Source organism: Ctenocephalides felis, unplaced genomic scaffold, assembly GCF_003426905.1.
Source record: "Ctenocephalides felis isolate EL2017-DRISC unplaced genomic scaffold, ASM342690v1 CF-g0.4_SCAFFOLD_03571, whole genome shotgun sequence".
Classification (NCBI taxonomy): domain Eukaryota; kingdom Metazoa; phylum Arthropoda; class Insecta; order Siphonaptera; family Pulicidae; genus Ctenocephalides; species Ctenocephalides felis.
The window spans coordinates 6,545,308-6,612,745 of NW_020539725.1; the positions used below are offsets into that span (position 1 = coordinate 6,545,308).

General features: G+C 28.7%; 4 protein-coding genes across 4 annotated transcripts; 2 read left to right on the plus strand and 2 right to left on the minus strand.

The window, feature by feature from the left end:
- Positions 1–15,405: 15,405 nt before the first annotated feature.
- LOC113384889 (hyaluronidase-like) lies at positions 15,406–24,003 on the plus strand. Its single transcript, XM_026622659.1, has 6 exons — positions 15,406–15,577; positions 18,567–18,874; positions 19,886–20,025; positions 20,140–20,315; positions 22,129–22,324; positions 23,830–24,003. Exons 1-6 carry the CDS (start codon positions 15,498–15,500, stop codon positions 23,992–23,994), a joined length of 1,065 nt encoding a protein of 354 aa, XP_026478444.1. The 5' UTR covers positions 15,406–15,497; the 3' UTR covers positions 23,995–24,003.
- Positions 24,004–25,031: 1,028 nt separating this feature from the next.
- LOC113385413 lies at positions 25,032–46,848 on the minus strand. Its single transcript, XM_026623261.1, has 26 exons — positions 46,627–46,848; positions 44,264–44,443; positions 43,841–44,037; positions 41,712–41,941; positions 41,196–41,404; positions 40,704–40,889; positions 39,893–40,011; positions 39,644–39,815; positions 39,301–39,563; positions 36,631–37,705; positions 35,357–35,541; positions 34,825–35,078; positions 34,166–34,479; positions 32,438–32,625; positions 32,058–32,205; positions 31,245–31,355; positions 31,018–31,155; positions 30,766–30,923; positions 30,429–30,687; positions 29,639–29,903; positions 28,927–29,207; positions 27,809–27,976; positions 27,397–27,564; positions 26,321–26,520; positions 25,833–26,218; positions 25,032–25,412 (listed from the first exon to the last, which is right to left on the minus strand). Exons 1-26 carry the CDS (start codon positions 46,808–46,810, stop codon positions 25,100–25,102), a joined length of 6,351 nt encoding a protein of 2,116 aa, XP_026479046.1. The 5' UTR covers positions 46,811–46,848; the 3' UTR covers positions 25,032–25,099.
- A 2,739-nt stretch (positions 46,849–49,587) lies between these two features.
- On the plus strand, positions 49,588–50,621 carry LOC113385520 (RWD domain-containing protein 2A-like). Its single transcript, XM_026623374.1, has one exon. It carries the CDS (start codon positions 49,740–49,742, stop codon positions 50,619–50,621), a length of 882 nt encoding a protein of 293 aa, XP_026479159.1. The 5' UTR covers positions 49,588–49,739.
- Positions 50,622–52,112: 1,491 nt separating this feature from the next.
- LOC113385522 lies at positions 52,113–60,271 on the minus strand (the record flags this gene model as incomplete). The annotated part of the gene is given in 2 exon segments (XM_026623375.1): positions 52,113–53,226; positions 60,115–60,271. Coding segments are annotated over 2 exon segments (1,266 nt in total).
- Between the last annotated feature and the right edge of the window lie 7,167 nt (positions 60,272–67,438).

Below are 67,438 nucleotides of genomic sequence, written 5' to 3' on the forward strand. Positions count from 1 at the left end.
GTGTTTATAAGTGTGAGTGTGAGTCCACGGGATGTTGTTCATTCTCATTGCTGTTGTAAGTATAATTATATACTAGTGGTGTATTGTGACTTAAGGCTAATTGCTGGAACTTCCCGTACCGAAAACTAATTTTAAAAAAAAAACTTTGTATAACTTTGAAAAAATTAGATTTTTGCGCTGCATAGCTGATTTGGAGTCGAAATATCAAAGCGGAGTTGAAATATCATATAAATGTACACAAAATTTGAACATATTATTATAATCTTTATAAAATATCTGATAATACGATGTACATATGTCTAATGTTCATTTTTGACCGCTAAATGGCATTATTAATTTCCCGTAGGGCAAGTTATAGTAATCGCAAAAAAATCAATAATGAAAATTTTATATATCTTTACGTTTCAAAACCTTCTGAACATTTTGGCATACCTTAGAAAAAATGGATGTATGTGTGTGTGTGTGCGTGTATGTATGTATGTTCGGATACAAATTTTCGTCGACGATTTCGGGAACACGGATCAACCGATTTGAATAATTCAAAAAACATTCGATTCGTATTGATAAGGAAACGCGCTGATTAGTTTTTGGCGAAGGCAGGTCTAGCCGTTCCGAAGATACGGGGCAAAAAGTGCCGAAAACGGTAACTCAGTTTTTAAGAGAACGGAGCGTCCGATTTGAATAATAAAAAACATTTTATTTGTATTAGTCCAGTCATTTGGTCGTTTTTCCGGTACAATACTCCGGGAATTCTGAAAATTGGTAATCTTATAGATTTCGAGGTGCTCTTTACGAAAATCAACTTTGCCACCTCAAATTTGAACGGCAAGTTGCCGCCATATTGAAAAAATGGCGTCAAAAAACAGCTTTTTTAAAATATCTCTTTTCTGGCTCATTCTACGATAAAAGTATCTATGTACGAATTAAACTAGAGAAAATTTCCTACAATTCTTTGGAAAACCGTTTTTTTTGTAAAATTGTAAAAAAAGCGTTAAAAAATCACCAAAAAAACAGAAAAATATTTGAATTATTTTATTTCTAGATCTTATTCGCTTAATTTAACATTGAAAATATTAATTATTAGAGAGAATGTGGTCAAGTTCGAAGTGCTGTCATATATGGACAGATTTGATACTACGACGAGAGCAGCAAAGACTTTGAGGCGGCCGTACTCTCAAACTATCAATTTTACAAAAAAAAACGGTTTTCTAAGGAATTGTAGCAAATTTTATCTAGTTTAACTCGTACATAGATACTTTTATCGCAGAATCAGACAAAAAGGAGATATTTTAAAAAAGCTGTTGTTTCACGCCATTTTTCCAATATGGCGGCAACTTGCCGCTCAAATTTGAGGTACAAAGTTGATTTTCGTAAAGAGCACCTCGAAATCTATGAGATTACCAATTTTCAGAATTCCCGGAGTACTGTACCGGCAACAGCCTTTTTTTGCACCAAATGACTGGACTATATTGACTAAATGAAGAACTGTTCAAATTTTTGGAAAGGCAGGTCCAACGATTTTGGAGATATGGAGGAAAAAGTAAAAAAATGAGCCATTTGGCGGTCAAAAATTAACATTAGACATATGCACATCAAATTATCAGGTATTTTATAGAGATTTTAACAATAAGTATAAATTTTGTTTACACTCCGATGGGTTCCGTACCAATGTTTACGCGTTAGACGGCGACGCGGCGCTTACGCGCTTTGATATTTCGTCTTTATGCAGTTAAAGCAGTACGATTGCTTTGAAAAAAAGTTCAGTTCAAAATTTCCAAAATATTTCAAAATAAATGATTTGAGATAGAATGATTTAATATGGTTCGAAATTCTATTAAAAGTTTCAAATCATTGATCAACTTTTATTGATTATATTATTATTGATTATTTTTAATTACTCGAATTTTGAATTGCGGTACGGGAAGTTCCAGCAATTTGCCTTAAGGCACGATGCCCTAATTGCCTTAAGACAGAATTCCACTTACAGCTAGTTTGTTACTTTTTTTATTGGATCTCCGCAGACGCTAGACCTGCCTTTACAAAAATTTGACCAGTTGTACATTCCGGCAATACAAGTAAAATATTTTTTGAATAATTTAAATCGGACGCTCCGTTATCTCAAAAACTGAAATACCATTTTTGGCTCTTTTTGCCCCGTATCTTTGTAAGGGCTAGACCTTTCTTTGCCAAAAACTAATCAGCGCGGCTCCTTGTTAGTAGGAATCGAATGTTTTTTGAATGATTCAAATCGGTTGATCCGAGTTTGCCAAATGGTCGACAAAAATTGTATTCGCGCACTCACACACGCACATACATCAATTTTTTCTGAGTTATGCCATAATATTCAGAAACCTCTGAGACGTGAAGATATGCAAAAATTTTCATTTTCGATTTTCGGTCTATTACTATAACACCCTACGAGAAGGTACTACGTGTAAGTGGCATTTTGTCTAGTAAAATAATAACTAGGTGTAATTGGTAAGTGAAAAATATTACGTATTTATGTACGTGGTTCTTGATATTATTTAATACTATAAATTATAGTTAACATTTTTTACCCAACTAGTAAAGTTTGGTAGACTGCTCGTTAGATTACACAGATAGGAAAAACCTTAATTATTAATTTCTGTGAACGAACTGGTGATAAGTTTTTTTTTTCGAAAACACATAAACACAAACTTCTTCTTTGCTAAGTTAAAAAAAAACATATTATAATTATTATATTATTAACTTCCCGAAGGAGAAGTTTATGTTTTCATAAAAAATCCGATTCGCTAATTTTATGTTTTCTCGACGTTTCAAGCCATTCTGAATCGAATGAGACCAAATTTGGAAAAAGTGTGTGTGTGTGTGAACAGATTTTTTGCCGTAAATCGACGTTTTCTCTAAAACGGTTGGCCGATTTCAAAAATTTAAAAGCCATTCGATGTATCTGGACGAGGACTATTGTTTGGCAGTTTTGTGGGACGATCGGCCGAGACATTTCTCTATGAATAGCAGAAAAGTGAAAAATTTTTCGTCCACGTTTTAGCCCGCAATTCTGAAACGATTATGAAATTCAAAAATCGTTCGATTTCAGATTTCAGAAATTTAAAAGCCGTTTGATGTATTTCGATGAGGACTATCGTTTGTTAGCGACGATCTGCCAAGCCGTTTCTGTGTAATTTGAAAAAAAGTGTTAAACTTTTCGTCCACATTTAAGCTCATCCTACCGAACCGATTTTAAAAAATCAAAAACTGTTCAAAAGATATTAGTTGGAAATGGTACTGATTAGTTTTAGGTGAAAATCTACCGAGCCGTTTTCTTGTAATTAGCAGCTGTTGAAAAAAAAATTATACCGATTTTTATGGATTTTTTTTAGCGATATAAATCATGGTCTTATAGAACTTACTGTAATATTACGGCCTTACGACAAGTAGTTTAATTTTAAAAATTCATCATAGTTTGAGAAAATGAGTAGTTTTTTTTGACGTTAGCTAAAATTAAAATTAGACGATTTACTTGGAATAACAATATAGTACTTGGTCTTAATGAATATACTAAAACCATTAAAATCATACGAAAACTGGTTCAAATATAATAATTGTTGATTTTTGAAAAGTTGCTTTTTGAAAATACTCCGAGTTAACGTGTTCGTTCGTGTTCAATTATGTGTAATAAATCCACTCGGAATACTTATTCACTCATTATTTTAATTAATTAATTTATTAATTTATGTTTTATTGATTAAGTCGATTATTCACACATATCGGAAAGTTCATGTAATTTTCCTCAAGGCTAAATACCAAACCAACTAGTTTTTTATTAATTAAGTGGATTATTTACAAATATCGGGAAGTTCATGTAACTTGCCTCAAGGCAAAATACCAATACCAACTAGTTTTATTTTGTATTTTTTGCATCTACGGATTCAGGTTCAGATATTTTTGATAATTAAATTGTAAGTATAATATTTTATATAATATTATTACATGGAAAGAGATAATTACACAAAAATTAAAAAAATATTTAATTTAATAATATATGAAAAATGCATATGAACTTTTAAAACTTTACTACGATGCGATAAACTTGCGCTGGGTATCACAAATTGAAAGAACAACCAACCTTGAATTGTCTCCAAACAACGTTAGTAAATGAAAAGTAACCAGGTGTAAATAACATACTGTCTCGGGACACGTTGAATGAAACTTCACGTTAGTTAATAACCGACTTTATCAATAAGGATTTTTTTGATTTTGGGTTTCATTTTCACCTATAAGCAGTTATTGAACTTGTTATTACAACTCAATTTTTTACTGATGCAGCAATTCCGGGATAGGGTTATTTTAATTGGAAACATATTTCTATCTATATTTTCATATGGGAACCGATATCACTACTGCTTGACGTCAGGTTATTCGAAGAGGGTAACTATTCTGAAACTACTGAATGGTTGTTATCAGCACAAAGTCACAGGCGAGCCCTGGTCCTTCCTCAATAAGAATTGGCAACTTTTGAAATTATGGCGATAACATTCTATCATCTTACAAACAAGTTTGTTTTCAAAATCGAGTCATAATTTTTAACGAAAATATTGTACTTATCTGCAGAAAAAGCTCCGAAGATCGTTAAAATGCTATTCAATGCAAGTACTTATTAACTCCCCGTAGGGTAAGTTATAGTAATCGTAAAAAATCGAAAATGAAAATTTTTATATATCTATACGTTTCAGAGGTTTCTGAACATTTTGGAATTCCTTTGGATGTATGTGTGTGTGTATGTATGTGTATGTGTGCAGATACAAATTTTCGTCGACGATTTCGGGAACACGGTTCAACCGATTTCAATGATTCAAAAAACATTCGATTGCTGTTGATAAAGAGTCGTGCTGATTAGTTTTTGGCATAGGCAGGTCTAGCCGTTTCGAAGATACGGGGCAAAGAGTGCCACAAAGAGTATCTCAGTTTTTAAGAGAACGGAGTGTCCGATTTTTATAATTCAAAAAACATTTTACTTGTATTGACAAGATGAACAACTGATCAAATTTTCATGAAGGCATGTCTAGCGGTTTCGGAGATCTAGTGAAAAAAGTAAAAAAATAGAGATTTTAACAATAAGTATAAATTTTGTTTACATTCCTATAGGTTCCGTACCAATGTTTATCCGTTAGACGGCAACGCGGCGCTTACGCGCTTTGATATTTTGTCTGTATGCAGTCATAGCAGTACGATTGCTTCAAAAAAAAGTTCAGAACTTCCAAAATATTTCAAAATAAAGAAAACATTTTTTCTCTAAAAATGTCTTTTTTCCACAAAAATAAATTTTTTTCAAAAATTTCTCAAAAGTCTAAAGTTTCTTAAAAATCTAACTTTTTCAAAATAATTTTTTTTTTCAAAAATGTTAGTCTTTTTAAAAAATAATTTTTGGTACAGGAAGTTCCAGCAATTTGCGTTAAGGCACGATGCCATGCGCCCCATTAGTTTATATAGATTTATTACAAACTATTATTCAAAAATAATTTAGAACGCTCACAAAATATACCTAAATCATATATATGTGCACAAATTATCTTTTACCGCATTAAATATATGAACAACATAAATTTTTTAGATGATGATAATTACAAAATCTTGATTTGATTTATGAAGATAAAATTACATAAATAATAATGATAACCGACTGACCTAAAACTATTAACAAATTAAGTAATTAATGTTTCATATAGAATTTTGAATACAATTGCAATTTGTTCAACTGATAAGAATTACTATTAGGCAGCGAAATAATGTCAAATGATAAGATCGTCAGAGGCGTTGGAAAATAACGTCACATTTTGCATGGTCAAAACTTTGAAGGATACTACTACTTTATAACAAAAGATAAAATTTTATCGTTATTCAAAAAACTATTGTTTGATAACGTTTGCTTATGGTAGTTGACAACTATTTGATTTATTTTCAACGTGAAATCATATGTAAATAAAAATTGACCTAAAAACGTAATGAAATTAGCAATTATTCTGTCTTTCAGTAAACAATTATGCATTTACTAATATGAACAGTCTTAAACTGCAAGCAGAACTTGAGTATCAAGAGCTATTGTGGTGATGCTACTTAAGTTCATAGCTTTTTAGAAGCCAACCCAACAGTTGACAAAACCATATTTGAAATAAGTATTTTTTATTTCAATTTTTCTTATTGTGATGATGTATTTCTAATTTGATGCAACAATGCGCCAAAAGGTCACACGAGGTCCAGCAGACCCCAGCGGGATTAAACACTCACCATGGGGGGCTATTGGCCCATTAATAGAAATAGGAAAATAAAATTTGAGCTATCTACAATTGGACAGCATATATTTTTAAAGTTAAAAAAATTAAAGGCCTGAAAAATGCTGGCATTAGAGTCCAGTAGACTAAGTATACAAAAGATTCGTACATTTTTATCTTTATTATAATTTAAGGATGGAGATCATCTGTTGATAATTATTATGTGATAAGCAATAACTGAATTGTTAGTATTAAGGTTAGCATGCCAGATCTCATATTAGATTAGGCTAGTTATAGTCTAGCATCCCAAAAACCAATATCAATATTGAAATCGACCATTATTGTATAAGTACAGGTAAAAAAAATATATATTTCGCAGCCGTTAGTAGTTCTTCATTAGTAATTCTTGAACTTCCAAAGAGTATTAATCAATTATTAACGAAAAATTCTGTAATTAATAAACAAAAATAAAATTCTTAAAATCTTAAAATGAAAAAAAAAACTACTAATATACATCTCTGCTCAATATTAATTCATCTCAAAATTGACCGAAACCGCATTTTGATTAACACGTGCACTTTTGCAATGACATGAACACAGTAAGCGATGAATTCGAACGCATTCATACAATTACAAAAGCCACCCCGATAATCACCCAAACTCACTTGCCAGAGAACTTCGCAACTCTATCATGGCAAAATTAAAAAAGAAAATTCATGTTACATTAATATTTGTCTTTTTTTTAAATCTCTATAATAGTCAGAAGATTTAGTACTCTCAAACACTATATAATAAAAATGCGCATTTCAAAGAACAAAATAATTTTAAATGATAGTGTATTTTTTACATATATAGTTATAGAAATTATTTTTTACGACAAATTCGAATGAATATAATAAATTCAAATAAAAATAGTTAATACAAATTTATATATAATACATATTTCTAATCATTATATTTTCCATACTCTTGTGGTAGAACCATAATTTATACAAATTTTACCGAAAAATAAATGGCATGCTAGAATTGATGATTATATATTAATTTGAGACCAAAAGTGATAAATTTACTTGGATGTGTATAATAGATTCTATGATAAATGTGATAAAAATAATTATACTTGTTAGTCAAAATTTTATCAGAAACATTTTTATTAGAATCAATCATATAAAATATTTTAATTAAATATGCGCCCAAATTAAATTCATTAGTTAATAATTTTAACTAGTAGTCACTAACTATTTCGCGATTAAAACTTGTAATTGAGGCTAGTATTTAAATTTGAGATGCATAGATAATTTTTGGAAAAATTTCCCCTTTAATAACAATATAATTTTGAACATGTGAAGATTAAAATTTGGGCATTTGTTTGCTTTCCACAGAATAATAAAGATATGAATAAAATTGATTTCAAATATCAGATCTGCAATTCTAACATTTATCATTGGTTTGAACATTTTTGTATGATATTGCAGACAGGAAACATTTTTTTATTGTTTTGGGTTTTTATTGTTAACAGCAATCAGAATTATTAGTTCTATGATCTGTTGCGATAATACTTCTCCTAAAACTTTTTGAAAGGCAACTTGTTATAATGTGTTATAGCAATATCAAGAAGGGCTAGTTTCATTTGAAAACTCATTTTGATCTAAATTTCAATTGAAAACTTATATCTCTGCAGCTTGATTCTATGTTCGTTCGTTGGAGAGTTAAACATTCGTCGTTCTGTGGCGAGTTAAACATTGGACTTATATATAGTTGTATATAATTTAGTTTGTTTCCGTTAATTGATCTTTATAATATAATTATAACCAATATGTTATAAATATAGTCTACAATTTAACTAATTGTTCTTACGATATAAAATGTTAATGAACATGCACATTAATCCTTATAATAACCAAAGTTGGGTTTTTTATGTCTTCGTATTATATTTGCCATACACTCTTATTTGTTTTTCTAGATATCCAACAATTTTGCTTTTATAATTACTTTTCTTTGATTATTTTATTTGACCAATTTTATCCTTTTTGTCAGTCCACCCACACGTTTAGTCGCTTTTTATCAGTTTATTTATTCACCATATTTTAAATGTAAAACAAATAGAAAGTTTGAAACCAATTAGCTACAATTTACTATTAGAAATGGAAAGTGTTAAATTTAGCACGGAAATTTAGCGTGTATATACATTATTTGCTCTAAGCATGAATTTTTATGGTAAATGAAAGAATCAGTGTACTAATAATAATAGTTGTTGGTATAATAAATATTGATTTAAAAATTATATGGTTTCATGGGAATTTTCGGAAATAATGAGAAATATTAGGCCTATATTATAAAATTAATGACTCGATTATATTAAAAAGTATATTATAATGCTAAATATTATTCGAAGAACATTTAATAATAATAAAGACATTTTCTTCATAACTTTTTAACAATAATTAGCATGGTGATTCGATTGTACTTCAAGTATTAAAACTTTCGCTACGAGAGTGTTTTCCGCTGAAGTGATGCTGCTATACGGAACAGCGTGCCCATTAGTAGCGTAATTGAACGGTAATACGGTAAAATTACGATATATTTTAAAATAATTCTATTGTTATCAATAAAAATGTGTTAAAAATTAACAAATACGGTCTTTATGAACTGAATATTACTATAGAAGACTAGAATTCTAAAAAAAAATTCTAGAATTTTAAAAAGTTTAACTCAGTGATAAATCTTGAAGCAAAGGTGAACACAACATGTCATCCATGGATGACACTCGGAGCGAAAAGGTTAAACTAGTACCGATTATAAATTAATTATGAATTTTATCAATAAAAAAATTATCATTTTTAAGAGTCTATAAACGATCTAAGTACATTTTCTTTTAATTGTTTCAAAAATACTTATAGATCAGAGTGAATCGATTTTGTTTAGTGATATAATGTAAGTCTATAATTTATTTTAATCATGAATCTCTATCACAGACCTTTTTTTTAGTTTTGAAATTTTTATTTCATTATGTGGGAACGATACAATATATATGTACATATAATTATGTACATGTTTTTCTACCCTAATAATGACATTTCTAAATGTTTCTAATTTCAGTGAGTGAATATAATTAAAAATAATAAGATCTATATGTAACAAAAAAACTATAAGCAGTTTTCCAATAAAAAATACATCTCCGTGTTTAAAAAGAATAATAAAGGACAAAAAAATAATTAACAATAATAGAAAAAAAATTCTAAGCAATGTTGTTCGATACAGAGTTATATTCAAAATATTTTTTTGTTTCTTTTTTTTATCACAGACCTCATATGTATTATAAAGTCTATGATTTCCATTCTCCAATAAGATTAATTAAGCAATTCTTCATAGAAAAATTTAAAACAATGATATTATTGTTACGAATGAACTGCTATTTAATTAAATTATTATTGAATATTATGACTAAGTGGCAATTTTAAGTGGTATCGCGAGATCTGAAAACACTCGAGTTTGTTAAAAAGTATCGAAATATTTTTAATTACACGAAGAAAAAGTTTATATTTAAAATTGTTTCTTTTGTCATGTTTATTAGGAAGAAGTGGTTCGCCAGATTATTACCCAAAATCTACAAAATTTTCAAAGATTTGAATTCTAAATAGCATACTTCGAAAAAACATTGTGGAAGTGAATTTATACCTAGAAATTCAACAGCACATGTCAGTAATCTACCAACAGTCATATATTCATTTGTCTTTTGTCCAATTAGGCCCATAACTGCATATCATTCTGGGTATTTAAGACAAATTGATAATTCAAGGTTTCGAATGATAAATGAACCATTAAGAAAAGGACAATTTCCGCTGAATCTGAGATCATTACTTATAATTACAACCATTTAAAAATTGTATGAGTAATGCAAATTAGTAGTATAGATTGTTGATGACCTAGTAAAACCCAGATGAATGTTAGAGTAATCAGAAATGAAAATATATTAATGTTAAAAATGATTACCTATTATATTTTGAGTTGCATTGATAATACCTTTGATTGTGGTTTTAACCAAATATTAATTAATATAATAAAATTGGGCAAAACCACAGAAGAACCAGTTTAGTCTAGTTCCAGAAATTTAGAATTTGAACTAAACTACCCTATAATTAATTATTTTACCATTCATTTTTAATCACTCACAGATTTTGTTTGCATTATGCGGTTGATAATTCTATTATTATGTACTGTGTTATTCAAAAAAAATAAAAGATTATTAAATAATGCGTAGTTTTTATTAGTTAACAAACATATGGGTATTTATTGTTTAGTTCGAATAATAGTCAATTATGATTTCAACTAATTTGAAAGCAATAAAAGTCGCACATTTTACTATTCATGGCACTATAAATCAATGTACAATGCTACAAGATTATTAAAAAAGTTCAAATCAAATAATAAAAATATTTACTTAAAGAGAGTTGTGTGGTCATTAACAATGCAAGGTTGATCTTTATCTTAGGAATTTGAAAATATAGCCTCGTAAGGAAAATCCTGCAATTTGTGTACATAATTTGCATTTCGCATTATTAAAGCAATTGTAATTCGTAATACTAGATAATAATAATCGTTTCCACATTCTCTGAACACCGTAAAAATAATACGCATTTTTCATAATGTTATCCGGACACGAGAAATAAAAAATGTAGCTAAAATTTATGAAATTTAAATAAAAATACAAAGTTCGGGATAAACTGATTCACTGATTATTTGTAAAACTATTTGAAACTGAAAGAAATTTATTATATTTGATTCTACAGAGAAAGAAAATTTACTGAAGAAAGATGTGTTCTAGAAGCTTTTTAGATAAAATTTAACTCCAAGAAAATTATCATAACATTTTGCTATTTTTCAGCATTTTTTTCGTTTCTCTAGTAGGAAAACAAAATTTTTCTTATTCGTAATTTAGTTAATAATTTCTATATGAAAAATGCAATTGGGTTGTCATTAGCAATAAATGATATTATTTTCCAAAGGATCTAATAAACTTATTGACAATATAAAGTAAGTTAATTCCTTCATCTGTATCACACAAAAATAATTTCTGCTGGAGCGCTAAGATGTTTATTGAAAAACATATTACATACTTGGAAAATATATGTTTAGAATTATTAATTTCAAAGATGTACAAACTAGTGGTGTATGGCATCGTGCCTTAAGACAAATTGCTGGAACTTCCCGTACCTTAATGAATTATTCGAGGAATATTAAATGTTTTCGAATAGATTACTATAAATAATTTAGCTTAATTAAATAACTGGTAATGTGTCATTAACACAAGCACAAAGTTTTTTAAATCATTCAAATCGGATGCTTTGTTCTCTCAAAAACTCCCATATTTTGCACCTTTAGCTCTATATTTCCGAAACCACCGGACCTGCTTTTACCAAAATTTAGTCATCACTTCTCCCCATTTTTGAATCATTCAAATCGGTTGATCCATTCTCTTGAAAACAGACATTTTTAACACTTTTTGCTCTATATCTCCGCAGTCGCTGAACTTGTTTTCCTCAAAAACTAATCAGCACCTCTCCTTATCAATAGGAATCAAATGTTTTTTAAACCATTCAAATAGATAAAATGTTATTCTAAGTTTCACAGAATAATTTACTGAAAGTTATAACTCAAATACTCATCAATAAAGTAAAAAACATGCTCTTTAAAAAATGTGTTGAGTAATTTATAAAATTTCCTATTTCCATCGAATGAGACCAAATGGAACCAAATTAGGAAGCAGTATGTGTGCATGTGTGTAAGATGAGCCTGATTTTTGACCTTTTTTCAAAAACGGCTGGACCGATTTCAAAAGTTTAAAACCCAGTTGATGTAACTCAATAAGGACTAGCGATTCTGAGGTTTGCACGACGATCAGTCAAGTTATTTCTTTGTAAATGAAAGAAAAGTGAATACAATTTTGTCCACATTTTAGCCTGCAAATATGAATCGATTTTAAAAATCCAAAAACCGTTTGAAAGATATTCCTGATAATATATAAAAATATATATAAGCGTTAGATTTGGTCTTGAAAAACTCTAATAAAGATATATATTAATGCAACACTAACATCCTCCATATTGTAAAGTGTATAAGGCATTAAAACAATTCCGCGTGGTTGGTTAAATAAAATAAATATCACCTGAGTTTTATTTTAGTGTTATGTTTATATCATTAATTGCCAAGTGAGCTGGACGTAGTAACCTTGAATGTCGTTAATTGTAGTAAGTTCTGTTTTGACAAATTGAGCACAATGTCAAATTCGCGATCAAGAACGACCTGGAAGCCGCGACTGATAACAGACCAGAGGCATTATTGATAAACAAATATTGTGCGAAATACGCAAATCAACACCTTTGTTTTCAGGGAAGTCGGAAAATTACCGAAAATCTATTGCAAGAGAATTCATTAGTCACCGCGATTAGATTACCTTGGAAAATTCGAAAAGTATAAATCCATGGGCGGGTATAGTTTGGATTTTTTTTGAACAACAATTAGAACTTGAGTCCCAAGGCTAATTTGACTTAATACTACGTCGATTTTACATATGGCAACTCAATACTCATATGTGATAAATTCTTACAATTAAGAATAACAATTTCTGTTATAGGGCAGACATTTTACTGATGCAGCAATGGCGGATGAGGGCTTTTTTTATTGACATATTATTTTTATATCTCAGTCAGACAGTGGTGCCTGATATAAGGGATTATGAAACAATTTGTCATCACTGATATCGGAAATTATTATTATATTATTTTCACTTCTCAAACATATTTCTATCTATACTTCCAAGTGAAATTGGATGTCACTACCGCTTGACATCAGGCTCCTCGAAGCGAGACCAAGGGCGGTTTCAGCAAAATCTAGTACAATAATTAATGATTATCTTATTCGATTTATAGTCGGCAAAATAGTTTAATAATCTGCGAATAAACTTCACAAATACGTATATGTGTATTTAATATTTAACAAAATAATTGTTTAAAATTTACGGTTTGATATCAACAAAGAATAGTTTTAACAAAAAAATGCTTAACCTCCAAACTTTTTCGAAACTGACCATCCTCATGTGCCTGTCTTCTGTATTGAACATGTACGTTATTTATTAATTTATTATATTATTAATATTTTATTTTTTAAACAACGATCATATTTAAGACTTTCATAAGCTATTGTAATAATACTTTTTAATTTTAGAAAGTATATATTAATATTTACGATATTTTCAAAAAAAAAAAAAAAAAAAAAATGTACAGAATATGTCATCATATTGAATATATTTTATATAGTCATAATTTTATAGTTATGTATAAGTATTATGTTATTGCATATTCAAATATTTCCGTTTAAATAATTTTGACAAAAAATTTTACCACAATTACATCCTATAAAATTATATTTTCTTTACAAAAAATATTGCAATGTTAAATGTACAATAATAACGCATTCAATAAATAATAAAAAATTATATGATAAAGTATATATCTATTTGTATATATATATATATATATATATATATATATATATGTGTGTGTGTATATATATATAAACACATATGACTAATTATATATGTAAACACACATAAATAACTATATAGATTCCAATAAATTATACTCTGTATAATATAGATGGAGAAATAAGAAGTATGAAGTACATCTATTATTTTAATTGATAATTAAGTTCAGTATATCACTAATGATGATATGAAATATCATGAATTGTATATTAGTGAATTTTTTTTGAAAAAAATAATAGAGGAATAATATATAAAATGAAAATAAATATGACATATGGCATTTTCTATTTCATCTATATAAAACATAAACTTTGTAAAAACTATTATAGTAATTAGTAATTACATCTTGATTTCTGTCAGTGAACGTTATTGACAGAATTTTGATGTTTTGAGCTTATAAAAAAGCTCAATTTTACATAAAAAAAATTAATTCATCAAGGGTTTCCCAACACTACTTATTTTTAATATATTGGATCAATTTTATTATTATTTTTTTATGAATGCGAGTTTGAGAAATAAACGTATGAAACCCTCAATTTTTACCATCCTAACACACTTTCCGATTTCTTTATTTAGGCAATAACTGGGAAATTATCTGAACACATTCCGATAATTGGCTATGTGTTATGTGTTATGTGCTGTGATGTATATTTGTTGTTTGGTTTTCACAGAATTACTGCAAGTTAAAAAATATTGATTGCAATGCTGAACAAGATATTTCACTCAATGATGCATCTAATAGCAATCAATTACGAAAATCAATCACATTATTTTCCTTTTTTATAACTAAATGTAACAGAATCGCATTTTTGTTTAGATTATATATATATATATATATATATATATATATATATATATATATATTAGGGTTCCAAATTGATAAAAAACAATTCTCTGGAAGTTTTAGCTCTTAATATTAACTTTTTGACAGTGCGCAATTCAATCAAACTTCGTATTGAAATAGCATGGAAAAAAATTTGAAAATTAAAAGAAAATTTTTTTAGGTATAACTTAGCGACAATTGAATTAAAAGTGCAAATTTATGTCATTTTTTATTGAAAATTCGACGCTCCGCAAAATTTTTGAAATTTTTTTATACTTTTTCCATACCAATCTTTGATTGAATTTCAGAGAATTGTTTTTTATCAGTTTGGAACCATTTGAGCCCTTGGGAGCAAAGAAATTCGAAAATGCCCATATTAAGGACCACCCTAATATATATATATATATAATATATATATATATATATATATATATAAATATATATATATATATATATATATATATTATAATTAAATTTCCTACGGCACTGGATGGTCATGTCAAATGAAAATGCCCATTTTAATTGACATAATGGCTGAAGACCATGTACTTGTACTTATATATAAAAACATTAGATCGCGCAAAATTATAAATAGTTGCTTCGGCTCTTCCTACCATTAAAAAAATTGTGCAAGCATACGACTGTGCATCATATATAACTAATTTAGAACATTTCATTTATATCATCATTATCTAAATAGTAATCTTAATATCTTGTAAAATATTTTATTTACGAAATTATTGCTGATCGTTTTGTTTTATCGCTTTTTAAATGCGATAACCGGCACTGATTGAGGAGATCAGATCTGTTTGGATATTTAGTGAGTGTTTGCATAAAGAATTTGACAGTTTGAAAAATAGTGATCTCGAACTGGAGCATTATGGAATTGGTAGCAATGGTACTGTTGTGGTTTATTATGTTGGTAACCGGCCAATATATGGATGAAAACCACATATATATGTATGTAATAAATAGTAGATCTTTTTTTTTCAAATTTAACCTATGTTAGTCTTATTTCTCTAAATATTATAAGAGAATATAGATTTTACAAGTTAGTGATTTTAGTGTTTTAATTTATAAGATATTCGTATCGTTCTCAGAAAAAGTTTAAGATTTAATTTGAAGTGATGAATTTTTACAACTAGTGCAGTGTAAAATTGAAATTGTTGGCATAACGCAAAAGATTTAATAAATAATGTATAAAACAAAAAAAAAATTAACTTTGTATTATAAATATATCACTAATCCCAGTGAATAAGTGATTAAGTCTATTTTCACTATTTTGCAAAACTTGATTTCAAAGTTCTATTATTCATATAATATCGCGTAATTAAAATTATTCGTTTAAATTTTATATGCGGTGCTTCATTAACTTTTGTTCCTAACCAATAATTTTTAGAGGAAAAGCTAATACCGCGATTTAAAACATTTTTGGAGAAATTCGACTTAACCACTTGGCAGTTATAGATATATCTCTTTACAAATTATTTACCAATCCAACAAATTAGAGAAATCCTGCTTTGTAGAGCGTCGAATTTTCAATAAAAGATAACACGAAGTGTTACTTGATTCATTTGTCGATAAGTTATTCCACAAAAAAACATTTTTAAAATTTCCGATTTTTTTCCATGCTATTTCCATATGAAGCTTTGATTGGCCATATTAAGGACCACCCTAATATATATATATATATATATATATATATATGTATATATATATATATATATATATATATATATAGGGTGGTTTTTGTATTATAAACCGCCTTTTTGTATTATAAACCAAGAGCAAAAAAGCGGAAGGAAGATATTTGACAACCTAATATATATCGCCTTTTATATATATATATATATATATATATATCGCGAGGTTAGTTTTTCGATTGTTTTATACATTATTTATTTATACAGCTGTCCCGGCAATTGTGTAGCCATAAGAAATATTTCTTAATTGCCATAAGATAACTTTTAGTATAAAAAATAATTAACTAATTGTGTATGTAGAAATATGCAATATATAAGTGAAAAGATCAGACAACACAAATTAAATTGATGATTTACCCTCTGCAACGCATTCCACATATAAATTTTGACGGGGAATATGGATAGTTTTTGCAAATGCCAGCTAAATCTGAAACTGATTTCGTTTAAATCGAATTGGTACATTTTGGTATTCAACGTTATGATATATTATTAATACGTTTTTCATTAATTTATTATTTAAGTTTAGAGTAAAATCCGAACATACATTTTTCAATTATGTTATGGTTTGCGAAATCAAGTGAGATTCCAGAAACTCTAGGAAAATTTTCAACTTTGCCATGGGTTTGTATAGGAATTAGTTCTCTCTTAAAAACCGTTTTACCTAAAATTGTTCCTTGTGCAAGATATTTAAAAACTTCTGGTGCTTATATACTTCATCGGGAATTATTTGTACTATAGGATAATCCTGCAAAACAATGATTACGCGAGAATCTATCGATAATTTGATGCATCTAGTTTTATCAGGGGTAACTATTTCGTCTCCAAAACCTAAGAATTGTTTTGAAAATGTAGCAGAAAAATCTTCATCGAATTTCAATTAAAGACGTTTACAAAAAAAAATTATAACTGATCAATTATTGAGTTAGATGAAATGTGATTGGACTACTAAAATGAATATTATGAAATAAATATTTATGATAGTAAAGTGAAAATTTAGAGTTATATCAATTTTTCAAATTCAAAACTTAAATTTACTAGAATTAGAAAAAAAAGAATTTGGCCCCAAAATTTAAAAATGATAAAATAATTGTTTTTTAAGTAAAATTCAAACTTTTTCATAATCTCAAAAAAATCTAAACTAAGTTTAAGTCAAAAACATTCGTTGATGCACGTGAGATAAAAATTTCTTCGATTACTAAAATGATTTTTACAAAATAGGGGTTTGTGTTAGAAGGGTAGAAGGGCTGCATATGTTCTTCAGTTACAAAATATTAATAAATATGAATAAATTCGTCCGTAAATAAAAAAAATTAAAGCCAGTCAACCCTTGGGCATAAAAAATAGAAGGTTGTACGATTCTCAGTATAATTAGTATGATTGTAAAATTTCATCAATATCGGTCAAGCAGTTTCGGAGCTTTTCATATATAATATTATTCTTTTGAATGTTTAATACGAGTTTAATAAAACCAAATTACTGCAATTTTCACATTCCAAATATATTAAAATAATACATAATATAGTAGAAATAGTAAACAAAGAAATATAACGATAAATAACTAGATACAGAAATTAATACTGCAATAGATTGCGGGTTAAAAACAAAATCCAAAATTTTATCCAGAAGATAATATCAATAAAAATATAGATATATAAGATGATTTCCAAGAAACTTTGCACTTACTAGATTAAAAATCAATTAAGAAAATCATTTACGTAAACAATCGCAATCAGTAAAGTTAACAAAAATTGAAGTAATTAATATCGACTTCATAATGTAAAAATACATTACAATCCAATTTAATTCGATAGATTTTAGAAATCGCACTATTAATTGTTTCAGGTAAACAATATCATTGAATAGGAATTGATTAATTAAAATTTATGAGATATGTACTTGAAATATTTAATTATAATTTTCTCGAATTGAAATATAGTTTGTTTATTTATTTTATCTGTAGTGTGTAGGATATAATAAATCAATTTTTTAAAAATGATATACTTTTGTCAATGCTAAAGCAACTTTCACTGATTACTAAATTCAAATACTTGCATTAAAGGAAGAACTTAAATTACTTCAAAAGGTTTAATATATAGATTGTAATAGTTCTTGAAAAAAAAACACCGCATAACCAAGAAAGGGAAAAATATTTATAAATGTTTTTTGAGAATAATATATATATATATATATATTATATATTAATTAAATTAAATTATATATTAATTAAATGAATCATTTCAATTTAGTGATTTAAATCCAGTCCCATCTGTAATTCGACGACCCACTCCATTTTCGGTGATTTGGAACGTACCGACATTTATGTGCCGACAGCATGATTTTGATTTTTCTTCAGTAGTTCCCACTTTTGGAATAACTCAAAACTCTAAAGATGATTTTAGAGGAAACAGAATAACAATATTATATGATCCTGGAGCTTTTCCGGAACTGGATCCTTTAAGGAATGGAGGTGTTCCTCAAGGCGGAAATCTTTCAGCGCATTTGAAAGCCTTTTCAGACAGTGTGAAAAAACTGATTCCAGATGAAAATTTTCGAGGTAAATTTATACTAATTAACGTAGTGATTTTTTATTATTGTTTGTAGAGTTTGCCAAGGAATTTTTATAAAGCTAACTATTAGTTCTTAATAAGAAATAATTATAGAACTTTTGATTTTCAGCTTTTGAACAACTGCAGAAAAGTAGGAAAAATATGGGAATTTTTATGTTGTAGTGGGCATTTATGTACGTTAACTTGTATCTACAGTTATTCTTTAGGAAGCCCTGAACAGATTTCAAAAATTATAAAATCATTTGGAAACACTCAAAGCACAATACGTAATTAATATTTGAAGATTGGGTTTTTACTATTATCTTGAAATCTTAATTAGAGCTATTGGGAATTGCGTTGATTACTTTAAAGAATAAAATTTGATAAAATAATTTCCACAAACTTCTGGTCTGTAATAAGTTAGTTTAAATGAAACTGATCGTGATTTTTCAAAATTCAACTAAAAGATTTTTCTAAGATTTTAATAATTAAGTAGCTTTGATATGTCTTAACTCTTGTTGATAAACTCGAATACTGTCTTATATCGGATAGCATCATATACCTTACAAATCATTTTTTAGTAAATGTACATTACATTTTATGTAAAACGTATGATATAAATTTAGTAAGGTTAACAATAATATATAAACTTTTTTACATTTTTATCTAAAATGTTATTCCATTTTATTATGTATTAAAAGCAAAAAAATACATACACTAGTAATTGCAATCAATAATTTGAGAAAAAAATAGTGTGAAATAAAGGTAAAATAGACCAAATGATATTAAAATCTGTCAAAATGCTGTGCGGTCAATTGTTTCAGATATAAAATTAATTAACTAATAGGTTCCAATACGAGGAATTAGATTTTATATATAAAAGACAGTTTTTAGCACATTTTATATGAACATACGCAGAGTAACATAGCCTTGCCATAATATTAGTCTATATTACGGTAGAATCGGCCTATTAATACAACCAACCATCATATTGAAATTAACCAACTATCTCTTTGCAGGATTGGGTGTCATAGATTTCGAATCGTGGCGGCCCATTTATCGTCAAAATTTTGGAGCATTCACTCCTTACAAAGAGGCGGCTATTGATTATGAGAGAAAGCAGCACCCATTTTTGCCACAAAAATTTATAAAAGAATTGGTAAGTAGAAAAATGCTCATTAACGCTAATTCAAATTGTATCTTCTGTTCTGTTCTGCTGAGAACATTAGAAATAATTAATTTCGTATAGTGCTAATTAATTGTATTATTTCAGGCAATAAGGAATTTTGAAAGGTATGGTCAAACGTTTATGGAGAAGACTTTAGACCTGGCTCAATCGATGAGACCAAATGCAACTTGGGGTTACTACGCGTATCCATACTGTTTTAACATGAATAATAACAATCGGCTGCCAGAATGTCCGAAAGAAGTAATTCCAGAAAACGATAGGTAATAATTATAGTAATTCAAATCAATATATATTTGTATCAATTGATACAACGTATAATAACAAATACTTAAGAAAATAAATATCGAACGAAATCTTACAATTTATTTCCATTGAAAGAAGAGTTTTGAAGAATCTTGAACGAAAGGTTAAATTTCTTCTCATTTATATAATCTCATGCAGATTATACTTTATCGTATTTTGTGCTCACACGATTCAGGGTGATTTGAAACTTTAAGAAACATGAAATTCTAAAATAATAACAGTGTCTTTGGGGTTTATTTCCATGAAGGTAATTTTGGTTTTATATTGAACCACACTTTGTAATTCAATAATTTATTTCACTTATTAGCAAGATTCTATAATATTATTAACTTCCCGTAGGGCAAGTTATAGTAATCGCAAAAAAATCGAAAATGAAAATTTTTATATATCTTTACGTTTCAAAGGTTTCTGAACATTTTGGCATACCTTAGAAAAAATGGATGTATGTGTGTGTGTGTGTGTGTGTGTGTATGTATGTATGTATGTATGTGCGTGTGTGTATGTATGTGCGGATACAAATTTTCGTCGACGATTTCGGGAACACGGATCAACCGATTTGAATAATTCAAAAAACATTCGATTCGTATTGATAAGGAGACGTGCTGATTAGTTTTTGGCGCAGGCAGGTCTAGCCGTTCCGAAGATACGGGGCAAAAAGTGCCGAAAACGGTAACTCAGTTTTTAAGAGAACGGAGCGTCCGATTTTAATAATTCAAAAAACATTTTACTTGTATTGACAAGATGTAGAATTCATCAAATTTTCATGAAGGCAGGTCTAGCGGTTTCGGAGATCTAATGAAAAAAGTAAAAAAAAAATGCCATTTGGCGGTCAAAAATGATCATTAGACATATGCACATCAAATTATCAGATATTTTATAGAGATTTTAACAATAGGTATAAATTTTTTTTACATTTCTATGGGTTCCGTACCAATGCTTATGCGTTAGACGGCGGCGCGGCACTTGCGAGCTTTGACATTTCGTCTCTATGCAGTTCAAGCAGTGCGATTGCTTTGAAAAAAAGTTCAAAATTTCTAAAATATGTCAAAATGAAGAAAACATTTTTTTAAAAAAAATTTTTTTGTTTAAAAAAAAATTTTTTTTGTTTAAAAAAAAAATTTTTTCTCAAATAAAAAATTTTTTTTTCAAAAAAAAGTAATTTTTTGTCAATTTTATAGTTTCTCAAAAATCTATTTTTTTTCGAAGTAAAATTTTTCAAAAATGTTAATCGTTTTTAAAAAAATAATAATTTTTGGTACGGGAAGTTCCAGCAATTTGCTTAAGGCACGATGCCCTAATTGCCTTAAGACAGAATTCCACTTACAGCTAGTTTTAGTTCAATTTTGACTGGTTTCGCGAGTCGGGCGGTTAACTTTAATAACGAATTTGTGACTACTTTCGCTTGTCATGCGGGTACTAGCTACATTAATGCTCGTAACGTACTGAAAATTATACCTAAAATTTTTGAGTAAATGTATTTTATTTCCCTGTATGAAGCGAACAGCTTTGTGCTTGTGCGATGTTGCATTTTTGTACATTGGAGCAGCAATTCGCTCCAGTCTTCAATATCTTTAAAAAGTCAAAATTTGGCGGAAGCCAACCAACTGCCTTTAATAGCAGCGACTCACATAAACTAAAAATTGGACTACTTTAGCAAACTCAACAAGAAAAAGCCAATGTAGATATTTAGACCTAAAATTACAAGTTGTTCTCTTATACTCATCAATATATTTATTTAAGTACGTATTACAAGTACATTTTCTTTTACAGAATGAAATGGCTCTTTTCATCATCGGATGCTCTATTTCCATCAGCGTATTTATCCGAAAACTCTTTCACCGTGGATCAGAGAAGGTCCCTCGTCCGAGGCAGAGTTCGAGAGGCGCTGCGAGTAAGAGACGATGACACGCCCGTATTCGTTTATTTGAGGACACATTACATAGACACAAAACATTTATTATCTAAGGTCAGTGAGAAAGATTAGATAAGAAATATTTAGGAAAACTAGTTGTGCCTACATATGAATCTGAGGCGATCGGAAAAAAATTATAGAATAATGGGCGCTCCACATGATTATTTGTGCAAATCTAGGATTGCGCAAACACAGATTTGCACAAATCATGTATCATGTGGAGCTTACGAACGTAACGTAACGTACCAAATTTGCAAGTCTGCGCAAGCAACCTGCACCTGTTTACGATTTTCGTAAGTTTGCACAAATAATAGTATCGTGAATATAGCCCATAATGTTTGAAACAATTTTGTACCAAAAAAAACTTGCAAAACGTCACTAATTTGTCTAATGGTTTTATAAGTAAATCAGCTAAAAAGAACACTATATTGTAAAGTCCAATGTAAAATACATAAAATGTACACTAAATGCGGTGCAATTTGATAAAGAAAAATGTTAGAATATTATATAAAATATTGTCGTATGATTTTCTAATTAGCAAAATAGAAAATTATTTTCAACTTGAACAAAACTATGAATAAATTCCATACATATAAATATTTGTTCGTATTTTGTCTATCATTTGTTTCTTATTAACAAATGATTCTGAAAGACTATTTCATGGTTTTTCACTCAATTCAAATATGTTAAAAAATCAAAGACAATCCTTTATACTGCATACGCTTTCAGTTGTAATTGGATATTTCAATGTACAAAATTCAAATCGACATCGAATATTGAGGATAAAAGAGTTCCGAAATATCTAAATTTTGCGTAATATTAGGTTGTCAAATATCCGCTGCTTTTTTGCTCTTGGTTTATAATACAAAAAGGCGGAAGGGAGATATTTGACAACCTAATATTTCACTATTTTTTTTAATTTGATTTATTTTGTGAACAAACTAAGCAGAGTAGTATAAATTATTTTGTCACTTTGTCATTAGTTTTCATTAAAATGTTATTGATTTTATTCAATTAATATCATGTATAAGATAAATTCTAACTAAGTTTACCACACCTTTATATCCTGACATGAAAATAGTTCTTTAAATAAAATCATACAAAGACATCCTAATATAATAATATGGGACATAAATAAAGCCAACCGTTGGGTTATTATCTGAAAATAAAATCTACGTTATTAGAAAGTTGATTGAATTGAATCAGGAGTCGTGAGTAATTTCGTTCTTCGAGCAGCCTGTTGTCAAGCAGTAGTAACAACAGTTGTCAGAGATAGAAATATGTTTCTAAAAGAAAATAGCCGTGATGCGGAATTGCTGCATCAACAAATATTTGCTCTTCTACATAAATTGTAATAATAATTCATCACACAGATATTAGACAACTGTTGTGGATTGCCATCTGTCGAACCGACTAGTATTAAGTCATATTAGCACATGTTCTGATTGCTGTTTAAAATAAAAGGACAGAAGCGGAAGTCATTACTACAAGCTTATTGGACTATTAAAAGTTTTTCACAATGCTAAAAATAATTATCTATATAATCATTTTCATCGCAGGTGGATTTGACCAACGCTTTTCACGAAATGAAAAAGAACGGAGGACGTGGAGGAATTCTATGGGGAAGTTCCTCCGATCTCAATAGCTATGAAAAATGCAGAGACTTTTACGAATACACTACGAAAACACTTGGACCTATAGCCAAAGCATTTATACAACATTAATGCTAAAATAGAATAAGATATTTTTATAAGATAATTTTTTTATCAGTATTTTAAGTATTTTCTAAGTCACTATTTATTTATGAATAATTGAAGTACTTATTTTTGTTAAAGTTTTAATTTTGGAATAATAAAATGATTCAAAAATATTCTATTGTATATATTAATATTATATTGGATGCATTTCTAATTGATGTAATGTTTGCAAAAGTTTTACGTATAACGGATAGTCATCATTTGCTGTATTTTGATTGAAAAGTGATATAGATTTATTGGAAAACTGAAAAGTTCAAGTGAACAAATTGGCTCTACCAGCAGCCGATTATTTACATGTAAAGATTAACAATGTTTCTAGTAACAACTTAACGCAACAAAATGTTTCTAGTAACTATTTAGGTTCAGGCATAGATTATTTCATTAGAGGCAACATTACAGGTATAAATAATGCTGGATAAAAAGGGCCAAGGTATGAGTTGGCCCAAAGACAAAAAACTATGTCTTTGCTGTTCACATAAAAGCTAACCTCCAAAAGTCACAAACGTCAGAACACTTTATGTTATCGAAGTGTATGTTATCGAAGTGAAAACAGAAAGTTGCACGCTTGATAAAATTGTTACGATTTTGACAAATAATACAATTAAACTAATAATGTAACTTCTAAGGGTATATCATCAGATACTAAAAACTCTATTCTAAAAAGTCTATTTAGCATAAGCTTCTTCAAGCATGTTTAAATTTAAATACTTGAAAAAAACTACCCACAATTACAAAGATGTTTCGAAACCAGGAGATAAACCGATGGTTTGCACGATTCTTCATGGTCACATGATGGTTTTAGAAAGTTTTACAATAATGATAAACAGCAATATTTTTAATAGGTAAATAACATTTTTTAAATAACAACGGCCATGTAAAAAACGTTGAAGCCGTTCAGAATATAAAAGTGCCGATTTTCTTTTACTAATAATTTATTTCAACAGATAAATAAAAACTAACAATATTTAACAACATCTTTTTTAAATGTAAATATATCTGATCTGATATGCGAAAGAGATATCACAATGCACCAAAGTCAACTACAGTTGAACAAATATAAAACATACCAAAATCATCTATGGAGATCTTCAAATTTAGCCCTCAGCACAGTAGTGTAGTTCTGGTCACCAATAAATACGAAATGTTCATCTTCAGTTGTCAGTGTCACTAATTTATTTCCATGTGGTACTGTGGAAGCTGCAAAAACTTCCCTGAATCCGGCAACTCCTTCGTAACGCATTATTGATAATGGCCTGGCTTGTTGCCTGGACAACACATAGAGCATCAGTTCATTTGAAATTGGTAAAACTGCAAATTTGACCTGCTGAGGTGCCATGGAGGGCACAGATTGGGCCAACTCGAATAATTGCTTTGAAGGATTCAATCTGGAAATTAACAAGTATAAATTAAAAAAAAAAATCAAAGTAAATAGTTTTAATTTCCTAATTCACGTTCATTTTTGAGTTTCTTATCTGAAGAAGAGATTGGATACATTTTTTGATACACTTATGAAAAAACTTATATAGCTTCTCATTGTATTATTTTTAGTAGAGAAAATTAGCAGGTGCAAGTAACAGGAGTATAAGTTCTTAGAATGAATGAATATTTTAATAGTATCTATTTAAATACGTAATTTAAACTTGCTGTTAATCTAAATACCTTATTAAAAATATGACAGGCCTTAATGATATTTGAAATGAAGTACATGCAATTTAATATTTTATATGATTTTATATTATTTAATTTGCTCATTTGTAATTTATCTTCATCTAACGTATGTAACAATAATATTTCAATTATATTACCTATAAATTTCCACAAAACCATGGTGCATTGCTCGTTGCACTTTATCAGAAGCAATAGCCAAAAATACATCCTCACTTCTTACTTCTTCCGATATATAATCATTAGTTTCATAATTTTTGGTAAATTCAATATTTGGATCTGTAATTTGAGGCTCTGCCAACATTTTCCTGTAAACCGTTTGTGAGTTATCATCTTTATTGTTTAAAACCAAAGATATAGATGATGGTCTTGTTGGTCGTAAAGTCTGCAATATCTTTGAAGGATTTTTCTCGTTTAAATTATTTACTAAATAAATAACAACTGAACCAATCGGTAAGCCTTGCTTCGATTTTTGCTGTAGTAAGAACACCAATAAAGTTCCAATTTTAGATTTCACTATGTTCACCTAAATAATAAGAAAAAAAATCATTAGAATATCTTGTTTGTATCGTTTTTTTGCAAAATTTATTGTGTAATTTATAAGCAGTATAAATAGTCCATCACTCACCGTCATTACTCCAGGTGTAATATATGTATCCAATAGAACATAATCCAAAGCATAATCCATTTTACATTTGAGCTCAGTTTGAGAATCCAATATTACCAAACACTTCTTATTTTCTATCAAAACTGGTACAATATTTTTAACGTAGTTCAATTCATTCGAATTAGTGTCCATTTCAGTAGAAGGTTGGGATGATATTAGTCCTGGAAAAAAAGATGATTACACAATAACTATTATGGTAAATAAATCTTTAAGAACTTGTCGAATAATATTCTTAATTTGTTTTACTGAAATATTTCCATGTTTTACACATTCTTTAGTACATATATGTCATTTATCTAATAATAATGGGTCTTATTAACTTCCCGAAGGGTAAGTTAGAGTAATAGTCCAAAAACCAAAAATGAAAATTTTAGCATATCTTTGCGTTTATGTATTTATGTTTATGTATTTCTGATTGCTGAATAAGCCAAAGTTAAAAAAAATCTTTGCGTTTTAAAGGTTTCTGATCATTTTGGCATACCTCAGAGAAAATGGATGTGTGGAGACAATTTTTCGTCGACGATTTCGGTGCATGATTTTTTTAAATTATTTTTTTTAAATATCGGATTGTAATTATAAATTTAGCTAAAATTCTAAAGTTCACTTATATATTCGACATAAATAATTTTAACTTTGCAATTCAATATATGAAATTCTTTAAAAAGAAATAAGGCCCTTTAATTGTGACATCACTTGTTTTATTTTTTTACTTTCGCACAATATCTACGCTCTTATATTTTGTCTATAAAATACGAATAATGAAAATTATAGTATTTATAATGACCCATTTGAAATTTTTTGACCATTTCATTACGGTACGGAAAATTTCAGCAATTTGCCTTAAGTACAATGTAAAATTATTTGAGTATTTTTGATGAGCCACAATGATCAGATTGTCCCGAAACGTAAAAATAAAAAAACTATTTCTGATTTCAGTAACTTACCTTGCAGGTAAAGTTAGGTGCAAAATTAAATTAATTCGATCAGAAACAGAAACAAAAAAAAGTATTTAATAATCGAATTTACTTAGTCTTTACCTGTTTGGTATTCAAATTTATTGGTATCTTTATTCCAGTACATTGATTGCATGTTTCCATCATTATATACGGAAATGCTTTCTGGATAATTATGCCCATATGTATAATTATTGACATCACCTTCGATTTGCTGAACAACCTCGTAGTGGTGCAAAAATCTTGCTTGTGCTAAAAGGAAGTAAAAATAAGAAATTGAAAAATTGCCTCTAGTAATAATTTATGCCTTTTCTTTTTGTCATTATGTGTAGTTTTTTATATTAAATTGATTAGTGAACTATTCAATTCTTTGAAAGAGATTTTCAAATGAATTCAATTTCAATTGCATTTGAAAAATAATGTTACTTATCAACCAATAGAAGACAATTTTTATAACTGCTAAAGAATCTATTTAGTTTTTATTATATCAACTTACACTCAATATTATGCTTAAGTAAATCAGCTACATAATTTAAATATGCAAAGTCTGAATCCATGTTTTCATAATTTATAAATGAAGATACATTGGTTATATCCCTTTGTAGTACTGGCAAATCAACTCCATATACTAAAGATGCTGATTTAATCGGTTTTCCAGTGATTTCTGAAATAAAAGGTGTATTATCAAAATTCATAAAAAATAATAAAAAATTCAAGAAAGTAAACAATCAAGGGGGCATCCATTAATCACGTGAGATTTTTAGGGAGAGGGGGGGGTTTGACAAAAAATCACGAAATATCACGTGGTTGAGGGAGAGGTATAGTAAGATATCACGTGTATTTATTTTTTAACTTATTTTTTTTTAAAAAAGTTCAAACATTTTCAAGAAATTTTTTTTCACGTAACTTAACTCGTTACGAGAAAAAACTGTAAAATTTTTGACGTAATGTTTGGTGGGGGAGGGGGGGTAATTTTGAATATCACCATGTATCACCAAGGTGAAGGGGGGGTCAAAAATCCTTGAAAACTCGCTCACGTGATTAATGGACGCCTCCCAACATATTTTGAAAACAAATTTTAATACAATAACTGAAATATTGTTAATGTTCATCATTGACAATAAATTAATTATATGTAAAGATAATACTCAGCTAGTATTACTCAGTTAATTTTGAATTTCTGCCATATATAGATTTTACAGTGCTTAAAAAATATGTCTAAAGAAAAAAATAAAAGACCGAATATAGATATTTCTAATATTAACTTAAATATATAAAATGTGTATGTTCAATTTTAAAAAATAATTGAGGTATTGAATATATCTCTACTATTAAAAATATTTCTAAACATTAAAGGTATGCTTTGTGGTATGTGTTAAATAATTTTACCATTTAGTGCTATTTTAAAATGATTTTTTTATAAAACTTTGAGAAATTTAATTATGTTTTTAAATACTAAAAAAATCTGATATGATATAATGATGTTGGCAATATAAAAGGCGTTAAAAACTTACATCAATTGTATAAATTAACAATTTTATCATAATATATTAAATTAAATATATTTAAGCATAATTACTTTATACAAAGACTTAAAATAATTATAAAATTTACCTCTAACATTTAGTTGCTCCGTGAACTTCAAGCCCTTTCCTTGAAATACAAAACTGGAGTAACCGTTTTCATCATTATTTAAAATGACCAGATCATACAAGAAAGCTTCTAGCAAAGCTATTCGAAGATTATTTATTTGAAGCACATGATTATATATTGAAGCCATTGAATTTTGATCATAGATTGGCAAAAATTCTTTGGCACCAGTTATCGTCTGATTGGAATATTTGAGAAGAATTGTGTCTTTATTGAAGGTGAGGCCGTTTACAAGCCCACTGGTACTATGAAAAAAAAATATATATAACATATAATAATTATTTCGTGATTTGAAATATAAATCATTTTTAAAATTATAATTAGTCATGTTATTTATTTACATACTAATCTTTGCTTAGGTGACTGCATCCTAAAATTTTGAAGTCAAAGAATAATTATGAATGCACACAAGAAATCTATTAAACAATCAGTGACCCATACACAAAATATCTTAATGAACATTTTCAGCTAGAGTAGACTATTTAAGTTAAAGATTAATCAGAGCCATATTGGAATAAAAATCATGATAGTTGCAGTTAAAAAGTCTTCCTATCAGAAACACCACAAAATTTACAAAAATCCTTTGATTTAGTTGTAAGCACTAAGAATATTTCGATAACTTTTGATAGATATTTTTAGTTTCAATATAAAATTGAGACTATTATGGTCTACTTACACTATTCCATCTTGGAATATACCACCATTAACTAAGGTAACCGGAGCTTCTAAAACATACAAATCTGTATCGGAATAACAAGCAACTGAATTTTGGAACCAATCATTTATATTAACACCACCCAATAAAACATCATTCTTCAGCAGCAATGAGTTGATGTTGACGGTGTTGAATATTTTGTGTCCAATAATGTAATTCGTGGTGGAATCATATCTCATAACATCATGTTCAAAATCTATGTTGTTGATGATTCCGTGTAAATCTCCTGGAAATAATATTTATTCATATCTGTATGTTTGATCATGCCATTTTAAGTTTTAATAATTTTGTCAAAAATATTCTGTTTATATTCTTTTATTAATAAATGACTTAATTGGATGAATAAAAATAATATCTTCCTTATAATCTTGGTAAAGATTATATCATAAATCTTGGTAACTATGCATAAAAGGGAAATCCAGAATATCACTGATAGATCAGGATAAAATTCGTAGGTGTTGATTTAGACAGATTTTATTTAGACTTCCAGAAGAGCAAATTCAAATTTGAAATATAGACTTTTCTATACTAAATACTACTAAAAATCTTTTCCAAGTATTGAAATATGTCAAGAATACTAAAAAAATAAAATAAATCAACCATGGTGAAAAATATTACAAAGTGTGGTAACAGCAAAATCATATTAAACGAGATTTAAATTTTAAATAAAGAAATAAAAACTATTTTTAATTTATTTTGCAAAATATTGAGAAATTAGTTACTATAAATTTAAAGTCATATGTTTACATACCTTGAATAATTAGTTTGTCAAAAATAAATTTTCCTTCTAAAACTTGCTCAGTGTATTTATTCAAGGAGTCGTATAAAAATTCTGGCAAACTTTGTATTCCATTTATAGAACCAATAACTTCAACAGAACTGGTTGCCAATAGATTGGACAGAAAAGTGTTTTTGCCTTGGAATTCAATATACCCAGTGATTGTCTGATTTTTAGATAAACTGAAATAATTGTTCTCAATCCAATTGAGATCCACATTATTTACGAGATTCTGAAAATAAGTAAAAAAAAACAAAATTATTTCACTGTGATTTTAAAAATATTAATAAATAAACGGTTTGTTTATTACATTGGCTATAATTTCAGATCCAAATTTGGCGTCACCAAATTGTTTTTCTCCAGTTATTGTAGTATCCTTATTGGAAAACCAAATTCCATTCAGAAGCTTGTCCAAATCATAACCATTCAGATCCAGAACGTCTACATCAGAAATAAAGTTTGCAGAACCTGTATACATTAAAATTCATTAGTAATGCTTACTATATAATTAAATTACCTAATTACTATTAATATACTTAATATTATAGAAAAGAAAACTTACCTAATATTTTCAAATTGTTACCAATTTCTAAATTACTATCAACAAAGGCACAGAAGTTCTCAATATCGATGGATCCCAAATATCCAGTAGATAATGTTGGCAACCCCATTATTTTTAAATTACTGAATTTTTTGATACCTACAAATAAAGTGTCGATTTTTTAATAATATATATGAATGTTCATAGATATGATTTGTTAGAAAAAATATTATTGGAGTAATTCTTACCTGAGACATGTTGCAAATTTGCGGCATATTTTAGGAGAATATCATCAGGAAAATTTAAATTGGATATATTTGTCTTCACCGTAAATCCAGCCAAAGTCCTGAATCCATTTTCTAAAATTGGATAAGATTAATTAAAAATTGTTTGGAGCCTAAATACATTTTTAATATCTTATTATATAATAATCTCTAAATAATTGAACTATTATTGCTTATGTTAAGCCAGATGTGAAGTGCCTACTACGTGTTTTATTATAAACAATATTTTAATTTTCTCAATATATTTCAATTACAGATTAAAAAAATAAGACGCAATTAAAGCCCAATTAAAAATATAAATGATAGAAGTACTCAAATATTGTAACAGCAGTTTTTTGTTTGTATGTCGATTTCTAACAAATTCTTTCAAAAAATTGTATTTTTTCTTCAAATTAAATTCGAAAACCCTCTAAAAAATCATACTCAAATATTTATTTTTACAATACTGAATTGAGCAATATTTAAGAAAGTCAATGAAAAATGGACTAAATCTCAGAATTTTGAAGAACTTAGTTTAAAATTGAAGAATCGAAAGCCCGAATCAGAAAAGCTAAAAGTAAATTATCCAAAAAAAAACTATAATATAAAAAATGCAGTAAATTGAATATTTCAATTAACAAGTTTCAAAGAATATTCAATTTTAAAAATCATGGTTTGGTCATGAATCAGCAAAAATCACTTTTAATCTGGCCCATACTACAAAATCGTTAATTTCTTTCATATTACAATAAGGTTCTAACCAATTAACTTTTATAATATAATTAATATAATTCTTACCAAAATCAACATATGGAAGCACATAATCTTTGTTGGTATACACCACTGATTTTTGAAGATCAGGAATATAAATGCCATTTAGAGGGCCATCCATTGCAATAGGACCTTCAGTAATTACTTTTGAGATTGTTATTGGAGCAGTAATGACCTGACAAAGGACATTTGGTATAATGTTAATTTAACTTGTTTTATAATAAACATTTTATAATATGTAACGCAGTACAATAATTAACATGAGGTATGGAATTTGACAGAAGAATCGACATAATATTCAAAAAAATTTAGATGTTAGTATATGTTAGTTACCACATTGCAAATTTGCGACTAGGAATGTTCATTAAATTGTTTCAAATAACAAATATAGTATAAATATTATTTACCTGTTCGCCTTCAACTAACAGCCATTGTGATCCAAAATCAATATGTGAAACTCCATCTAAAGAACCAGTATAAGTAAGTTTCTGCACAAATATTGGCTGGTCAATATGAATTTGACCTTCGTAAGTTTTAGTATAAGTAGTCGCTGCTTGTCTAATTTCACGTCTTTTGTACTCAGGAAGATTTAGACCTAAAATGTAATTTAATTATTATTAATTTTTTTATAAAGCAAACTATACACTCAGTATTATTATTAATTTATTGCGATATTATACATATTTATCAATCAACATTTTATCTATCGAATGCTGTCAATATTGAATTGCTTCTAGTTCAGCAAGAATTTTTTTAACATAGGTAATAATTTATCAGGTTGGAAACTAAGTAAGTGCGGTTTTTAGCTTAGTTAATTTTTAGTCTAAATATAAAATACCTTTTTATTAAGTAGTAGGCAACTCAGTTCGTTAAAAGAAAGTAGTTTTCGTTCGTTGAAAGATAGAAAATAAAATCGTAGTTATGAGTTGTTTATGGTGACTTTAAACAAAAACAGCAGTGTTAAAATTGGTTTGCCAATTTTCGTTCTGGCAATTTTTTACTAAAAGATGAAAAACGCTCTTGTCGTCCAGCTAAAGTTGATTAAAAAGGAATTGTCTAAAATGCAACGATCAATTCTAATGTTACATTAAACAACTAACAAAATTTGAAAACGAGAGAAGCGGCCTAAGTTGACAAGTGGTGATTTATTCTATTATTGGCATCATATCTTTGGGAAAAAAGTATTGGAGCTTAGTTGAGATGTTTTGCCACATCCACCATATAAAAGTATATAAATAAAGTGATATAGTGATCTTATAACATATGATTACTTTTATTTTCGATCTTTACTAATCTTCTTGAATGCGGAATAATTCAAGGACTACGATGGTGTCAAATTGTACCTTATTCAGTTTGTTTTGCGAACAAAAATTAGAAGTGGGATTTTTTAAATTTTCTACATTTTATACATATATTTTATTTTATGAAAGTCGGATGATAATGCTGCTTGAAAGATGATAAAAAGACTGTGATCAAAATGAATAAGGTATTTCAAAATAAAGTCATTCAGTTCCATGAAAAAGATGTATACGGTTTTTTCTTACGAAAATCCGCACTTAGTTTCTTATTTAACATTTACCGTAACTCGTCAATTTTTAGAAAATAATTAGATTTATTATTTTTACTGTAAATTGCTTAAGACGATGTATGGGGATATTAATAAAATATTAATTCAAGAGAAATATATAAACAATTTTTTTATTTATCATCCATTGAGTAAATAATATAATAACTAGTCGGATGTATGGCATCTTCTCCCAATCAATACTAATTGAATGTTTTTCAGATCATTAAAATCGGATGCTCCGTTCTCTCAAAAACTCGATTTCTATTTTCTGCACTCTTTGCTCTTTATCTCCGTAACTTGTGGACTTGCCCTTGCCAAAAACTAATCAGCACATCTCCCTATCAATAGCAATCGAATGTTTTTTAAACCATTTAAATCGGTTGATCCGTGCGCCCGAAAACGTGAACGTAATATTGTATCCATACACACACATCAATTTTTTGTGAGGTATGCCAATATGTTCAGAAAGCTTCAAAACGTGAAGAAATGTAAAAATTTTCAATTTCGATTTTTGGACGATTACAATAACTTACTCTACGGGAAGTTAATAAAATATAATAGAACTTACCATCATTTTTAACGTGTAATTCGCCCACTGTAAGATTCTTGAAAGTCTTAGATGCAAACACATGTCTTTTATCTCCTCTCGTTATACAATCCGAATACAGGTTATTCATTTGCTGCACCAAATCTTTTTCATTGTATCCCAATTTACCATTTTGGGTTTGATCTAAAGTTATTATATTTTGTACTTCAAGATATCCAGCTGAACTTTCTTTTTCTCCGACCAGAATGATTCCTTGATTGAAGTACTGATCCGTAGATGAAGTTAAGTAAAGGGAGAGTGGTTTGTACCCAAGGGTAGTAGATGATGAAGTTATCCTGGTAAGAAATAAATTTCAAGTGTACATATATTAAATGCATAATATTATATAATTTTAGAAAATAGGACTACATTTCAGCCATTTAACCTTCTATATGAAATCTGTTGAAAATGCAATACTGAAAGTATTTATTATGAAGTATTTGTAGGAAACAATATTTTTTAAAACCAATGCCAAAAATTATTACCATTAGAAGCAAAAATTTCCGCATAAATACTTTGCGTTATACGTTTTTTTTTTCAAATTAAATTTAATATTTCATAGTTGAATGTACAAATATTAATATCAACAAATAATATTCATTCCCCACTTTATTACTATATTTCACAATATATATAATTACCTATCACTTGTGATTTTCTCAAAGACAACCCTGCCAGCAACTTTTTGAACTCGATCACTATTGCTCAACAAGGTATTAGTCAACATTTCTGGTACATTTATTCCATTGACGGTATTCAAAAGTTTACATGAACCAGAAATTTGTAAATCAGAAGTAAATATTTTTCTTCCACTAATCACAGTTGGAATCTCGCTGGAATACACCCATGAATCTACAGGTACTTGGTTAATGTAAGGTACGTTTAAATTAGAAACCTGGAAGACATTAAAATATGAATTGATGTGACAATTGGAAATGATATAAGAAATTTGCTCATATAAAATGGTAAACTATGATACTGAAATTATAGTTCATATTCAGGTGTAACATTGAAAATTTATTGTAGGTCATATGAAATAAAATGTAATTCCTCGTTTGATTTTTTGTTATTTCTATAATAATCTGTTGCTAGTTAATATGTACAATATCATCAAAATTATTATAATTTATAATGAATGAAAATCTTTTAAAGATTTGTCGTTTATTTTTGTACCTTAAATGGTTGGGTAAACTCAAAAGGTATTGATATTTCTGATGCTTCCAATTTAAGTCCATGTTGCAGTAAATTTGAAACAGTAGGAGAGTTGCCAATAAGATCCGAAGTATTGGATGTAGCTACAATAGCATCAGCGCCCAAATACTTACGAATGGTTACAGAGTTGTCCAAAACAAAATCACCTGTATGAATATAAAAATTTGAATAGATTTATCCGTCAGTAATTTTCAGTGACCTAATAAGAAGATACGATCATTAGTTTTGTAGATTCCAAATTTGTATGTTACTCCTAATGAAGACTACAACAAGTTTATTGTATTTCATAGCAAAAGACAAGTTTTAAAAGAGACTAGTGGGGTGAACGGCATCGTGCCTTAAGGCGAATTTCTGGAACTTCCCGTACCGTATCGAAATGTTCGAGGAATACTGAATGTTTTCAAAAAGATTATTATAAATATTGTAACATTGTCTAATATTTATAAGAATTATATAAACTGAATTGCAAAGTTGTAATTATTTGTTTAAAGTATATTAGAACTATCGTCAGAATTAAAAATAAAATCTGAATTATTTTCGATATACAAAAAAATTTAAAAAAAAATTTAAAAAAAAGTTGAAGCAAAAAAATTTTTTTTCCAAAATGAATTATTTTGTTAAGACAAGCAGAAAGTTCTTTGAATCATTTATATCGGACGCTTAGTTCTCTCAAAAGTGCTCCGTATCTTCGAAATGGCTGGGCATGTCTTCGCCAAAAACTAAAACACTTCTCCCAATCATTACTAATTGAATGTTTTTTAGATTATTGAAATCAGATGCTCCGTTCTCTCAAAAACTCGATTTCTATTTTCCGCACTCTTTGCTCTTTATCTTCGTAACTGCTGGACCTGCCTTTGTTAAAAACTAATCAGCACATCTCCCTATCAATAGGAATCGAATATTTTTTGAACCATTTAAATCGGTTGATCCGTGCACCCGAGAACGTGACTGGAAAATTGTATCCATACATACATACACACACACACATCCATTTTTTCTGAGGTATGCCAAAATGTTCAAAAACCTTCAAAACGTCGAGAAATGTAAAAATGCCCTACGGGAAGTTGAAAACTGGGGTCGAACTAAGTTATGAAATTGAAATGAATGAAATACATCGTTTCAATCCAATGATTTACAAGATGAAAAATATATATTGAAATCTTTTTAAATTTTTTAATTATTCAACTTGTGAAACGACCCATTTAATACATATCGTAAAAAAAAATTATAAATACCTTCCAAAATTAAATTTTCGCCTATACTGCTAACTGGATTCATTTTATCAAGAGCTGAACTGTCGATCATTCCTTGTAAATCTATTGGATCCAAGAGCTCGACACTTTCAAACACTTTATTACCCACAATTTTCTGTGGTTTATCTGAATCTTTCAGCAAAATCTGCAGTTCTCCATTTTCCGCCAAAATATTGTTCAAACGATTTAATATTTTTAAATCATTCTGAACTTGGAGTGGTCTTTTGAAAGCTATATCTTGATCTAAAACATAAACACCTTCTACAGTGTTTATTAGATTTTCCGGTCGCACATTGGATAATTCTGGACCCACAAAATTATTAGCATAAAGTTCTGGTATTTCATAATCACCAATAACTTCTTGATTACCATACTTTTTCAAGGAATTCTCATAAAGCATTGCAATATTTATACCATTCAGAGTATCAGTTTTCAGATCTTTTATATTTAGATCATCATTGGTAACATAGTATGATGTTTCTCGTTTTCGTCTAACATCCACTTTATTCAAAGTGGGTGAATTTATTAAATGAGTTTTCAAATGATTGACCTCGAGAAAATTAAAATATTGGTCAGTATTATTCAGAATAATCACCGTGGAATCAAAAGTAGCATTATTTATTAAATGAGTACTCAAACTTTTTTGTACCAACGCATTATCTATAATCAAAGTTTCAAATTTATGATCATGGCTCTTAAATAGTAAGCTATCTATCGGTCGACCATTAATTTGGCGAAATTCTAAAGTAGTGTCAATGGTCAACTTATCGAATTGCAACACGTCAGAAAGTTGGTTTTGCAATATTTTAGATCTGATTTCATCAAAGTCTTGATTGTTGAAAAATTTAGTTTCAACTTGGTCTAGCTTGGTGCTTGTTGCTATAATTCTGGGTGCAGATAAGGATCCTCGAAGTTTAAAAGGTTTATTGGTATGGATCAAGGTTTCTGATTTATTTAAGAGAGCATCCACATATCCCATGTGATGACTTAGGTCGCCATGAAGATTGTTGATGTTCCGAAGGACTGTGTCGTCTATCAGGTAATTGTCAGTCCAAATCTGAAATGAAGTAATACACTAAATACATAATAGTTTCAGTCAGTGTAATAATAGTAAAACAAATCAAAACGTTTTATTAACTTCCCGAAGTAGAAGTTTATGTTTTCATCAAAAAATCCGAATTGCTAATTTTATGTTTTCTCGACGTTTCAAGCCATTCTGAATCGAATGAGACCAAATTTGGAAAAAGTATGTTTGTGTGTGTGTGCGTGTATGTGAACAGATTTTTTGCCGTAAATCGACGTTTTCTCGAAAACGGTTGGACCAATTTCAAAAATTTAAACGCCACTCGATGTATCTCGATGAGAACTATTGTTTGTCAATTTTGTGCGACGATCAGCCAAGCCGTTTCTTTATAAATCGCAGAAAAGTGAAAAATTTTTCGTCTACGTTTTAGCCCGCAATTCTGAATCGATTTTGAAAATTCAAAAACCGTTTGAAAGATATTGGTTGGGAATCGCGCTGATTAGTTTTTGGTAGAGATCGGCCGGGCCGTTTTCCTGTAATAAAGTTTAAAAAAAAAAATTCGACGATTTTTATGATTATTTTTTTGACGGTAGATACCATAGTCTTCTAGATTATACATATATTACGGCCCTACTACGACAACTGGTTTAGCTTTAAAAATTCGTCAAAGTTGGCAAAAATTAGTATGGTCTTTTTGGCATTTGTCAAAATTAGGACTTTCATCGACGTTTGCTCAAAAACGCCTGAACCGATTTCAGATATTTAAAAAGCTCGATGTATCTCGATGAGGATTATCGTTTCTCAGTTTTGTGCGACGATCGGCCGAGCCGTTTCTTTGTAATTTGGAAAAAAGTGTTAAACCTTTCGTCCACATTTAAGCTCATACTACCGAACCGATTTTAAAAAATCGAAAACTGTTCAAAAGATATTAGTTGGGAATGATACTGATTAGTTGTAGGTGAAAATCTACCGAGCCGTTTTCTTGTAATTAACTGTTGAAAAAAAATTTAGGCCGATTTTTATGGAACTTTTTTTTGCCGATATATATCATGGTCTTATAGAACTTACTGAATTATTACGGCCTTACGACAAGTAGTTTAATTTTAAAAATTCATCAAAGTTTGAGATAATGAGTAATTTTTTTGACGTCTGTTAAAAATAAAATTGGATGATTTAGTTGGTATAACGATAGTGTACTTGGTCTTGAACATAGTAAACCATTAAAGTCCTACGGAAACTGGTTCAATTATAATTATTGATTGATTAAAATTATTGATTTTTGAAAATTTGCTTTTAGAAAATAATCCGAGTTAACGTGTTCTTTCTTTTGCAATGGTGTGTAATAAATCCACTCGGAATACTTATAACCACTCATAAATTAATTTATTTTTTATTGATTAAGTCGATTATTTACACATATCGGGAAGTTCATGTAACTTGCCTCAAGGCTAAATACCAAACCAACTAGTTTATTTATCATTCACAATAATTATTTAATTTCAGGAGCGAGATTGAATAATAATTATAATTATTATTCATAGTAACTTCAAAAAAAACTATATAGAGGTCTTCGAATATATTGTTTTTTTTCTAATAAATCTAAGTTTCCACATCATAATGATACTTACAGCATCTGTGGAAAGTTTTCCAATATGCACGTCATTCGCGAAATCTATTGTTCCTGGTATATAGACAACAGGGTCAGTTAATTTTGGAGCAAGTGCCATCTGATCTACAACTACTGCCGAGTCAAATTGAGATGCTTCAGCCAATCTGCTTTGACACCAAGCAAGCATATTTGCCTTCTCTGTGTCTATGGATGTTGTCACTTTGAATATTGGCCTGAACATATTTGGTTGAGTGGATAAACCATTTTCTGGATTTGCGACAACTGAAAAAGAAAAAAACTGTTTAACACAATAAATCTACTAATAATAAATTAAAAGTTTTTATCATGTAAGAAACGTGTACCTAGAACGGGTTGTCCTAAAAAGTTCTGCATCCTTATGGATTTAATACCTCTGCCCAAAGCATCTCCTCCAAATTCTAAAGGTGCTTCTACAAACTTCCACCCGTCGTAGTTAAATGCTCGAAGACCTTCGTAATAACAGTTTACAAGTAAAAAAGGTTTTCCATTTGGATCCTAAATTGATTATTGGTAATTTTAATAAAAAATAATAAAATATAGAATTAAATTTGGAATCAAATATTAATCGCCACCTTGAATGGTAACCATTCTGTTGCTGAGTATAATTCGAATCCTTGAAAAGGCACGAAGTAGTTTTCAGAAAATTTATACAATATGGATGCAGTTTTAAAATCTTTTTTACCATTGATATCTGCAAGATATAAATAATAATTAAAAATTAATAATTTTTGCATTAGTTACATCATGTTGCTTATATTCTATATAAATCAAAAAGTTTTTATCAAAATAATTATTTTAGCAAGATGATTCTCGTTTATAAGTGTTATTTGCACAAAAAGGAAGAAATATCTAATTTTATGGCATTACTTTTATAATATTGAACCTGTTTAGCCAACAAATTGCAAATTATCTGAGATAGGAGTCATTGGCTGAGTACAAGCAATTATTTATTTGATATATTAATAAATTAATTAATCAGTGGTTTACAACCTTTCTTGCACCGCGCCCCCTCTCCCTCTCTAATAAAAAAAAATTGTTGTGTCCCTCCTTAATTTTTTCAACAATTTTTATTTCATTAGTACTTAATTGATATCATGAGACAACAAATTAACATGCAATATCATGTAAAAATATGCATAAAATATAATTATTTTTTCGTTTATCTTTTATATTAATTCAAAATTTTTGAATTATTTTAGAAAATAGTATTTAGGAAAGTGTCGCACGCGTCTCCCTGTTACACCCACGCGCCTTCCAGAGGAGGCGCGGCCCACAGGTTGGAAACCGCTGAATTAATGTATTATTAATTGATGTATGAATTGATTAATTACGCTAGTTGTACTATGAGTTTTACATCTAATGATCAATTTCTTAGATAACTACCTATTTCGTATTGATTGGCAATAAGCAAAAAATGTTGTTCAGCAGCTTCCTCGTATGTAGATTCCTGATCTACAATGTTGAAATATTTAACATCCACAGCAGCATGTGTCGATAAATGTTGATACAAAATAAAACGATCTTCATGGATATCATATCGATAAATTGGACTGTATGCATCAGTCACACCTTAAAAATCAAGGTCAAGGTCAAATTATTTAATAAAACGTATATAATAAATTAATAGCAAATGTTTGTCAATGCCTTGACTTGATGAAAATAGAAAGATGTCTTGGCTTTACAAAAAATCGTAACAAAGAGAAATTTTTCATTTTTAATGTCTTCATGCATCTAGTATATTTATAGCTTTTATAAATTTGTTTCAAGTCCTTTAACTTTTCTATAGTTTAGTACTATATATTTGTTTGCAATATTTAGACTAATTTTTGTAAAAATTAATTATATTAGATTATATTAGATTAGATTTAATGTTACCATGTTTATTTCTATAATTAGCAATTATGATGAATCTTTCGGATCCAATAGTAAATTCCACCACTTTTCTGGCATCAGATGCAGCTAAATTATCCACAATATCAAAATGTCCTCCGAGCCACCGATATACTACCGATTTAGTTTCACCAATGTTACTCAAATTTTGATTTCCAATCGCCAGACCCATATAAAGGTGGTCAAAATCCTCCCTGAGAAAAAAAATAATAACATTTTTATTCAAAATTATATTTTTGTAATTAAGTAAGCATTTTCATTCAGAAATATATTTTAAACATTATTTATTTAATCAATGGAAAACGCCCACTTTTTTCTTGACTTTTATCCCATTTCAACTATATTAATTTGTGAAGGATGGAGATTCAAAATAACACAAACAAAGTAAATAAATACAAATTTGCATTACTATAAGCAGTGATATTTTGTAATATCAATCCAATATCAATTTTCAACTTACTATTACTATAAAATTTAATATTCTAATAACACTATAGTTACCAAAATGTGACATCATATGCAAGAGAAGTCCCCAACATCTGCACTGGAATAAGAACATTTTGCCAAACATCAACTTCGAACAAAATTGATCCTCTCCATTTATTTAGTTCTAATACATGTTCATCATCACATGACGCTACAACAATGTAAATTTTATCATCAATATTCTTCGAAAGGAGTTTTGTAGCTTTTGGAACAGGAGTACTGAACACTTTAGTGAACGATGCATCCTAGAAAAAAAGTAATAAATTCTTATATTAGATCCAAATATAAGTGAAAAACAAATACGAACTCTAAATTTCTTAATAAATTATGAAGATTTATCAAAATAATTGCCATAATGTAATTATAGTACATACTTTGTGAGTTATCGAATATTTGTACAGAACCATATAATAAATATAAATGTGCAGGCATTTGTTAGGAATGTGCTTATTATAATATTTATAAATAAACAATTAGATTTGTTATTATTTAAAAATAATGATTGTTGATATGTATGTCAAAATATTCACAACTGAAAAGATGATCTAATGATCACCTCAAATGAACCAACTATTTATATAATTAATCAATGATTAATTATATAGTAATGTTCGTTAGTTACTTCCTAGAATTTTAATGAAAATATGTCCAATACATGTTCGATGGCAAATTCGGAATCAGCCATCATCAATGACAAGACCGATTTTTAACTTTCCGTAGGGCAAGTTATAGTAATCGCAAAAAAATCGAAAATGAAATTTTTTATATATCTTTACGTTTCAGAGGTTTCTGAATATATTTTCTTGTTAGACGGCGACGCGGCGCTTACGCGCTTCGATATTTCGTCTCTATGCGGTAAAAGGAGTGCTTTTAAAAAATTGCTTTGAAAAAAGTTCAGAATTTCCAAAAAATTTCCAAAAATTTCAAAAAAAAGTAAATTTTTGTCAAAAATGTATAGTTTCTCAAAATTCTAATTTCGTGCTAATTTGTCTTAAGAGTCTTAAGACTACGTCGGTTTTATAGATGGCAACCAAAAAGGTTGTCTCATTTCTGTGTGATAAATTGTATTATCACAATTTCTGTAAAAAGCAAATATTTATTCATGCCGCAATGCGTGTGAGGGCTGTTTTCACTTGGAAACAATTCATTCTATATTTTCAAGTAAAAACTGATATCACTACTGCTTGACATTAGGCTGCTGGAGGCAGGTATCGAACCCAGGACCTCTAATTTACTCACTTATAAGCGAACCTTTTGCAAAGAAATTATTTTGGAAATGATAATAGTCTAATTCTGTGATTTCCAACCTCTGAGGCGCAAAGCTATTCCAAGAGAGGAGTACAGCGGTTTCCAAAATACTATGTTTAAAAACAAACCAAAAATTTTTAAGTGATATTCAAAAAAAAAATTAATTATTATTTTTGCATATTTTTTTATATTATTGTTTATTACTTTGTAGTCAGATAAATAAAATATAATATCAGCTGAATATTTAAAAAAAACATTACTAGATAAAAATTTTGAAACTAGTGGCATCGTGCCTTAAAGCAAATTGGTGGAACTTCCCGTACCGTAATGAAACATTCGAAGAATATTAAATGTTCTTAAATAAATCATTGATCGTTAAAATAAAGGACACTGTCTTTAATTTATAATAATTATATAAATTGAATTGCTTTAGTAATTTTGCTAGAAATAAAATTAAAATCCTAATTATTTTCGATGTCAAACATTTTTTTTATGAAATTATCAAAAATCTTTCTCTGGAAGCATTCGTTTTGTCAACACAAGCAGAAAGTTTTATGAATCATTCATGTCAGATGCTTAGTTCTCTCAAAAACTGCAATTTCTTGCACACTTATCTCCGTATCTCCACTTACCCCACCCTACGGTAAATTAAAAAAACGTGAGAGGGCTATACGAAAAGATTGGAAACCACCGATTTCCAATATTTTATTTTTTTATATTTAGTTATATTATATAATAGTTTGGTCGATTTTTTTTTCAAAATATTCCGACAAAAATTAGGAAATAATGCTGGAATAATAATATTGAAATATTGATAATCTTATCATGCATTTATTCTACGTAGTCTAATATTATTTCATGATGAATAAATAGAAATCTTGAAATTGCAATCTTACCACATATTTATATAATACTAAAGTATCAGCGACTGGGTATCCAGACTGATTTTGATAATTGTAGACTTCTAATGAGGCAGCATATTGCCAAATGTGCAGTCGGATGTCGACAAAGGTTTTGTCGAATAAAATTATATCGATCGGTATATCAGTTGGAACAATATTTATTTCTTCGAATCCTTTCAACTCGAGCTCATCTGTTGAGAAAATAATTCATGTTTATAAAAGATTATTTGCAATGATTGAAAATAAAGTAACACGTTTGAACGTCTACAAGATTGATTCATGCGATATTTGCAAAACCCAAAAAACAAAGATTACCTTATTTGAAAAAAAGGTTGTGATATTTTTGAAGAGCAATCTGAATTTTGTATTCATTAGAATAAATTTATAAAATCATAAAATATAATTATACTTCTTTACCTCTGATTTTGTAATAACTTTGATTATACACAGGTGCATTTCTTCGCTGTACCGATTTTAGTTTTTCATGTTGCACTATCTCCTCAGGAGATAAAAGTCCATGTGCCTTTTTAATTATGTACACATAATGGTCTACGATGTTATCAATTTTTTCGAAAGTAGTCGCGTTTATTTCTAAATCTGTAAATAATATAAGAAATAATAAAATATATCGTCGATAATGAAAAGATACAAATTTTAATTCATTAAAATTGAAATATTAAATCATTGCCTAATTACCCAAATTAATTATATTTATCCTCAAGTTAAAGTCACTTTGCAATATATATTGTTACAAATATTTATTACTGATATGCGAACTATATGGGCATTATTTTCTAAATCAACGTGATAAATATTCAAATTTCAAAATGAATTACTAAAAGAAACTTTAAATGCCTCAAAGTATGTACCAAATTGGTTAATATATAAATACGCCGACATAATCATATACGATGAAATACAAACACAGCCAGATAATTCCAAAAGCTGCTTGGAGGATCATTCAAATCCTCTGCCAGGGAACTGTGCCACAACACTAATCAATTTTCGAAATCTGTGAGAATAGTTGAAAGATTTTGTATTTTTGAAGTCATTTTTCAATCCTACAGTTTCATTTGTTGTCTATTTCAGGACAAGTGTCAAAATCACTATATGATAAGAAAAAAACTTTATAATATAATTTCAACTGATCAACTTCTGTCGACAAATGAAAAAATTTAATATTTTATTATTCTTCAATAAAATTTTTTGAACGTTTATATGAAACTGTAAACTAACACATCTCCTTATCAATAGGAATCGATTGCTTACGGTATTGATTCGTGCTCCCAAAAACGTGGACGAAAAAATGTATCCATCACATATACGCACACACATACATACATGCATAAAAATGAAAATGTTTGCATATCTTTACGTTTCAAAAGTTTCTGAACATTTTGGCAAACTTTAGAAAAAATGTATGTATTTGTATGTATGTTTGGATACAATTTTGGCATACCTTAGAAGAATGTATGTGTGTGTATGTTTGGATGCAATTTTTTGTCCACGATTTCGGGCACATGGATCAAGATTTTCAATTTTTAAAGTTCACTTATACGGTACCAACAAATTTACAAATCTTCAGACAAAAATTCTTTTAAAAATTTTCAAAAATATACTAAGTCTTATACTTCAAATATAAATTTTAAATTTACAATTCAGTTTAAAACTATATAAATTTCATATGCGTTATTCTACTCGTAAGAAATATATCCTCAGATGGATTCATTCAGCATTTCTTCTTAATGTCCCTTTACTGCCGACTATTGTAAATTCATCAAATTTATTAAATGTCCTTAACTGAACAGTTGTAAATAAAAGAGATAAGAATAAAGAAAAACAAAAAAATCTTCTTAATGTAAACATTTTCAAGTGTTTTAGGGGATAAGTTCCTCAATGTATATTATATGAATAAATAATTATATAGTAATTATAATTTAATTTAAAACAATTATCAATAATCATTGATCAATATTTTTTGATTATTAGTTTTTTTGTTAGAATGTTTAATTCTGGTACGGGAAGTTCGGCCATTTGGAATTTTATGTTATATTTTTGATGGCCAGTAATTTTACCATTTCATCATATTTTTTATTTTACAATTTACTTGTTAACTGAAAAATATATTTTGTAGAACCTTGAAATAAAATGCTAAAAAAACCTTCACTAATTTGTGAATATACTCAAGATCTACCTATTTTGGGTACTAAACATTCTATTACCATGCTTTGTTTATAAAATATGTCAAATTATCACAAGCATTTTTACTTCAAGTTATTGAGTATTGCATTACACAATGTTAGTGTTAAGTTAACAATTAGTATCGTTTTAACATTGTATTTTTCTACAATTTAATTATTATAATTTATTTACTGTAATGAGTCTAATCCTATACCCGAAATATATAAAATATGATTTTTCAGATTAGTAAACGTCAACATTAGGATTTCCAACAAGTTGACAAAACGTGCAATAAAATTAGAATCTGTAATTTTTATATGACCTGTAATAAAATTGCATGCAAAAAATGTATAAAAGACATCTAAATAGTATGTAAAATAATATGTTTGAATATGGTTTTTATATTAAGTATATAAGTAATTTTATACAAAGCCATTTTATTGTGAGACTGTTCAACTAAACCTGAGTATGAAATAAATGATTTTTTGAACAAAATGTGCATTGCGACAATTGGAAGGTTTTCCGTACAAGTACAGATACACACAACTCCTATAAACCAAGTGTTAACGTAATTAATTAAACCTAAATCCTAATTATACCTGTATTTTTAAATTGTTTAAAATCATAAAGTCCAGTGAAAAAATCAGCGGTCAAAGCCAAAAAGTTTTCCAATTGCGCCTCGTATGATATTTTATTGTCTATCACATTTGTTTCACTTTTATTCAAGGGAAAAATACTTAAAAATATAAGAGCTATGCCAAAAAATCTAATTATTTTGCACATTTTGATCTATAAAAAACTGATCACTGGGTAATAATTAAATTAACACATGTACCACTACATATTTAATTTGGAAAATAATATTTCACTATTCAATATAAAACTCTTCTTTTGTCAAAAGTCAATTGCGGACTGATAGAACCACAACGTAGGATTTATGACATTCGATATATAACGGTATTTTTGATGCAATCGATTAAAAATCCTTACATAATGCTTTATTTATTCGATGACAGGAGTCTTATGCGATATTAAAATCAAATTTTGTGTTTCTATTGACAGGGACGTATTTTGAGGGTAATTTTATATGTTATCTTGGCAACAATAGTTTTCTCACCATACTTTAATAAAACCATACTTTAGTAAAACTCACCATACTTTAGTAAAACTGAATTAATTAACTTTTTTTTGGTTTTTTATTACCGAATTTTTATTAACTTCTCGACGGAGATTTTTTTTCAGCAAAAACAACCTAATGTGAATATTATGTTTTCTCAACTGACACCAAATTTGGAAAAAAAATCAGCCGATTTTTGACCTTTCGTCGACGATTTCTCAAAAAAACACTTTCAACTACATAGTTATCAAAAAATACTTTCAACTAGTTATGTATTAATATAAATTACAAATTAAGTTATTTATCTATAATTAACTTCCCGTAGGGTAAGTTATAGTAATCGCAACAAAATCGAAAATGAAAATTTTTGCACATCAAATTATCCGATATTTTATAGGGATTTTAACAGTAAGAATAAATTTTGTTTACATTCCTATCGGTTCCGTACCAATGTTTATGCGTTAGACGGCAACGCGGCGCTTACGCGCTTCGATAATTCATCTCTAAGCAGTTAAAGCAGGACGATTGCTTTGAAAAAGAGTTCAGAATTTCCAAAATATTTCAAAATAAAGAAAACATTTTTTCCAAAAAGTCTTTTTTTCAAAAAAGGTAAATTTTTGTCAAAATTTTATAGTTTCTCAAAAATCTAATTTTTTCAAAGTAATTTTTTTTCAAAAATGTTAGTCTTTTTAAAAAAAAATTATTAGTACGGAAAGTTTCAGCAATTTGCCTTAAAGCACGATGCCATGTGCTCCACTAGTTGTATAATTGTATTGTATGAATAAATACAATTATAATATCATTGTACAAAGCTTCATCAAAATCGTAAGAAACATTTTTTTCAACACTTAATTACAAAGAAACAGCCAGGCCTATATTTACCAAAATCGAATAGATTTTGAATTCTCAAAATCGATTCAGAATTGCGGGCTATAACGTAGACAAAATTTTTTTCACTTTTTTGCTATTTATAAAGAAACGGCTTGGCCAATCGTCGCACAATAGTCATCATCGAGGTGCATCGAATGGCTTTTAAATTTTTGAAATCGGTCCAGCCGTTTTTGAGAAAACGTCGATTTACGACAAAAAATCTGTTTGCACACACACACACTCATACTTTTTCACAATTTTCTCTCATTCGATTCAGAATGGCTTGAAACGCCGAGAAAACATTGTTTAGCAAATCGGATGTTATCATTATTAGAAAAAATTGATGTGTGTGTGTTTTGTATGTCCGCATTTTTTCGTTCACGTTTTCGGGCGCACGGATCAACCGATTTGGATGGTTTAAAAAACATTCGATTCCTGTTGATAGGGAGAGGTGCTGATTAGTTTTTGGCAAATGCAGGTCCAGCCGTTACGGTGATATAGAGCAAAGAGTGCCGAAAATAGAAATCGAGATTTTGAGAGAACGGAGCATCCAATTTAAATGATCTAACTATAGTGGTGTATGGCATCGTGCCTTAAAGCAAATTGCCGGAACTTCCCGTACCGTAACGAAATGTTCGAGGAATATTGAATGTTTTCAAATAGATTATTATAAATACTATAACATTGTCTAATATTTATAAGAATTATATAAAATGAATTACAAAGTTAAAATTATTTATTTAAAGTATATAAGTGAGCTTTAGAACTTTAGCCAAAATTAAAATTAAAATTTGAATTAGTTTCGATATACAAAAAAAAAAATTGACATTTAGCTCGGTATCTCCGAAACGGCTGGACCTGCCTTTGCCAAAAACGAATCACCACTTCTCCCTATCACTAGGAATCAAATGGTTTTCGAATCATTCAAACCGGATGCTCCGTTCTCTCAAAAACTCGATTTCTATTTTCTGCAAAAAACTAAGCAGCACATCTCCCTATCAATAGGAATCGGATGTTTTTTGAACCATTCAAATTGGTTGATCTGTGCGCTAGAAAACGTTGACGAAAAATTGTATCCATACATACATACACACACACATCCGTTTTTTCTGAAGTATGCTAAATTGTTCAAAAACCTTCTAAACGTGAAGAAATGTAAAAGATTTCGATTTTTGGACAATTACAATAACTTTTCCCTACGAGAACAAAACATTCAGTTCGTAATGATGGGGAGAAGTGGTGATTAATTTTTGGCAAAGTCAGGCCCAGCCGTTTCAGAGATGCCGAGCTAATTGTACAAAAAGTGGCAGTTTTTGAGAGAACTAAGCATCCGATTTGAATGATGCAAAAAACTTTCTACTTGTTTTGACAAAATAATTGCTTTTGGAAAAAAAATTCAAAATTGAGGTCGATAAAACGAAAAAAATTCAACAAAAGTTTCCATTGTTTCGAATAAATATTATTTCCAGCAGATGGCAATGGTTATTTGAAAGATAACCTTATATATACTCCTACTTCGACACGTTTTTTGATTAACTACATCACATCCTAGATAATATAATAATTTGACATACATCATATAAATTATTTTAAATTCCAAATAAACTTAAGTATTTTATGAGAAAATAATATATGTGTACGTACCATAACTTTTTTTTATATTTATTACTTTGACAGAGGTATTGTGAAATTTATTTTAATGTTTACACTTGTTTCTAACCTAAGATGTCAGCAATATATGAATACATTAAAGATAATAAAGTTAATATTAAAGAATGCCTACAACAACAACTTCTGGACATAGAAACCCTACAATCGATTTACATGGAACCAGGAGAATTCGAAATAAGCGACCATGGTGTTCATGCTGATGTAAACGAATTCGTAAATTCAGCATCTATAGATGTACCTAATCGTTTAGATTTTTCATTAAACTTAAATCTAAATGGTAATAAAACAGAAATAAACTTTAACTTGCCCAATACTTTTCCCTATACGAGACCAAGTGTTTACGTAGTTTGCTCAAAGTTGTCCAGATCAGAATTGAGTTGTTTGAACGAAGACTTGGATAAATTTTTAACAGAAATAACTGACAATTACTGTTTATTCCAAATAATTGAATGGATTAAAGAATCCACGCAGACATATATGAATTCAAAATCAAATGACATTGAAATCAATACAGTACAACAACCAAAACAAGAGTCTTATTGCAGATTCTGGGTGTATTCTCACCATATTTATAATAAATTGAAGCGAAAAGAAATTCTAAACCTTGCTCAAGCTTTAAATTTAACACGTTTCTGTTTACCTGGTAAGCCTGGTATTGTTTGTATAGAAGGCGAGTTGAGAAATTGTGAAGAATGGTGGTCGGCTATTAAATCTATGAATTGGCAGAAAATTAATGTTATTAAAAGAGATACGTTAGATGATTATGAAAATGAAAGACACTTTCATGATTTTGAAGAAAAGATATTCCAAAAAAACGTTGTCAAGTCAACAGATAAACATATGGATATGGGAGAGTTTTTTAAATTCCTCGAACAACACAATTGTGGACATATGTTCAAATACTACTTCGGATTTGAAGGAAAATGTGATAAATGATGTGAATATATTTATTAAATAGTATATAGTATATATTGATAAAGAGAATAAATATATTTTATTACCTTATCTCTGAGAACTTATTCTTCGAATAATTTGTTGATGTCTTTTTGTTCTACCAGTTCTGTGAATAGAATATTAAAATAAATATTAATGTAAATATGTATCGCCAGTATATAACTATACCAAATTAGGCCATTACCTGGCCATGACATAAATATAAATAAAATTATATTACAATACAATAAAATGTAATATATAAATAATACAAACAAGAAATTTGCGGCATTAGTAAAAGAAAATAGTTTAACCTGAATTTGAGATTGAAAGTATTGTCGAGAAATCAGCAATTTGTGTTTTCGATTTACTTTCAACTATGCATATAACATATATTACATATTGCATTTTATTCCATATGAATTACTTCCGACATAGTAATTGAATTCAATTCGCAAGGTTTTATCTAAAACACTTTTGATTAGTGAAAAAATATTTTGCAGTTGGTACAATTCAAGAATTACTATTTGATATAGTTAAACAATAGTTTATCAGTTTAATAGAAAGATATAGATTTTGATGGTTGAGTTGATTAATTATAGTTTCTAAAAATATATAGAAATTTTGAAAAATCAATATGTAAACATCTCACCTACAGATATTAGGAAGTGTACGCAACTATTCAAATATTCAAGCAACCACTTACACATGTTTTTCCTAAGTAATTTAGATTTTGTTCATATATCTTCGATTATCATTTATAATTCATCAAAATTTTAGAACAATGTCTCGATGGTCAGCTTGTCATATAAATGCCTATCAACCAAATACCATTTTTACAAAATAAATTGTATTTCACATAATTTTCCAATATATAAAATCACAACATTATACATAACATTCAATCTAAAACAAAAACTCTGTACTGTTTAATTAATATACATTTCACATATGTCGATTTTTAAATTATCAATGTAGTACTAGTTGTAGACTAGAACAATTGTTAGTGACTAGAATTAAGGTTGAGACTCCTTGATATTTCATAAAATAACAGTAGCTATTTTATAAATTTACAATAGCCATTTAGTCTTTGGCTTTCCTATTAATAATTTTTATCAATATACAGCCTTTAAATATTATTTAAAGAGCTATGTTAAGGCAGAGAAGAATATTTAAAAATCGTTAACAATATCTTAAGATTAATTCACTTATTCTTATGAATTTAGCTGGCAGTGTTTCAGCACAATCGGCAAGAAAAGCAACCAATTTTTGCAGAATATTAAAGCTTTTCTACCAAAAAGAATTCTTATTACAAAATTAGTATAAAATTACAAATATTTACAATATGTACAAAATAAACAAATATGTCAAAATTTCAAATAAATACATATATAAATATTTGGTAATTAATTGGTTTCAAAGTTGATTCATAACTTAAATTGCGATAACTTCAAAAACTCAACAAGGTATTGGAAATATTATTTAAAACCCTTATCAAACATTTGTTGCTCCCTCGGATGACATCCCAGTTTCAATAGGGACTGGGACTGGTTGGCCGTTTTCACCATTCTGCAACTCTCCGGGCAAATAATCTTTCCAACTTCTAAATAAATACCTAGTGAATTTTCTCAGTTGCCTAAATTTGCAGTAAGTTGCACCTTCAGCTGATTCAAGTTTTTGTGTTTGTATCAAAAATCCCTTCTCTTTGAATGTTTGCTCTAATCGCTCTCTGTGTAAACTCCTCCTAGATTTTCTCTTCCTTCTGTGGTCAACGTTGTTGGATTTCGGTTCAACGATTTGTTCGGGGATAACTTGTTCCGGTTTTCCTGCCTGCATAGTTTCCCTCGGAAAAAACTCGTATCCTCGCATTGACTTATCGCCAGTTCCACTGTAATAACGGAAATTTCCGCCTGAATCAACACTAAGCATTTTTTTCTCTTGAAGGCTTGGCTTAGCTCCTCCTGTGAATTTGAATTTGCAAATTGAAACTTCCGTTGCTGGATTTGTAGTGCCTTCTACTGGGGCAGGTGGTATAAAAATCGCCGACCTTTTGCGTTTTCCTTGTACTTTTTCCCGTGGGACTTGTGGCGGACTCGTACTTGCCGCAGGCGTGTTTGCGGCTGCTGCAGCAGCAGCAATTAAGTTTTGGTAATACAGAGCCATAGGATAGCACAAAAGGTGATCCTCTTGTTCTGAAGTTGGTTGTGGCGCATCTCGTACACATAAATTTAACGGTTGTGATTCCTCTTGCATGAGCCTTTGTTCTAGGAGACTACCAACCTTTTCTATGTCTATGATGTTAGGAACAACCGCTGGAGTTGCTGCAGAATTATTATCGGCTACAGTGGTGCCATAATTTTTGTAAATCAAATGACAAATGTCAGCTTTCTTGGGCTTGCGTCCACGTCGAGGCTTGCTACTATCTAAAGTCATTTCACCCATATAAGGCAGATCAGAATATTGCAATGGTTTTTTCTTAGCTTCTGGTCGGAGCAGTTCTGCAGGAGATCGCAGTTTTATTCGAGGCGGAGTAGTCGAGAGTGAAATTATTGGTGAGCAATTCATTTTTTGTTGCATGAGATGTGGATGTTGCGGTAAATGATGAAAACTGAAACCAATAGATAAAAATTATAAATCATCCGTGATTTTAAAATTTGTGAATATGATGATATGATGATGAATGAAGCAGGTGTAAGCATATTAGATATTAATATTAATCTATCATATATGCATTCATATTGTTATGGCATTGCCGTCTGACCAGTTAAAGGTGCTTAGGTTATTTCTCAGGCTTGGTGGGTTTGGGAATGGCGATGCTAACGTAGTTATTGCCACCCAAGTAAGAGTCATTTTTTACCCTACCTTGTAACATTCCATGAATGATTGGAGTGGTGATTTCATATTCATTGACAAATGTACTTTTAAATAATATAATATTTATTATTTTTATACATTTACGGTTTTGGTCACTATCTGCTAGTTGTAGATGGTTAATCTACTGAAACCAAAGTAAAGGAAAAGATCCTAAACATATAGGATAATTATTCGTCAATAATTGTGGGTGGTGGTTATAGTTTTGGAATAAATTTTATATAGATCCTTATTAGCATAATCTTGGAAAAAATTAATAATTCATTTACCAAATATTCAATTTTTACAGTAGTGGTCAATTTAGAGTTTTGGTGAGAAATTGTTCTCATACTATTATTCCTATGTTATTGTCCCATGATATTTGAGATCGCCCAAAATAAGTGAAAGAGTAACTTATGTTTACTTGTTATTATATATTTGAAAGGAAATTATTCATTAATTATTTGTAGGAACTTATTAATTAATTATTTGTATTGCTTCCATGCATTGATTGTCCAGTATTAGATACAATAAAACTTAATAATAGTCATAAACGCAATTAAACGAAGTCAAATATATTTATTTATTAATTTTGATTTATTAGTTTTGCTTCTCTTCATATTCTTATATTTTAATATATCTATAAAATATACATAATAATATAAACGGCTGATTTAAATTTTTGAACCATTTACATATCGCTATTGTGAACAAGATTTATGTTCGCAAAAGATAAATATTTTTGTATGATAAATGTCACATGTGACAAAAATGTCTTGTATAGAATTGTGCGATATTTCTAACACTATTAGAGACAACCGTAGGTGGTGAACACTTTCTAATGGTCTTGTTGCAAATACTTTGTATCCACTAAAGGAACTAATGCATATTTCAGAGATCAAATTAAAACAGTTTTACGACGTGATCCAGTAAAGAACTCCATTCCAATGTTAAAACGAGTTAAAACTCGTACAAGTATAATTGAATGAATTTGGTTTTATGTGCATCCGATTCTAAACATATACTGAGAAGTTTGGGCTAATTTGGAAGCTTTCTAGAAACATAATTTAGTTTCAAAATCTTGTACCCTTAGTCGACTATGTTTTATTTGTTTCATAAAATTATATTTCAGGTTTCTTGTTTTGCTTCCATATCCCATTTTTTCATAGTTTTGAATGCTATATTAACTAAAGTTAATACTAAAGTATTTTTTGTTAAAATTGAGATATTGTGCAGTTTCTTATAACATATATATGGTGATACCCAATTGAACTACTTTGTAATTTTAGTTAAATGTTGTGCAAAACAACAAACGATATCAAGATTGATATACTCTCAGTTCACAAATAATTTTTTTTTAGCAACTTTTACTATTTGGAGTGGAGTTTTGGAGAAAAAAAATAGCTGCTTATTTTTTCATCATCCATCTATTGAATATATATTTTTTATCCATTAATTTAGCCATGAATTACTTCAATAATCCTCAAACTTGTCCAATTTTAAGACTACTACATCATATGTTCTTCAATGCCTCTGGTTTTATATCTGCTAGTATTTAATTAAAAATTTTTGATGAAATGTCAACAAATTAAGAGAAATGGAATATTTCGTAAAGATTTAAATGAGTCTTTCCATAACTTCTGATACAAACAATTATTTGAGATATATGCATCTAAAAATGCAATCAAATTTGCATAATTGCCTTAGAAAAACCTATATGTCTTTGGTGTACGAAAATATTGTGTGTTAAGTTTTTTAATTTTTAATACGTTGACTGCCAACTACGAGATATCTCGTAAATTGCGATCTTTTCTATGATGCCAAAAGGTAACAAGAAATTACCTCGTAGAAATAAAATAATATTCTATGTATTGCGGTTATTTTGAATTTTGATGAAAACTATGCAGTAGAAATTAATATTAAATTGAAAATTTTCAAATATCGAATTGCGAGATTTATATTAATTTGCCGCGGCAATCAACTTGTTAAAGATATTATGTACGTTTATTTCAGAATAATTTTCTATTGCCCTGCTTGAATTTTGTTTGAAAAAAAATGTATGAATTTTGCATAAATTATTTTAGAAAAAAAACTAGACAGGCAGACAAATCAGAACTTCCAAAAATATCCATTTGTTTTTGATGAGTATTCATATACAATTATAATTTAATAACAGTTTGGCAAGTTCTGAGATCTGTATTTTGGGAATTTTATGGATCTCACTGATGTTCTTGGAATAACATGTACGTGGACGTGTTTTATAATTGAACTTAATTGCTCTACAGACGAGTCTGTTATGCATGATTAAACGCTTCAATGCAGTAATTATTTAATTTTAAATTAAGCTACTTTCATTCGAATTCGATTATTCATTGTCCAATGAATTTAATAAAAAATTACCATAAATAAAAGCATTTGCCAAATAGTACGTCAAATATAAATAATAATCGTCGCATATAATTTTACTACTCATATACGGATTTACTGACTAAAATATTATATGAACTATTCTATCGGTTATAAAAAAAATTTAAAACACATATTTGAAGTACTTGAAGATGATTGCCTTGAATGGATTCGTTAATTCTAGTAGTTATTATTCTCTTTGAGTTTTGCATATCAAAATTATCTATTAGTCTCCCCTGTCCAAATTAGTATTTTATATAATCTTTATTAATTTAGTACACAAATCTAAAATAATTTAAACTTGTAATAAGTAATTTAATAATAATGAAGGGTAGAACGGGGCATAAAGGTCGCGGTTGAAAAAATAAACTACCCATATCTGAGAAACAAGTAAGGCTAAAAAAATTTTAACAACAATATTTGAAACCATAACCTGTTTGAAAATCCATAACAAAAATGTTATCTTTCGTTGTTAGCTTTTTTGTTTGTGAGCACTGTTGTTTAGTTTATGAGACCTTATTATAATTTTTAAGTATACGTTATTTAATTGTTTTATAAAATGTATTTTAATTTTAAGTTAGATTTAACAGTTTCTTTTATATAACCGTTACAAATGCTTACACCTGAGAGGGGTAAAAAAGATCATCTAGTCTTTACCCTAGCCAAGATATTAAAAATTGAAAATAACAAATAAAAAGTTAATTAAGATGAAAAAACAATTTTACTAGGGATAAATTAAAGAAATAGTTATTTAGACTCTGCTGATAAATTTTTCTGGCACAATACTAAACTTAAGGTTATTTACAGTGTTATATCTGTGAAACCATGCAATTTATATTTTGCATTGGATGAATAATGTAGCTATCATTTTGTAAAATCCCTTCAGAATTAAAATAATACATTGAACCTTGGCCGTCTCAATTAACCCCGCTTATGGGGTAAAAAAGACCAGGTTACAAATGTTTGACAAACTGGCATTTTAACTGGACTTAGTCAAATAGCTGTTTGTTTCATATTTGTTATTTGTTGTGATATAATTGGTTTTCACACCATAATTGTTCAAAGTCAAATTGGACCTCTGTGCCCCGCTTTACCTTATAATATACTTGTTATATACTAATTAGTTTACTATAAAAATAATAGAAAAAATGGCAATATATATATAATGCAAAGTAGGAATATTGAACTTATTACTATTATTATTGCACTGATCACTGAGAAAGTCTTTTACAGTTTACATTCTTATTATTAAATTTGAAATAAAAAAAAAGTTGCTGGAATTTAATTATAAACACATTGCCACATACTATTAGTTTTGCAAATGGCATGTTAGCCCATTATCTCATCAACATAATATTTTGTTACTTCATGTTGTTTTTATCAGGTGCCTAATTTAATTCACAAACCTAAGTATTTTTTGCAAACTCTGCATTTTTTTCTAATTGGACCTTTATGCCCCGCCTTACAAACTAATTAGTTATTATTATAATTATTATATATTATAATTATTATATATTATAATTATTATACTGATATAAATAAATTAGAAAGTCTATTTCAGTTTACCATTTTATTATTAAATTTGAAATAAAAAAAAGTTGCTGGGATTTAATTAAAATTAAATTATAAACCCATTGCCTTATACTATTAGTTTTGCAAATTGCAAAATCAAATAGCATTTTAGCTCATTATCTCATTAACATAATATTTTGTTACTACATGTTGTTTTTATCAGATGTCTAATTTAATTCATAAATTTAAGTAGTTTTTGCAAATTTTGTATTTCGCATAGAATTCTGAAGTGTTTTATTGTCGACACGGCGCGTTTATAATTTTAAGTCTTTATAAAGTAGTTAAACAGGAAATACGCCTACATCTTGCATATCTTATGTCGCGAAGAAATAAGCGCTTGCAACCTTTTGACCGCGTACAATTAAACTCTATTTTATGCAATAATGTTGTTTAATAAATCAATTTTTGCACATTTGAAGAAAATAAGATATATTGATATATTGATTTTGAATATAATTAATGCAGATTGCATTAGTTTACATATTTTTCTACTCTATAAGTGCATATATAATAAAATTGGTTAAATATAGAACAATTATGTTAAAGAGTAAAGAAGGCATTGTTGAAATTTGAATATAATATGAGTAAGGGACATCTTTTCAAAACACTTTAGACTGCCAATTTTAGTCTGTAATTTAAAAAAAATGCCAGTCATTTACATAATACCATGTAAAGACTATAGAGTAAAGAAATATTAATATTTTATATGCAAGTGTAGATACATTTTTAATGAAAAAAAATTGCATAAATATGCAAATTTATTCAAAAAAATTTACAGAATATAAAGAATATATATTAGCAATTTCTTAGAAGTATTATTAACAAAAATGAGAGTTTAACAGTCCTATATTGTTATGATTTATTAATAACGTAGCTTAAGAAGGCAACACAAATCAGAGCTTATTGATATATTGATTTTGAATATAATTAATGCAGATTGCATTAATTTACATATTTTTGTACTATATAAGTACATAATAAAATTGAATATAATATGAGTAAGGCACATCTTTTCGAAAAAACTTTAGTTTGCCAATTTTAGTCTGTAATTTAAAATAAAAGTCAATCGATGCAAAGTCATACGATGCAAAAACTATGAAGTAAAAAAATATTAATATTTAAATATATATATAGCAGCATATAAATGTATTACTGGATCACTTTTTAATATTATTTTTTTTGCATGCATTAAGCAAATTAATTAGTTTTTTTAATTAATGTAAAGAATATAGATATATATTTAGAAATAGCATGCATTTCAACTTTTTTTTTAAATTATTAACAGAAAATAGAGCTTAACAGTCCTATATTGTTATGACTTGTTAATAACGTTACTTGTTAGTAAAGTAGTTTAGAAGGCCACCCAACGGTTGGTTTATCTCTTTTTGATAAATTTATTATTAAAACAACTAATACTTTATTAGATGCACTTGGGAATATTCTACTATCCATAATTGCAAGTAAAAACCGATGGTACTACTTTGACTAAATTTGTTAAACGTATTTTTGTTTATTCATGCTGCATTAATTTAAACTATAAGAAATTCAAGAAATAGAATTAGAAGTAGAGTAGAATTTTAACATTGTTGTATTTATTTAAATGTTTTTTTTTGTGCTGGCAATTTTTTTTAAATTAGAAAACACCTAAAATCACTTACTAATGTGTTGATTGAATATAAATAAATTAGCTGCATCGATAAAAATACATCACTATCACAGAAAATGTAATAAAAAAAATTCTTCACATAGAGATGGAACAACCGTTTGGGTTGCCATCCATAAAAAATAGGCGTAGTTTGTAAGAAATTTATCGCAAGAGCTAATAGAACCCTTAAGTTCCGATTACACGTAAAATGAAATAATAATAAAATAATTAATTTCTCAAGCCACTTGTATATTAGTGATACTTAACCCTTTCCGAATACGTAAGTGGAAAGGATTAAGTCATCTTAAAAATCATTCGGTTGGGAGGCCGAATATATAAACATCTCATGTTACCGATGGCAATTAATTAAAAGCTTGATACCTCAATTATCTCGATTATTGAATCTTCAATCAATTACAAATATGTTTTCAATCCATCGACACCTCTTTGCTGAACAGGTGAACGGAATAATGTCAACGATGACGGTATTTGCTGAAAAGCCTACACTATTCGTAATGCGCGACTTATAAACCAAACATACGACATTCCTTCATATATCGCCATATACGACTTATTCGATTTGTATCTTTCACAATACTTCAAGTGCTAATATAATATATTAATTTCTGCACAATGAATTATTCAACGGGACACATATCATTGATTTATGTATACATGTCAATCTTGTATAAAATAGATGTCCGCAAAATTTATTACAAAAATATACCGAGAGAATGAAACTCACTTTAAAAGCACCAAAAAGTTCTAGAGTTTCTTCCCTTTAACAAATATAATAATTTGTTTTTTTTTTCAAACTTTGACTTATTGTTAGTATTTGCGATGAAAGAGTCAAAACAAGAAGTCTTGAAAATTTTAAGCGATTTTTGAGTATAGTGATACATTTTTCAGATCTATTTGATAACCCTTTTAGTAAAGTTAAATGGAATTTTTTAAAGTATTTTTTTTAATAGCAAATGAGTACATGCAATGATTGATATTTTTTGTATATATAAAACTACTTACATGGTCATTTCTTGATCACAAATATCCTGCGGTTCAATTTTTAGTACATCGAGTCCTTCAAATGTACCTCCTCCACCCGGTATCATACAGCCCCTCAGATCAGGAAGCATCAGTCCGTCCCTGGATGACAAATCCTGATTGGATTCTTGCATGACACCTGAGAGATAGACATCAGTTATTGATGCATGTCTATTTCACATTATTTAATATCTCAGTTTTAATACTAGATACATAAATATTTTTTGTTGAGGCAAAAATAAAGAAATAAAAAAAGACTGTTTTAGTTGAGAGATTAAGGTGTAATGGGTAGAACTGCCCTAGTGCAAATCTGTGAGCTAAGAAAAACTCCAACTCGCTTCAGGGAAGAATATTGTGAAAGATTTCCCATTGCCATTTTACACCGCAGTGCCCGAAGTGGGTTATTTTCATTGAAAGCATATTTTGATTATAATTTCATAACAAAATGGATATCGGTACTGCACGATGTCAGGTTATCTAGAGTGGGTTCGAACTCAGAACTCACACGAGTCCGTAAGCTTAGCATTACACCATGGAACATCCTCAAATTGAGATATAATAAAGTTTTAAACTTGATGCTTTGAACACTGCAATTGAAAATACGCTGATAGATTATCGCGCTACATTTTGCATTTTATATCTAATTCTCCTTATACAATCAGATTTTTCTCAGAGTCTGCTTTTATAAACAATCAAAAATGCACGAGGATCAAATAAAGAAAAGTCCTTGGGAATATAAAAAGTTGCCAAATGTTATGCAATATCTCAATATTAAAACAAACAGTTATATCGAACATTATATAAAACGCACAACCATTCTATAAATAACACAATGCAACCTATGACTTGTGAAATTTCAGATATTATTTACAATCTATCGAAAATTAAGATGTTCTTTTGAGATGTGTATATTACGTATATTACAGAGATATATATGGGCTATTTTTACTTTCATAATAAGGTAACAATTTTTGACTAATTTACAATCTTGAAGCTCTGATCAGTTAATATATTAGTAAAACTTGATTGTTTTTCCAACGTTGCAAAATATTTCAAATAAATTGCTGTCCATATAATTAATCTATATGGAAACATCCTCAGGAATATTTTTATAGCAAAACAGATTATATATGTATTATCCACCAAAAAAGTAAGAACTGATAATAAAATTTTATCACAAGACAGATTTTTGCTCAGAATTATTATTAAGTTCTAAGTAATATAAATAAGTCGTTGAGGAGTTGCAGCATATATATATACATATATAGGAGGAGTTGCAGCATATACATATATATATATATATATACATACATATATACTATATTTCTATTGTATATATGATTACACTACAGCACATATTTTAGTGCTTATAATACATGACTATCTATCTACCTATTAATATATCAGATATTTTTACGAAATCCCACACTTTTTATCAATGTACTTAAAGACAAGTCAATATATTGTAATAAATATTAAATTATTTATATAAAAATGTAAAATTGTTGTTAGTAAAACTAAACAACAACTGTTCAGAATTATTATATGAAATTAAAATATGTAATAATTTAAATAAAAATTGTCTATAAAGCATTAATTTCTATACTCTGATATCTCTCAATTTTCAAAATTTCTATGGTTAGAAGATTTTGTATTTTTAAAGTTTTTTTTTTTAATCCTACAGTTTTACTTGTCCGTAACGTAAACATTACCATATTATAAAAAAATATTTCTCGATAAATAAAAAAGACTCTCGTATATCGTTAAAGAGTTATTGATTAATTAAAAAATAGTTTCGCATTATTATTTTGTAATATTTATAATTGTTATTCATTTAAATTTATACTGTATAGATGACTACTTTGTCATCAATTGAAGAAAAGTACATTCATAACGCGAGTTCTTTCATTTAGAATTTAATTATGTGCGATACGCTATTTCTTCCAAACCGTAAATTATTTAAAAATTGACAAATATTTATACACAATATCATCTAGTGATCCAATATCATCTCTGAAATGGATACACAAGATCTGAAAACTTTTGCAAAAAACGAGTTCCAAATCCATCACTAAAATTGCTTAAAAATCCAAAATAATTTTACCTTCAAAAATCCCTTCAGGAAGCATTATATTTAGTCTTGATTAAAACTGATTTGTAAAGATCACTGATAAATAATCACACAATAATCCCAAGTAAATATTTACAATCCACTTATCCAACACTTTCACTGTTCAGGAAGAAAGTCCCAAAGATCTCATCATTCTTTAGGAAATGACAGTTTTGGTTTTGATGTAGCTGCTCCTGTTATGCAGATGGACTATTTTCCGGCTGTCGTTGGCGTCCTATTCGGCAAGCGGCACATAACACCAAATTTTTATTTTTATGTTTTGAAAATAATATCCCAGAATGTCGGTTGCAATGTGCTTTTACTATTTCCTTATAGAACGTTAGCAGTATGTTATAACCGGCGTAGCAGTGGCAGCCGGGAGAAGGTCCGGTTTTAGTACTAGTTACAGTTTTTTCAGGATTTGATATTTTTGCGATATTAACTATTATATAAATACTAGGTTTAGTTATGAACTATTTTGTTAACTATTCTATACAACGTGTATAAAACCTGAATCACGAACTTGAGTTATTAGATTCTCTATCTGCAATGTATTTGGATTTTTAATTGTTGAGTTGTTTTCTCTATATTATTTGAACAGTGATCACAACCTAAGGGTCATATAAACGGCTGTTGTTATTTGACATGACGTAAATTTTATAGATTAGATAGATATAGAGTTACAGATGCAAACAGTTGTCCTATCTCTCAAAGATAAATTTTATTTTTACAATTTCTATAATAGTGATTATTTGTTTATTGATGAAAATCGATGTCACTACAACTTGACATCAGACTGCCCGAGGCGGGTATTTAACTTGGGATTTAGATTGTAATCCCAAAGCTCTAACCACTGATCTACGGAGAAACCGTTGAATTTTTTGAACATCAATCAGAACATGAGAATTCTATGAGCTAAAAATGTAAGCAAGTGACTTAACAACGTGACTTTTTAGGAGGCAATCCGGTTGTTTTATCTATATTTGATCTATTTTTAGTTTTTTTCTAACACTAATAACATATTATAATAAATGGGTCCTTTTTTAGAATATTTTTACTTGAAATTACATTGTAATCTATCAAGTGAAAATGGATATCACTACAGCTTAATATTGATATCAAATATATATAATTATTAGCCTTTTAAGTTAAAATAATTTGAAATCCAATTGTTTCACACAACTACTCATAAAATGTGTGAAATGCATACTTTTTTGAAATACAAACAGTATATTTCAAAGAGAAAAGAGTATAATTTTACCAGATAATTGGGTCAAGATTGCTGCGTTAATAAATTCAAAATATTATAATACTCGTACAAAATTGTAATAAGTATTATAACTCTTCTTCCTACCTTTCATATTTAATTATTTATTAATGAATTGTTAAATAATTCTGTGTTATGGCTCGGTAAACGATCCCAAGTACTTTTTTATTACGAATTTTAAGCAAAATATATGTTAATATCCTGTACTCATTTTCTTATAAAATTAACTTCCGTAGGGTAAGTTATAGTAATCGCAAAAAATGGAAAATGAAAATTTTTATATATTTTTTGCGTTTCAGAGGTTTCTGAATATTTTGGCATACCTTAGGGAAAAAGGATATATGTGTGTGTGCGTGTGTATGTGTGCGACGATTTCGGGAATACGGATGAAGCGATTGGATAATTCAAAAAACATTCGATTCGTATAGATAAGGAAACGTGCTGGTTAATTTTTGGCGAAGGCAGGCCTAGCCGTTCCAAAGATATGAGGCAAAAAGTGCAAAAACGGTAACTCAGTTTTCAAGAGAACGGAGCGTCCGATTTGAATAATTCAAAAAACATTTTATTTGTATTAACAAGATGAAGAACTGATCAAATTTTCATAGAGGCAATTCTAACGGTTTCGGAGATCTAGTAAAAAAAAGTAAAAAAAAAATGCCATCTGGCGGTCAAAAATGATCATTAGACATATGCACATCAAATTATCAGATATTTTATAGAGATTTTAACAATAGGTATAAATTTTGTTTACATTCCTATGGGTTTCGTCACAATGCTTATCCGTTAGACGCCGGCGCGGCGCTTACGCGCTTCGATATTTTGTCTCTATGCAGTTCAAGCAGTACGATTGCTTTGAAAAAAGTTCAGAATTTCTAAAATATTTCAATATACACTTTTCTTCAAAAAGTCTTTTTTCGAAAAAAAGTAAATTTTTGTCAAAAATTTATAGTTTCTCAAAAAATCTAATTTTTCAGAGTAATTTTTTTTCAAAAATGTTAAATTTTGGTACGGAAAGTTCCAGCAATTTGCCTTAAGGTACGATGCCATGCGCCCCACTTGTACAGGTTATTTAAGGTGTAAGGAGCCAGGGAACGACAAAAATTACAAGATTCTCATCATCATGTGGGAGGAGAATTACTAGAACGTAAGATTTGTCGTTTTACAGGTGTGACCCCCAATTTGACTTCAGAAAACGTACTTGGAAAATATATGTCGCAACACCCAATATAGACAACTTTTTTACTTTGTGAGCCTGTGTAATTCATGTAAGATAAAAGAAAATATATAGTACTTATCTAATGAAATATTATACATGTAAGGGGCCATCCATTAATCACGTGATCGATTTTTAATGATTTTGGACCTCCCTCCTCTTTAGTGATACGTGGTGATATTTAAAATTTAACATGACGAACATGCTAGTCAATCTACTAATTCTGCCTACTTCTTCAAAACGAGTAGTATATGGAAATGTAGGTAAGATTTAACATATCTCGTTTTTGCAATGCAATCATTCAATTTATTTCGCTGTAAAATATTAAACACCATTGCAATGATTGTTTTTTTTTTTTTAATAAAAAATGTACGAACGTAATATTTATTTAAAATTCTCTGGTTTGCCCTGGACCTTTTCCACCAGCGCCGTGTTCCGTTGCGCTCCGATCTAATTTCGGAGCATGCGCGCTGCCGAGCCATTTGCGCGGCCGTCTCGTAGTGTATTTTTGGGTTTGTCTCTATTCGGAGAGCAATGGGAAACTTGAGATTTGTCCAAATACGGTTATAGCCCCTCAAAGCCACGATACTCTAACACCAACCGACCGACCAACTACAGAAATTTCGCCTCGCCTGACTCGAATTGCAAGGCTGCAGGCGCACCGAAGAATTGGAATTTTGCAATAGGCCTAATCCATCGTAATATAATATTTAACTTCCCGAAAAAGAAGTTTTTACATCAAAAAATCCGATTCGCTAATTTTATGTTTTCTCGACGTTTCAAGCCATTCTGAATCGAATAAGACCAAATTTGGAAAAAAGTATGTATGTGTGTGTGCGTGTGTGTGAACAGATTTTTTGCCGTAAATCGACGTTTTCTCATAAACCACTAGACCGAATTCAAAAATTTAAAAGCCATTCAATATATCTCGATGAGGACTAGCGTTTATCAATTTTGCGCAAAGATCAGCCAAGCCGTTACTTTGTAAATAGCAGAAAATTTTTACGTCCACGTTTTAGCCCGCAATTCTGAATCGATTTTGAAAATTCAAAAAAAAGAAAGATATTGGTTGGAAATCTTGCTGATTAGTTTTTCGTAAAAATCGGCCGGGCCATTTTCTTGTAATAAATGTGTTTAAAATTTTTTTTCGACGTTTTCTATGATTTTTTTTTTCACGGTAGATACCATAGTCTTATAGATCATACTAAAATATTACGATCCTACGACAAGTCGTTTAATTTAAAAATTCTTCAAAGTAAGCATTTCATCGACGTTTGCTCAAAAACGCCTGAACCGATTTCAGAAACTTAAAAGCTGTTTGATGTATCTCAATGAGGACTATCGTTTGTCAGTTTTGTGCGTCGATTTAACTTTTCGTCCATATTTAAGCTCATACTACCGAATCGATGTAAAAAAAATCAAAAACTGTTCGAAAGATATTAATTGGGAATGATACTGATTAGTTTTAGGTGAAAACTAACTACTACCGAGCCGTTTTCTTGTAATTAACTGTTGGAAAACAAATTTAAGACGTCTTATAGAACTTACTGAAATATTACGGTATTACCCCAAGTAGTTTAATTTTAAAAATTTATCAAAGTTTGAGAAAATGAGTAGTTTTTTTAAAGTTTGTTAAAATTAAAATTAGACGATTTACTTGGTATAAGGATAGAGTGTCCGTTCGTTTTCAATGATGTGTAATAAATCCATTCAAAATACTTTTAATCACTCATAAATTAATTTATATTTATTGATTAAGATATTTACACATATCAGAAAGTTCATGTAACTTGCCTCAAGGCAAAATACCAATACCAACTAGTTACTAAAGTATTGACAAATCTCAAAAACAGAGCTATAACAAAAACAAATGAACACAAAACGTATTAATTTTTAGCGCTTTTATTTTCTATGCGCAAACTCTTCATATTCTTTACTTAGTTTTCACACATTTAACCAGCAATTCGTGATTGATGAATATTCTCGTCATGAAAAAGTGGAAGAATATTCTGTGTGACGATTAAATTTGTTATGCATATAAATCAGTGACTTTTTGCTATTTAAATTGACATTTTTGGACAAAGCAAAACATTTTCTGAAGTGCCCAGTTGTTCAAAGTATTTTGAGGCTGTACCTGTATCAAATAAATAATTTTAAGTGGCACTATACCTTAAAGCAAATAGAGATCCCAGAAAGTGGAAATAATATACTTAATCAATAAAAATTAAGATTGATCTATTTGTACTCCTGTATGTTTTTAAAATAGTTTTTACTTTTCATAAACTGTTTTTACTTTCTTACATTCACATGTATAATATTTCATTGAATTTAATCAGTTTTTAGTAAAATGTAGTAATACCATTCTTAAATTTTCTAAAATAAACCCATATTTTTTATCTGATATTTTATTAGCTCTTCAATCAAAATTACTCTTTGATTGACGAATATACTCGTCACGAGTTCGATTCGAACGATAAAAAGCTGAACGCACTATTTGACGGTTAAATCGTTAATCTGCTAAAACTTTGTATCAAAATAGTCGCAGAATGTAATATGTTGAACAATAAGATTGCAGCGAAATGTAAATAGTGAGAGAAAATATCATTTAAAAGCAATAATAGGTTATATTGATGTAAGTAAAATATCGCTCTGAAAAATCTCTTAATTACTATACAAAATGCGCTGTCATTTCCCACTTGAAAAATTGAGCTGATTT

Excerpts from the sequence above, each read along its gene's own strand:
- LOC113384889 (XM_026622659.1), top strand. The coding sequence starts at position 15,498 with ATGGAATTGGTAGCAATGGTACTGTTGTGGTTTATTATGTTGGTAACC. Across the intron at positions 18,875-19,885 it reads TCCAGATGAAAATTTTCGAG|GATTGGGTGTCATAGATTTC; the intron begins GTAAATTTATAC and ends ATCTCTTTGCAG. Across the intron at positions 20,026-20,139 it reads AAAAATTTATAAAAGAATTG|GCAATAAGGAATTTTGAAAG; the intron begins GTAAGTAGAAAA and ends GTATTATTTCAG.
- LOC113385413 (XM_026623261.1), bottom strand. The coding sequence starts at position 46,810 with ATGTGCAAAATAATTAGATTTTTTGGCATAGCTCTTATATTTTTAAGT. Across the intron at positions 44,038-44,263 it reads AAGTTATTACAAAATCAGAG|ATGAGCTCGAGTTGAAAGGA; the intron begins GTAAAGAAGTAT and ends TTTTCTCAACAG. Across the intron at positions 25,413-25,832 it reads GGTTTTGTGGAAATTTATAG|ATTGAATCCTTCAAAGCAAT; the intron begins GTAATATAATTG and ends GTTAATTTCCAG.
- LOC113385520 (XM_026623374.1), top strand. The coding sequence starts at position 49,740 with ATGTCAGCAATATATGAATACATTAAAGATAATAAAGTTAATATTAAA.